This window comes from Coptis chinensis, chromosome 6 (genome assembly GCF_015680905.1).
Source record: "Coptis chinensis isolate HL-2020 chromosome 6, ASM1568090v1, whole genome shotgun sequence".
Taxonomy (NCBI): Eukaryota; Viridiplantae; Streptophyta; class Magnoliopsida; order Ranunculales; family Ranunculaceae; genus Coptis; species Coptis chinensis.
The window spans coordinates 26,417,385-26,489,473 of NC_141461.1; the positions used below are offsets into that span (position 1 = coordinate 26,417,385).

Genomic DNA, 72,089 nt, shown 5'->3' on the forward strand with positions numbered 1-72,089 from the left:
AAGATGGAAAATTCTACTTCAATGCCTATGGACAACGATTGGAATTGAATAAGGAAATGATCTCCGACATACTTCAAATCCCAATACATACCGGGAGTCCCTTATTCAAGAGTCATCATTTGATTCATAAAAACTTTCTTGCGAGCTACCGTATCTCATGGCAACGTCAAAATACACATCACATTGTTCTTCAACTTTGTTTGAAACAAAATCAACGCGTGTTGTGCTCCTTGGTTGGGACATAATGTGGTAGGTACATCACATCAATCGAAGTCACAAAGCCTCAACTTCACCTACTTTGGATTTTGCAAACTCAAAGAGATGATTTTTGTCCGATCCAACACCTCGGAACGTAATCACCAAGAAAACAAGAAGGTCGGCACCCTACCCACTTTAGTAACGCTGATTATGATCGTTGGGGTTATCAATAATTTCTCTAGAGACACCCCTTCAAAGAGCATATATAAAGGTACTCCAAACGGACTACTCCGTTGGTTTTGGACCCACGATACTCGATAGATGAAGCGAGAAACAACCCAAGCTCAAATTGACCATTTATTTGATGAAAATGCCATCTTGAATATTATTAATCCCATGGAAGGCATTAAACTTCTTCATCGGGGTTTGAGGGAACTACACGCGTCGAATATCATCATCACAACTCTTGAGGATTTCCAAGATCGTCAAGCAACGCATGATGTTGAGCGAGGAGGAGATCTTGGAAAATCATTCTCAATCCTTGCAAAATCACGCTCTCTCTAATGGAAAATCAAAGCGATTACTCTCTTTGCCAAAAGGGGACATTCAGGATCAGCTTTCGGCCAACAAATAGAAGACCTAAACGATGCGGTGCAAAATATGCATCTCAAGATCAATATAAGAATCCATGATATTGCTAAGTCAATAAGTATATAATCATATATGTTATTACGTTTTCCGTCGTACTATGTATTTTGTCTTATCTTTTTGTCTTCTTTTTGTATACAATGCTTAGTAGGATTGTCATCATTTCCGTTGTGACTAATATCAATTTTAACATGTGCTTTCTGGGGGGTCTATTTTTTCTTACATACTCATTTTTCCATATAGTTGCCGGTATCGTTACACATTTCTTTACTTCACCCACCATGGCATCTTCATCAAATATTACATCTTCATCATCCATGGTACCTCCCAAACTCATTCCTGAGCAATCCTTTCAGTCTATAATGGATTCCAATGCCTATGGCCATCTCTTCCATGATTACATCACAAACATTGGGTGGTCTTCCCTAATTCTTCAACCTGACCAAACTTATTCTCCGAGTTTGGCTGCATACTTTTATGCTAATATGGAAGACACACCAGCATTCAACCATGCGCATGGGTTCTACTTAGGCGGGTTCACAATCCAAGTTGGTGACACACCTCATATCTTTTCCCGAACAACAACTTGCCCTAACTTTGGACCTTCCATACCACGAACTGCTTGCATCTTGGCATTACATCTATCATAATTCTTACCGTTCCTTTCGGTGGCAAGCGTTTCGTGACTCTTATGGTGATGGTCTTGAGATCAAACAAGAAGGCAATGGCCATGTACCATGGCGCAACATCACCATTCCATTAGCAAGCATGACCATGAACATGGGGACTGCAATGTTATTTGTACTCCTGAACATTATGGGAGATTGGCATTTTTCTCTCGCCAATGAGGTCGCTTGCGTCGTATTCAGTTACACTAGCTTCGGGGTCATGCATTATTTAACATTTTAGGTTGTGTTGTCTCCAACCTGAAATGAACTCGCACTTTTCAGGATCAGTATATACTTTTACCAGTCACCGCTTGCCGGATCATGAAGACACATTTCCCACAGTTTGCAGCTACTTTTCATGACTGGGTCAAGGTGGATTTCATGTGCCCAGCAAACAGAATCATTCGCTCATTGAGGTTTCGTCAATGGAAGCGTCCCGCTCGATACCTGAGGCATGTTCGATGTTACGCAAAGGACGAAAAGATGAAGACCAATTTGAGGGAATCCGGAGACAAAGAATGAACCGAAATTTGGCAGACTATTATTTATTGGCGCGATGCTAAGGAAATGCATTTCCTTAAAGAGGGCCTTGACCTTCTTCATCTGGCTTGGATGGTAAACTTGAGTTTGCCATTGTACATATATCTAGCTAAACCTTATGCTTGGTGTGCTATTGTTTTCATGTTTAGTATATGCTATTGTTTTTATTTAGGTGTGCTATGTTTAGTGTGCTATTGAACATTTTCTTGTTCTTTCTGAATAATATATTATGCTCTCCAACCTTTACATTCCGACAATCTAGTCCTAATTTTGCTCCACGGTTCTCGGTACTTTCTCTCTTTAATTATTGATACTTGAGGACTAAGCATCATTACGTTTTGGGGGTGTTTTAAACCTATAGCAAAAAAAAATTAGGCATCTTGTAGCCTGTATATTGTTTTTATTTTCATATTAATAATTGTACTTAGTGACAAAGTCTTGTTTCTTTTTTCAATGATGAAAATTGTCTAGAAATCTCACATTAGTATCCTAATTAGGATTTGTTTTAAGAAACTTTAGATAATCATTATGCAATAGTTTATACATCTTTTCATGAATATTCATGTAATCGAGTATCATCAATTGTACATAGCGGTAAGTTTACGGAACCAACGGTTAGTTACTTAAACTATAAATCCTGTGAGAATCTAACCAAAAGCCTTGACATGAGTGATTTGTGTGTGATGACCGCGAGGGAGTAGTTTATCCGATTAGAGGAAATCACGCATCTACTTACTTGATCACCACCCGAACCCTAGGCGAAATTTAGGCCTTCTTTGGATCGACATAGCTAAAAATTCTTACATTTACAAATATTACCGCTAGTCACTCCAATTGAACCTTTCATCAAACCTTTCACTTTCACCACAAAATTCCTTACCCATCTATTAAACCAAATAAAAGAACCTACCTAAGTGATGAGTATGAGAAATAGGATGAAATGTGGAAGCATAAAGAGAAAGACTTGTCCTAAATATAAGTCAGTTACTTGCTTCAGGAAAGAAAAATAGAATCATGTTCTTAAGCCATATATATATATATATATATATATATATATATATATATATATATATATATATATATATATTGTTTATAAAAAAAAAAAAAAAAAATCATTATCCAGAGGCTTAAGAACAAGGTTGGAAAAACTTAGTTAGAAGAAGGAAAGGAAACAAGGATTTCTCTAGTGTAAATATATGAAGACCCTATTCTCTCATACTCGTAAATTTTGATTATCCATTTCCATTTTCTTGTGCACTATCACCTAAGCCCCATAATACCTAATAAAGACCTCTAGCTCAATTAGGAGTAGGGTGGTGTGATAATAAGTAGTAGACGTGATTGATCGACATCGGCTCCTCATTTATCATTGAGATGTGAGGAAACGTGTGCCCACTGCATACTGGAGTTAACAAAACCTGAGTGGTAAAATTTTGAGTGAAATTATGTTTCGACACATACCTGTGAGAACCCATTTAGGTACGCTCTCCAAGGGATCCAGAAACAACCCTGCTAGTATATTTCAATGAAAAGTTCACTGCATGAATAATCATATGTAGATGTTTTAATTATTGAATACATATTAACTTGAGTTTCAAAGAAATCAATCCTCGTTCCCTGCTAAGGAGATGTATGGATATCTGAGATTAATTTAGGAAACGAGTTTCTGTCACTGAGTCGTTGTAGTATAAATGAAGTTTGTGAGTATCTTTTCTGGAAAACTCTCACGAGGCTATAACTCATCCACTAGGGAATTCCTAGTGGTATAAGGCCTTGTTGCATATGGTCAATGCAACCGCACTCTGCGAAACGAGAATTAGTTTAGGACTACACATTTTTGGCCACTTATCTATTTTAGTGTCTCTTCTTTGCTTGAGGACAAGCAAAGTCTTTGTTTAGGGGGTAGTGTGATAAGCACCCAAAAGTGTATTATGAAACCCCATTGAGACATATAAATTTGGTTAATTATGTGTTTAATAATCATGAAATAAATATGTTTTCATACTTTTGCGGTATTTGCGATAAACATGGAAATATTGGTTAAACTGCGATAAAAAGCACGAGGAACCAGTATATATGAATTCTTTCAAATCCGCGAAGCATCAAACTTCCAAAGCTCCTACCTCTTGAACCGGGACTCGAATCGACAAGAGAGCTGCTCGGACAATCGGACGCGATGAACTCTACGCATAGGGGGAAGTTGTAAAAACCCCCAAAATACGGACCGCCAATTGGATGCACATGGACCCACTATCGGGGGGCAACAAGATTGGATGAGTCATCAATCATGGAGCATGTCAAGACAAAAATAACAAATTATTGGTGCAAAGTTGACACCTTGCATGTAATAAATTAGATTAGGTGTTAATAGTGAAAAAAAAAAAGGCAAGGTGTCACTTTGTTTTAATGTGGTGGATAAAAATGAATTAATGTGGTTTGATGATTCACGTGGGAGGAAATGAGATTTCTCTCAAATGGAGAAGAAATTAGACAAGGGTGGGGGACACTCCATTTACTCCCTTGACTTATTTTCCTTACATTGCATTATTTTAGTTCCTTAGTGAAAAAAATCATAAGTTAGTTTTTAGTTTTTATTGGAAAGCTTGTAATAGTTTTAATGGAGGAAACACTTGTTTTCTTCTAGAAAATAAATAGAAGTGAGTTGGATTGTTTATCTTCTTCCTTTTTCTCTCTTTCTTTGTTTCTCTAGTTTAAATTCCATGTCTCAAGGATCATGAGCTAACTTCCCTTTTGGGGAGTTAATCCAACTCATGTGAGGAAAAAACAATTGTTGTTGGTTTGGTAGGTTTTTAGGAAGAACAACTAACTCTACATCCTATCCCAAAATGATAGTTGGTGTAGAGTCTAGTTAGGAATCAAAGCAATGAGCTTAGAGATAAGTCATTGCTTGGTTCCACTTGCTAGCGTGTATGAGCTCTTAAGTGAGCCATATATGCTATGGATCAAGTTTTCTTCCATTAGGGGCTTGTCTATGAGTCTAGGAAGAATAAATAAACTTTTCAAATCAACAACTTAACGTTAGTATCACATGAGGAGGATTAGCTCTCCACTTTTTTTTCTTTAGTAAATTATCTTTTGTATCAAGTGCATGATTCAAACTTTAATGTTTTTCTTAATGTTGTGTAGGAAAGAAAACCTAGCATTAGTATTATACCCTTACTCCTTAGTTCCCTTTATTGTAACAACCAATTTGTAGTTGTCCTAGACTTTAGGTTGGTTCGAATCCTTATTCCAACTCTACGAAATCGAAGATCGTGAGTAAGGACCTTGAGTTGCTTTTGCATCAATTTAGAGAGTTCAAACCTCTAAGTAGTAGTAAAGAAGACATATATCATTTGCCTTCAAAGATTCAAACTTAAAACTAAACTAAGATTATACTAATCAAATTAGCTAATTTTAGATTAATCACCTAGATAATCTAGAGTCAAATAGACTTAGAGTGTTGATTACTAAGTTGATCCATAGTGTGTGAGCTATGATCCACAACTTGCCTCACACACTTGAACTTCCCAAGTTAATTAAAACTCTAATCCCTTGGTTAGTAATAAACTTAAACCAAGTTTAACTCCTATTCATCATAAGAAATCAATCAAAAACCAAGTTTTCCTTTTTTTCGTTTTTCTTTTTATCACTAACTATTACAAACAAGTTCCACTTTTTTCTCTTACTCTATTACAAAATCCGAGCTCGGAGTACAACGGTGTGTCACAAATGAACTGGGATGTGAAAAAATCGAACACACTTCTGTAGAGGTGGCTGGGCGGTCTCCCTCGCCACTCCCGCTCGGTCGCCCGCCGGCGCAGGTGGATGGCGGTCATATTTCGCCTGTTTGACCGGCTCCTCTCCACCTTTGTTGTCCCATAACCTGATTTGTCAAAGTAGTATCTCAGTATAAAGAAATAATAAAAATAAAATGATGAAAAATTGAAAAAAAAAATAGAAATGGAGAGATGAGAATGATGCTCCTTTCTTAGATTCTCAACCAATCACTCTCACTCCTTCAATCCATGACTACAGCGCCATTTGAAGCTTTAATATTGTAGTGAGTATACTTCAAAAGAGTTTAGATTAAGAGTTGAGGTTCATCCTAAATTGTTTAGAGTTTGAGTGAGGGAGATATGAAGAAGAAAGGTAGACTCTTGAATATTAGAATGGTTCTAAGCTAATGAACTTGAAAGCTTTGATTGTTTGATTGAAATGACTTGAAAACATGAAAGGAAGATTGATTAAAACATTGAAATGAAAGCAACAAACAAGATTGAAGATAAAAACTAAGAAGAAGTAACAAATTTGATTGAAATAAAGAAAAGGAAATAACAAGTTGATTGAAATAAAATAAAACAACAAGAAATTAAAAACATAGATTGAAAAATAAGACAAAAAAATAAACAACCCAAATGGTTTGGATCCTAAGACAATGGATGACTTCTTTCTCCCTTGCTTTTTGTTTATATACCCATACTTTTGCCATTTACATATTTGCCCTTCTTCATTACAAACTAGACACCTCACCCCTTTCACTTTCACTTTTGCTTTTGCTTTTGCTTTTGCTTTTACTTTTTGGTGCCTTCTTGACCAAGGTAGGTTTAAGGATAAGTTTTCATAATTTGAAATAAGGACATCCATCTTTAGTCTTCTGATTTGAGTCCTTTGACTGTTAACTTTGACCATTTAACTTTGACTGTTGACTGTTGACTTTGACTTTTTCAGCACTTTTCTAGAGCAGCTATTGGTCTTCATAATAAGCGTGATTAAGGCTCTTTTTGGTGCTAATTAAGATGCAGCTTTTATGATAAGTGGTCTAAAATACTCTTTAACCTGAAAAAGGCAATAAAAGTTATGAGTTATCTTTTCGTTAAGCGTAAGAAGGACTGTAATGAAGCAATATACGGGTAATAAAACGTATATTTGGGAGCTGATCACATCACCATCCCATGTGTTTTCTATAAAAGAACAAGATCCTGTAGAGACATTATTACCCACAACACCAACTCCTGCTCTTAAGCATCTCCCTCCTGACCTAAAATATATCTATCTTGATACAGATGGTACACATCCCATCATCATTTCATCCCAGTTATCAAAAGAGGAAGAGGAAAGCTTGATTAGAGTGATTTAAAAACATCGTTCTACCATTGGTTGGTCTCTTGATGATATAAATTGAATTGATCCAAATATTTGCACCGACTGGATTCACCTGGAAGAGAATGCCAAGACCTCTAAAGAGCCAGAATGCCGGTTAAATCCAACTATGAAAGAGGTAGTAAGGGCAGAGATCCTAATATTACTAGATACTGGAATCATTTACCCCATATCTGACAGTGAATGGGTCAGCCCTATTCATGTGGTGCCAAAGAAATTTGGGATTACAATGGTCTATAATGAGGAAGGAGAATTGATACCAGCATGTGTTCCCATCATGTGGAGGATTTGTATTGATTATCGGAAGCTGAATGCCGTCACCAGGAAAAATCATTTTCCCCTGTCATTTGTAGATAAGATGCTTGAACGTTTAGCAAGGCATGCTTATTACTGTTTCTTGGATGGGTATTCAGGGTACATTCAGATTTTAATTGATGAATCAGATCAAGAAAAGACTACCTTCACTTGCTCTTTTGGAACATATGCTTATGCATGTATGCCCTTTGGTCTCTGTAATGCACTTGCCACATTTCAACGATGCATGCTACACATTTTCAGTGACATGGTGAAAAGATTCATGGAAGTGTTTATGGATAATTTTTCCCTCTATGGTGATTCTTTCAACGATTGCTTATCCAACCTATCCAAAGTATTGGCGTGTTGTCAAGAAAAGAATTTGGTCCTTAATTGGGGAAAAGTGTCACTTCATGGTTAAAAAGAGAATAGTGTTAGGTGACATTGTGTCTAAAAATGGTATAAAATTAGATAAAGCTAAAATAAACAAAATTTCTACTCTACCTATTCCACAGAACATCCGTGACATACAAGCCTTTCTAGGCCATGCTAGATTTTATAGAAGATTCATCCAAGATTTCTCAAAATTTGCTAAACCTTTAACTAATCTTCTTATAAAAGATGAACCCTTTGAGTTTAACTCGGACTGCATGCAGGCTTTCGAAAAGTTGAAAGTCGCCTTAATAACTACACCGATAATTCAATCTCCTGATTGGTCGAAACCATTTGAGCTCATGTGTGACGCTAGCGACTACGCTGTTGACATTGTTCTAGGTCAAAAACATGATAAAGGACCTATAGTTGTTTGCTATGCAAATAAAACTCTAAATGAGGCTCAACGGAATTATACGACCACTGAAAAGGAATTCTTAGCCATTGTCTATGCTTTAGACAAATTTTGTCCATATTTAATAGGTTCAAAAACCTTAATCTACACTGATTATGCAGCACTTAGGTACCTTCTCGCGAAGAAGGATGCTAAGCAGAGGTTGATCCGATGGATTCTCCTCCTATAAGAATTCACCTTGGAGATCAAGTTAAAGATAAAAAAGGAGTTGAAAACATAGTGGCTGACCACCTGTCTAGGTTAACTGATGATAGTGACGGTGATTCCAAGCCCATTTTAGATTCTTTTCCTGATGAACACCTTTACGCAATCCTCTCTGCACCCTGGTATGCTGATATTATGAATTATCTGGTGACGGAAGAGACTCCGCCATTGTGGAATAGAAATTAGAGGAAGAAGTTCCTGGCTCAAGTAAAGTGCTATCATTGGGATAACCCATACCTTTTCAAGTACTGCCCAAATCAGATCATCCAACGTTGCATTCTAGAATGGGCCCCTTCTATTTGCACTGGTGTTGCATCCTCTGATTCTACGGATCTAGTCCAGTTGTCAGTTATTGCTACAGGCTTGGTACCTAGATGATGGGACTCTTATTGGGGATACAGAACAGGTGGCGACAGCTTTAGGTATGATTCAGAAAGAAGAACCTTCTTACAGGTTGGTTCTTAATGTGGCTAAAACTGAGATATTTTGACCATCACCATATCCACATCGCTCTACTCCTGGTCTCTTTCCTTTAGATTTGTCCCATCCTCAGTAGGGGGTCAGGTTGCTTGGAGGTGCAGTTAGCACTGATGCATCTTTTGCCATGAGTCTTGCTCACTTGCGTATTGACAAGGCTATGACTTTGATGGACCGTTTGGCTGTATTGGAATATCCACAGTGTGAGCTAGCGCTCTTACGAGCTTGTGTTAGGCTCTCTAAGTTAGTCTTCGTGATTTGTACTTGTCCACCATCCATTTTCAGACAGGCAGCTCAAACTTTTGATCGGCATCTCCGCAGTGTTCTATAAGGTATTGTGGTTTCTAATGGTCCTAGCTTCGGTGATTTGTAGTAGCGTTTATCTACACTCTAATTACATTTGGGTGGTTTAGGTATTTATTATGCCACTGATGTCTCTACATTTGCTTTTGTGGCATCCCGTTTTCAGATGTCTGAGCTTTAGAACCACATTCTTAGGAGTTGTGGTCCAATGTCTTTGGATGAGATTCTTGATGTTGCTAGCAGTGCATTGAGTCTCTGTCTACCCAATTTTGACCTAAATTCTCTGGCTGTGAATGCTACCATCCCCTCAAAACCACAAAATATTTTGGCGGAAGCGTTCTATGGTAAGATTGTTGTTGGTCTCGAGAGGGAGTTTGATTTATCTGCTCGTCAAAAGGCAGTCATGGGATGTTTGCAGTTGGAACACGCAAAGGATTTTCTACTTGCTATTTCGATGGAGGGACTTGGACAGCGTATGTTGCCGGTGGAGTATCATTCTATTCTCTGGTACTGTCTCATGATTCCTTTGTACTATGATAGTGGTTTATGCCATGTTTGCAAAAAGTGTAGATTTGATGCTTTCGAGGACCATGCAGCACACTGTTGACATTTTCTAGGTTTCAAATACTGACATGATCATGTTAGAGACATTTTATGTGATGCATTTTGGAGGGCTGGGGTACAAGTGAAGAAGGAGGCTCTTGTCAATTTTCTCACTGATCCGAATGAGGGGAGATCGACACTTCGGCCTACGGATATATTGATTTACAGTTGGTCTGAAGGGAAGTATGCATGTGTTGATATAACTAGAGTCTCTCCGTTAGTAGGGCTTGGGAATGGAGTCTTTGAAGTAGGAGGAGCGGCTAATAGATCAGTGGCATGAAAGATTGAGAAACACGAGGATGTTTGTAAGGCTAACCAGCATTGTTTCATTCCGTTCAGTTTCGACACTTTTGGTTTCTTGGCACAACAGTCGGTTGAGCTCCTTAAGAGGTTGCAGAAAGTTATGGACAGTAACGAAATGACAACTGGTTCTAACGAGTTTGTATTTAGGAGGATAGGATTTGCCATTTAGAAAGGATTTGCAGCGCAGCTTGTAGCACGCTTGTCCTAATCATTTGTAAAACTCATTATCATTATCAATAAAAAAAAAGGGGGGGACGAGGCGTCTCCAAACGAGAATTAAATAAATAGAGTAACCCAAAGTGATACTATTCTCTGTTTAATTCTATCTTTTTGCCTCCACTTCTCTATTTTGTCTCGAGAATCTGACGTTAAAAGACTCAAAAATTTCCAAAATTTTCAAAAAAATTCTTTCTTAAAAATCTTTCCCCTTTAGTTTAAATCTTTTCCCTTTCTAAATCTCTCTCGTTTCTGAAAAACTTTTCAAAAATGTCTTTTGTAGCAAACAAAAGACCTCCACCTAGCAAGACTAGATGGATCAGTTTCAATTATCGTGCACAAGCACTTCTTAGAGAACTGTAGCTTAAGATATGGACACATATACCGAAAATCATTCCTAGTTTAGGTAAAAGTTCATACGCACGTAAGAGACGAGCTAAGAGAGAAGGCTGATGCTTGAATTGTCAAACATCAACTTGCCCCGGTTTTCAACCTCATAACAATTCAGTTTTTACGGTTTTCATATGCCAGCCACCTGCTCATCGAGCACAGCTGAGGAGAGTAATTCAACCGTCTGGTTGGGATTGACTCAAGTTTTCAAAAACTTCCAAGTCTTGGGGATCTGACTTAAAATGACCCACCTTTTTAAAATTTCTCTCAAACTTATTAAAATTTTCTTTATGTTATCTATACATATTTTCCCTTCAGTTCTTGTACAATTCTTTCCATCATCTGTTTCTCATCTACTGTTGGATATGAGTGTATCCTATACCGTTATGTTGCATTTTATATGTTGATTGTTTTGGTACCTCACAGATCAAGATCGGATGAGTAACGAAGCATGGATCGACTCTTGAAGTTAGCAAGGTACTAAGGACAAGATCGGAATTTCCTGATTCATTTGGGCTTGGGCCAAAAATGTCAAACTCTTAAAAGAGGCACGTACAAAGCACGTGCTATCAACCCTTTTATCTCACACAATTGCCCCTTCCCTTCTTCTCCATCCCAAAAATTCCCAGCCCTAGCCACCCCCTCTTAGCCTGTGACCGCCCATACACCTCAACACACCACCACTCCAAATTTTTGCAACCATCCCCAAATTCAATCCCCATTCCAACTCAAAACCCCAATTTTTTTAAATCCCTACTCTAAATGTCTCGAATTCTTAAAATCATGCTCGAGCAAAATTTTCAAAACCTCTTCTATTATGATCCGTTTGAAATGCACTTCAGGGCTGAGATTAGGAGAAGAGGATGGGAACCCTTGGTTTTGTTAGAAGATGTGATTTATTCTCCCTCTCTTACTCTTTCATTTTATAATTGCATGATTAGAGAAGAGGATGACCGCATTACGGTTGTTAAGGATGGTGATAACTGCTCAAAAAGTGCATTTTAACCTTCGATTATACCTCTTGTTTAGCCATCTTAGTGGACTAACAGTGCTTGTAAGTCATGTTTTATGATTCTATAGGTGAAAAAGAGAGTTTTATAGAATATTAGAGAAAAAGGGGCAAAATGGAGGAATTCGGAGCATTAAGGACCATATAGGAAGCTCGTACATAATCATGGAGAAGGCCAAGGATTTGAAGGCATGAAAGATGTGACTTGGGCCTATTTTAAAGCTTATTTGGAAGCCCATGGCAAAAGGATTTGTTGCTTGGACCAAAGCCCGCAAAAGAGGAAAAAAGGATGGAGCAAAAAAAAAGGAAAACAGACTCTTGCGTTCGGGACGCAAGGAATTGCACTAGCCCATGCGTCCAGATGCATGAACCGACACTGTAGCCCACCACTTTTACTATTTTGGAAACGAAGTTGGACTCAAAAAGAGGTTGATTTGTAATAGGAAACAAGCCACGATTTGAGATGTTTCTAGAACTCATTGTAACCCCTATAAATAGATGACCTAACTGCCTCATGAAACTCGCCAATTCATTTACATTCTTGTCTCCAGAACTTGAGGCAGAGACAGATTAATAATAAAATATTCGGTTTTAACTAGTCGAGTCTTGATAAATAGTCTTTCTAGTCTTATGTTCTCCGACTCTTCTTCTTCTTGTTCTTCGTGTTCTTCCTTTTTCATGGAAGGCTAATATTCTCCTTCAAGGGAGAAGATGAAGTCGGTGCTTAGGGTTTGATGATTCTTCTGGTTCATGGTGTTCTCCAATCAGGTGAGTTCTTTATGTTTGTTTAGTTATTTCAGGATGAACAACAGACTTTTTCCAAGAAAAATTAGTTGCTAGAGAATCAACTTAAAGAAGTTTTGGAAAAACAACATAATCTAGAAACTGAAATGAGTCTTTTGAAGCAGAAAGTGGAATATTGATAAGAACCATTGCACTATTGAAGCTTCTTTTACACCATCATTGTCTGAACGAGAGAAGTATGTGAACCAGTCTACCACCCACCTTGAGCGCAGTCAGGCAGACATCCATTATCATTACTGTGGTGGTAAAGGACACATCTAATACTATTGTTCTGTTAGAAAGAAAGATTTTTGCAACTTCACCAATAATCTTTTCAGCATATCAAGGAGTATTTTTGACGACCCACAAGGTGAGACCTCCTCGTCCTCCAAACATTCGTCATATTTGGGTAAGAAAATCTTATCACCTCACTCTAAATTGATAATGCATGATATAATATATATAGTCTTAGGGATCTAACTTTAAAAGACCTAACTAAAAAAAAAAAAAAAAAATCTTGGTAAAAGGAAAAAAAAAATCTTGGTAAAAGGAAATGTTTTTATTTTTAGGATTAATTTTGATTTGGACTAATTATACATGATTTTCTTTATTTTTGTGAGCTTAACCTTTATTTGACAGAGAAAGAATCATGTAATGATATTCGACATCAATGGTAACATCTCCCATTTTTCTCATTCGATCATTTCATTTACTTAATTTCTATACATTGAGAACAATGCATATGTTAAGTTCGGGGATGGTGTACTTGATAAATAAATTTCAAAAATTGGTTTTCAAAACAAAATTTTTTTTGTTTTGTTTTATCAATAGCATGAGAAAAATGAAATTTAATGATGAGTTTGGGATAGATATTCTACATCACATAGTGTTGAGTTTAATGGATAGTTGATATTATTGATTTCATTACCGCTTAGACTATTTATTATGCTCGGACATCGTTCTTGTTGATAGAATTCTTTATCAAGGCACTACCATAGTACTTGGTCAGTTTTGTGTACTTTTGTTAGAAGAGAGATTTAACCCCTAGTAAACTGGAAGTAGATTTTTTAGACTTAGCCCATGAGACTTGAGCTTTATACCCATTCTATGGAGAGTTCTTACTAAAAATCTGAGTCTACGTAACTCAACCTCTTTCAGTTCTTTATTTCATTATAATATAGTCTCATTATTCGTTGATTTGGTTAATCATGAAGTGACATCAACTGGGGAGATAGCCATTAGGTCTTGTAGTCTATTCGAAACAGAGTATCATACTGATAAGTCAAGTAGCTAGTAAACCCATTCAACCTTTATCCCACCTAGTAGGACCATCATGTTAAACCCTTTTGAGCCTTACATAAAATATTTTCCTTCATAAACCCATTATCTTTTACCCAACTCCAGACAAGGAGTACAACCCAAAATCTTTATCAGTCATACCCATATGTTTATGAGAATACGAGGGGCATAAGGAGGAAGAAAGAGCACAAAAGAAAGATTACAAGAAAATATCAGAGAGATACAATGAAGACCATCATTCTATTCTAAGTGAAAGAAGTTAGTGGAAAACAAGCATATCCATTACTAATCAAGTACTAAGGTTATATAATAATAATAGTAATAATAATAATAGAAAAGAAAGTCAAAAAGAAAAAGAATAAGTTGAATAGAATTGATGGAAAAGCTAATACAAAGGAAGAACTTTGTCTACAATACAGAAGTTGAAGAAAGCTTCCAAAGAAAGAAGCAAGACCCTTAGTGTTTTTCAGATACAACCTTTGAATCCTTTTTACCTTTCCTTCATAACCCAATACCCAAGCCAAGTTACAACCCAAGACTTATCACTACAGTATCGTACGAAGTCTAGAATAGGTGAGAGGATGCTAAAGTGAAGGGCCCAAGACTTCATACGTGATTGACATTCTTTCCATGAGACTACTTTCATCCAAAAGTCCGTTTTTCAAGGTAGTATGTGGGATGTTCGTAATCATTATTCTTTTCCCCACATACATGAGGTAAAATAGTAAACCATCTTCTGAGAGATTCTTTTCTAAGAGTATGACCGGTGAGGATTGAAAGTCAAGATTAGTTTGTCTAAAGGTGAACTAGGGATTCCATTTCTTGGATAGGAGAGTATATGAGATTGACTACGTACACACATAAGCCTTAGTTAAGAGTTTTGTCAATTTTTACTATCTCTTTGCATAATCGATGAGTCTTTGCAGCAATATAGTTGGTAATAGAAACCCATCTATTGGAGTAAGCACTAAGTTGATAAGGAAATTTCTCTCTCTGAAAAATGTTATCATTATTGAACATACTATTGATTGATTTTGTGGGTATATCAACTGAATACATTTACGAGACTATAACTCGTCCTTTTTGGGGAACTTAAAGATTTAAAGTATTATTGCATATGGCAAATGCAATCCCGATGTCTGGGAAAGTGAGTTAGAATTTTATTTTTGTTATTAGGATGAGATTTTGATCACTTATATCTTTTTATCTTATTTGCTAAGAGACTAGCAAAAGGCTAGTTGGGGAGTTGTGATAAGTGCTCAAAAAGTGCATTTTAACACCCTCGATTATACCTCTTATTTAGCTATCTTAGTGGACTAACAGTACTTGTAAGTTATGTTTTATGATTCTACAGGTGAAAAAGAGAGTTTTGTAGAATATTAGATAAAAAGGGGCAAAACGGAGCAATTCGAGCATTAAGAACCATATGGGAAGCCCGTAGGTAATCATGGAGAAGGACAAGGATTTGAAGCCATGAAAGATGCAACTTGGACCTATTTTAAAGCTTATTTGGAAGCCCATGACAAAAGGATTCGTTGCTTGGACCAAAGCCCGCAAAAAAGGAAAAAAGGATGGAGCAAAAAAAAGGGAAAACATACTCTTGCATCTGGGGCCCAAGGAATTGCACTAACCCGTGCATCCAGAAGCATGAATCGACACTGTAGCCCACCTCTTTTACAGTTTTGGAAACAAAGTTAGACTCATAAAGATATTGATTTGTAATAGGAAATAAGCCACGGTTTGAGATGTTTCTAGAACTCATTGTAACCCCTATAAATAGAACACCTAAGTGCCTCATGAAACTCGCCAATTCACTTACATTCTTGTCTCTAGAACTTGAGGCAGAGAGAGATTAATAATAAAAGATTCTGTTTTAACTAGTTGAGTCTTGATAAATAGTCTTTCTAGTCTTATGTTCTTCGACTCTTCTTCTTCTCGTTCTTCGTGTTCTTCCTTCTTCATGGAAGGCTAATCTTCTCCTTCAAGGGAGAAGATGAAGCCGGTGCTTAGGGTTTGATGATTCTTCTTGTTTAGGGTGTTCTCCAATCACGTGAGTCCTTTATGTTTGTTTAGTTATCAGTTCCATTGCCCAGAGTAGGGTATGGAAGTATAGATTAGGGTTTTTATTTATTACAAATGAATATCATGCTAGTTTAAGGTTTTATTTATTGCAATTGAATATAATGCTACAATAAAGTTTTATTTATTGTAATTGAATATTATACTACTATTCTGTACTTTTCTTCTAGTTGTGTAGTGTTCTAGAGTAAGGGAAGTATTCCTTGTGTTTGCCTTAGATGGTGATTCATTAAATAGTTGCCCAAGCTCACATAAAAGGAAAGATGATATTAATAACACATACATAGGAATAACATATAAGTAGAAATAATTGTTTAACGATGTTTCACCCAAAAAGGCATCAACACTTGCTTGATTGCCTGATTGTTGTCTACTTGGAGAACAACATGAAGCAAAAGGTCATTAAATCAAAAGCATTGGTGGATTTGAATCTCTTGAATCTCGCTCTCTCTCTCTCATATTCTCTCCTTATTTCCAATTCTTAAATTTAGTATTAGTTTAGTTAGTTAGTAATCCATAATCTCTATAAAATAGTTTTTAATCCCTCGACACCCCTTTTCACTCTCGTCCTTCATAAATGATACAAGTCAGAAGCAGATTGATACCCACCTCATCTTTTACTTTAGAGGGATATTAGGTTTTGATCTTGTGTGGTTTTGACCAACAACACCCATCATCCATATCTCATCCCATATACCATTCTCCACCATAAAATCACGCTTGTCAGATGGCCGCTTACTGGAGTTCACCAAGGAGGTGGTGAGTGGTATTCTGGGGATTCCTCTGAAAGCCTATGTTCATACGGAATAGTCCCCAAACGGAAAGACCATCGATGTGATGATGGTAGAGACATTTCTCGAGGGGGTTAAAAACCCCAAGTCTCACTGCGCTTATTAGAGTTCGCTATGAAGGAACCAACTAGTAATATCTCAGTGGATAGCCTACAACCTGCTAGGCTCGACCAAACCTTCGGATATAGCTAAGGCGATGCTTCATCTTTTATGGATTCTTCAAGAGAAGAAGAACAACTTCTGCATCGTCTCCTTTATCTTCGAGTAACTCTGTTGATAAGCACCCAAAACGGTAATATTAAACCCCGAGAGACATAGCATTTTGGTCAATTATGTGTTTAATAATCATGTAATAATTATATTTTCGTACTTTTGCAGGTTTCCGTAATTAAAATGAATATTGTGATAAAACATGCATCGAAGTACAGGAATACGGGAATATTTGGAGTTTCCCACTCGACCCCGTGAACCCGAAGTTTCCAAAAGAACGTAACCGGTCGCGAGCGGGCCCACATATGAAGAAGCGAAAGTTTCCGGCTCAAATCGGATAAATCTTGATGCCGGCGTTAACTAGTGAAGCTGCCAAGTAGAAATCTGAAAATATTTGGAATTCCCACTCAATCCCCGTGAAGCCCAACAAAGCCCGACTAGAGCCGAAGTTCCCAAAAAGAACGAAACTAGTGCGAGCGGGCCCACATATAAAGAAGCGAGAAACTTCCAAAGCTCAAATCGGATAAATCTAGGTGCCGACATTGGCTAGTGAAGCCGCCAAGTACAAGAATACGGAATATTTGGAATTCCCACTCAATCCCCCGTGAAGCCCAACAAAGCGACTTGGTAGAAGTTTCCAAAAAAACGTAACCGGTCGCGGGGCGGGCTCACATAAAAGAGGCGAGAAACTTCCGGCTCAAATCGGATAAATCTAGGTGCCGACGCGTTGGCTAGTGAAGCTGCCATAGCGACCGAGGCGGCGAACTCTCGCAAAGGACAAAAAAGTCGTAAAAACGCCAAAATCAGCGCCGCTACTGGACACACTAGGTGGACACACTCTGCGGGGCCCGGAAGGAATGATGAGTCAGCATAGGCAGGTGGCAAAGGATGGTTTAAATTTGATACCACCTGGCAAGAGAGAAGACACGTACCAATTCAAACCAAGTGGTTTGAATTGAAATGAGCTAACAAACAAAACATAAAATCAGCTAAAGGACAAAAATTTAATACAGGTGAAACAAAACTCAAAGTTTTGAACGTTTCAAATAGGTAACAAACAAACCTGATTTAATTGTTAGGAATTCACGTGAAGGGACATCCGCCTATATATATGAGGGGTTCGCCTTCATTATAAGGTCTTCAAGGATATTAATGCTTTAGCTACACTTAGTTTTTCTTCTTCTTCAGTACTTACATTCCGCCATTTTTATTTATTGACTTAATACGAAGTTATTTTACCCTTAATAACAGTCATTTTTTTTCTAGTTTAATTTACGTCCCCGCATTTATTTACTTAATGTATACAACAAGTTTTATTATTTCTTCTATGATGATGAGCTAATCCCCCTCGGGGAGGGTTATCTTTGCTCATGTAAAATCGGATTGACTCGTTAATATTCTAGAATCACTACTTAGGAATTAGGCATAGAATTAACATCCGGTCCCAAAATGGAGATCGCATACAAAGTTGAATCGCGATGCTCCAGAGACGCTTCTCGTAGCGACTCTGCAGTGTCGACAACTCTCTCCAATTCGTCCAAATGATGTGAAATCGAGCCGAGCGGAAATAATATACCGAGAGATCGCGGTATTATTAAAACTCCTTATGCTAGTGAAATGCGACCTAGAGATGTGGGCATGCACTAAGGATCAATACTTCGGCGTCGTCTCGAAGCGAGGCAATTAGAGATGTAGTGATTTGGTAATAAAAACTGTTAAGAAATGATTCTTGCATGAGCATGATTAACTCTCTCCCTGTTTCTCTACATTTTGTTTACCTACATATAATCGCCGTAGTAATTTATTTTATTTGCATTACCGTTATTTTAATTAAAAATCAACTAAAAGGAAACCTAAAAATCCTTCTCACTTAAAGTTGTAACTCCAGTTGTGAACCTATCCGAGCCCTAAGGTTTGGACGATCCCTTACTCGACCTATCCTACCAATCCCACGTGAGTAAGGTAACTTGACTAAAACGTACGACTATACGGACGTTGGACTTTGGACTGTGGACCTCGGACTTTGGACTGTGGACCTCGGACTTAAGAAATTAAGTAACTGAAAGCCAATAAACGTGTGTAAAGAGCGTTCTATCAAATGGCGCCGCTGCACGCCGAAGGACTCTGGACTTAACGTAATAACTGGAATACATACATAAAAACCCCTCCCTTACCTCCTCATCTTTTTAATTTTCATTTCTATTACAATACTAACTCTTTACTGTAACTCTTTACCCTAACTTTTTTCTACTAACAAATATCTGTGAACCAAGTTGTTTATTTTCATTAGCACAGTCTAAGTACTCCATAGGAATTTGAAGTACTGAACAGACAAAAGAGTCTCGGACGAGACTGAATTAGTAACCGCATAAGACTAACCCGAGTATCAACACTCCGGTTTTCAGTCTGAGCCACTTTCCTTTTCGATTACTCTTTTGGGCTCTTTGGTCCTGTTTTTCTAGTAAGCATAAGCTTGGGAGTAGTCGATCGCTATCACGAGGAATCGCGGGGCCTTGGGTTTCAAACTCTTAAACTCCTCAAACTTTGTCGAGGATATTATTTGCTATAACCTGTTTTACCTCGTATATTTGTATGTTGGCATGAGAACTCTGTGCATGTAAAGGTGGTTCGTCATCACATATTCACGTAACACAATTAATATGATTCGAATATATTTTGATATATGCGTAGCGCCAAACCACCTGCTTAGAATATTTTTGTATGTGTATGTTACATCAATTCACGTACGCGGTATTCAATTGCATGAGTTCGTTCTCGACATTCCCCTAGCTCACGTATAACTTACATATAGTTGCACGTATAGGTAATATAGATTTGCATGGGTAGACTTTCTGCGTAAATTAGTATATGATTAGTTAGTTCTATTTTGGCATCTATCGTTTTTAATTGCATATTTCGTAATCACGTCTCCATAATACACTAATTACGTAAAATAAAAAATTAAAAATTAAAATTAAAAAATAAAAAAATAAAAAATCATAGTAATTAAAAATTTCATCTAAATCATCTTAATAACACCCCGCATAATACACCATCATAAAACATCATCCTATTCCATCAGTGCCTAGGAAACTTGAAAAAAAATTGAGGTTGCCTAATTAAGGAACGTGCTAAGCTGCTGGAATATTCACACATTATCCTAGCTTCCCTGCTCGAGTTAGCAACAGCTCAGGAAGACGTGCTTCAACTCCCTCCTTCCTAACTTCTAAAACCTCCAGTCATTATTCGTTCCTTATGAGCACTAAATTAAAATTCATATTTGTATAAGACTACGGTCTGGTAAACATAAGGAATTAGAACTTACATATCATCGTCGAAAATACAAGAAACAACTGTTTATGTTATCTCCTAGGCATAGTTCCTCCTCCGTAAATCAACCTCATCAAACATCTCCGTTTCCATTATCTCCTTTAATTATGGCTGAAGAAAATCTCACAGTCGAGAAACCCTTTCGATTTCTATATTCTTTTCGGGGAAGGACACGCTTCTGCGCATTAAACTCGATGCGATTGTAGGTGATTTTCGTATTCCGCCAAACATTTTCGGTTTGTTACCTGTTTACCATGGTTTAGACCATGAAAAACCGTACAATCATCTTCGTCGGATGCAACAAGTAGTCACCACTTTCCGCCATCCGACCGTTACCAACGAACAAGTCTTGCTTAGGTTGTTTCCCTTCACCTTAGCTGATAAAGCTTCAGTTTGGCTCGCCGGACAAGCACCGCAATCCATTGACACATGGGCCAAACTTGTTCAAGCATTCATGATAAAGTTCTATACTCAGAAGAAAACTACAGAAATGCTTCAAAAGATTTAATTCTTTCGCCAGCACCCCCAGGAATCCTTTTCGGAAGCGTGGAGCAGATTTACTGATCTACTTCTCGAATGTCCCCATCATCAACTCGACACCACTGTATTAGTCCGTTCATTCTTTAATGGTCTCTCTGACCATCAAAAGGAAACATTAGATATCATGAACGGCGGTTGTTTCATGGACAATGGCGCTACTGAAGCATACACTTTTCTTGAGAAACAGGCCTCATGAAGCACCCATTGGGGAAACACTGATTCTTCTAGATCTTCTAACGACACTCCTACCAAAGTTACGTCTATGTTCGAGGTCAAACCCAATCCGGAATTAAAAACTCTAATCGAGTCCCTAAACAAAAAGGTGGATGATCTTTCGGTACAAGTAAATGAACAAAAACCCAAACAGGTCATGGCTGCCAACGCTTCCCCATGCCCTCTTTGTTTAAGTCCTGAGCACGCCGATTCTTATTGTCCTTTGGTATACGAGTGTCCTCCCCAACCTTCTGAAGAGGCTTGTGCTTTCAACATCCCTAATACACCTTGGCAACAACATCCGAATTTAGCTTGGGCACCCCCGTCCAACAACAAGCTCCTTCAGGCAACAACGTTCTGTCACGACCACCCACCCGAACTACAATTCCTATCGTCAAGGAAATCCTCCACAATTTCAGCAAGGGCAAAGTAATTTTCCCAATAACGCAAATATGGGATACCAAAACAACCGCAACCTTGTTCCCGCTAACCAAGGATATGGCTACCAAAATCAACCCGTGAATAATAACCGTGAACTAGTTCCCGCTCCTCCTGGTACAATCCACGGTGATAAAACGGGTGAAACTTTCACGACATACATGAATCAACGAATCAAATCCTAGCTTCTATCCAACAGTTTTTTGTTTAGCTCGGGATAAAAAGTCAAAGGGCGTGTTCCCGGCCAAGCAATTCCAAACCCTAAGCCTACAAACACTACCTTTGAACTCAACAATGCACCGGGACCTAGTAATCCAAGCCGGGTGGTGAGGTAAATGCCATTACCACTCTTCGCTTACGGCGAACCATCGACAATAATATATCGTATGCCGACGAGGAATCGACGGAAGCCACGACTAACGCCCTTCCAACTCCTACCTCGCAACCTATAGCGGGGCGCAGTTGTACCATCAAAATCTACACCTACGCCCCTAGGAAAATATACCATTGATCCTTGTACGCGATTCCGTCCAAAAGCTCCGTTCCTGCTGTTTGGTAAAGAACAAACATGACGACCATTTTGATGAGATCCGGTGAAACCTTCAAAAATTTGACCATAAACTTACATTTCCTAGATCGCTTAAAGCATTTGCCCAAGCATGCCAAGTTTTTGAAGGACATGTGCACCACCAAACGACGTCTAATGTACCTCAACAAGCGTTCCTCACTGAGCAGTTTCCCTCGATTACCACTACCAATGGTGTGGTAAAGTACAAGAACCCAGGTCGACCAACTGTACCATGCATGTTGGGCGACAAGTATACCGCTACTGTGCTTTTAGACCTAGGTGCCAGTGTTAACCTACTTCCCTACTATTTATTTAAGTAGTTAGGTCTTCATGAATTGAAACCTACCAATATGACTCTGCAACTCGCGGATCGCTCCATTAAGTACCCAAAAGGCATAGTAGAGAACGTTATAGTAAAGGTCCAAGATTTTTACTATCCAGTTGATTTTGTCATTCTAGATACAGAAGTAGCCTATGACTCCATCCCTATCATCTTGGGACGTCCTTTCCTTGCAACTGCTAACGCTCTCATAAATTGTCGGGACGGTTCAATGACATTGTCTTTCGGAAACCTTTCTGTCGAACTCAACGTGTTCAAATTAATGAAATAGTTTCCCGATCCTATAATGGAGGGCGAGATTAGCTTGGTTGATAGTCTAGAACATGATTATTTCACAAACTCTTTTCCCCCAGACGAGATACACCAATTTCTTTCTTTTGATAATCCGGAGTTTGACGATGACTCTTACATAAGGGATGTCCATGCATTATTAGAGTCAGTACCACTATTTGACCCTAATGCTTCGGTACAAACTAATTCAGAATAACCGGATTCGCTCTTTTCCATTGAAGAGATGATCCCTCACGAATCCTTGATCCCCAATCCTCCAACTCCGGTTTAAAACCTCTACCCCCGATTTGAAGTGCGTACATCTCGATCCCGGTAGTAGTCACCCTATAATAATTTCTGCTCACTTGACTACGCATCGAAGAGGCACGCTTTGATTCATGTCATTCGTGAACACCGCCCGCTATCGGATGGTCTTTAGATGATATCAAGGAATAGACCCTAGCATATGCACGCATCGTATACATCTTGATGACGCACAAAGACATCACGAGAACCACAACGCCTTTAATCCCGAATGAAGGAAGTAGTGCGAGAGGAAGTTCTACGTTTACTTGATCGCGGGTATCATATACCCTATCTCGGATAGTGATCGGTTTAGTCCCGTCCACGTTGTTCCCAAAAAAGTCCGGCATTCAAGTTGTGCAAAATGAAAAGGGTGAGTGCATCTCCACTCGCATTCCTTTAAAATGGAGAATTTGCATTGACTATCGCAAACTTAATGCCGTAACCCGTAAAGATCACTTCCCTCTCCCATTCATTGACCCGGATGCTAGAACGCTTTAGCGGTCATGCTTACTTCACTGTTTTTTTTTGATGGCTATTCGGATACTTCCAAATTGTCATCGATCCCGCCGATCAAGAAAAGACAACTTTCACATGTCCCTTTGGAACCTTTGCATACAGACAAATGCCTTTTGGTCTTTGTAATGCTCCAGGCACTTTCCAACGCTGCATGCTTCACATTTTTAGTGATATGGTGGAACGTTATATGGAAGTCTTCATGGACGACTTTTCCATTTACGGAAATTCCTTTAACGACTGTTTATCCAACCTTTCCAAAGTTTTAACGCATTGCGAAGAGAAAAATCTGATACTCAATTGGGAGAAGTGTCATTTCATGGTTACCAAAGGAATTGTTCTAGGTCATATTGTTTCAAAAGACGGGATAGAGGTTGATAAAGCTAAAATTGTTAAAATTTCTTCGCTACCTTTCCCACGCATTAATTGATATCCGTGCCTTTTTAGGCCACTGGTTTTCTGGGAGATTCATTCAGGATTTTCTAAAGTTGCTCGACCCTTAACCAATCTCCTGCTTAAGGATGCAGTATTCGACTTCAATTTCAATTGCAAACAAGCTTTTGATACTCTAAAAACCACTCTGACTACCGCTCCTATCATTCAACCCCCTGATTGGTCTCAACCATTCAGACTAATGTGTGACGCTAGCGACTTTGCTATTGGTGCCGTGCTAGGCCAACGACGTGACGACAAACCCGTTGTCATTTACTATGCTAGTAAAACTCTTAACAACGCTCAACGTAATTATACCACAACTGAGAAAGAGTTCCTAGCTGTTGTCTATGCTTTGGATAAGTTTCGCCCCTACCTAGTTGGAACATCGACCATTGTATATCTAACCATGCCGCCGATTCGGTACTTACTCGCGAAAAGGACGCAAAAACAACGATTGTTCCGCTGGATCCTTTTCTTACAAGAATTCACCCCGAAATCAAAGACAAGAAAGGAACCGAAAATGTCGTGAGTCGACCATTTTATCAAAGGCTGGTTGGTGACATCGATAGTGATTCCGGGCTATCGGTGATTCCTTCCCGCATCGAATACTTGTACTCTATTTTCTCATCTCCATGGTGCGGCGGATATCGTTAACTACCTGAGTTCTTGAGGAAGTCCCCTCCTTTTGGTCACGTCCTGATCATAAAAAGTTCTTATCCACTGTAAAATATTATTTCTGGGATGAACCCTACCTCTTTAATTATTGTTCCGACCAACTCATTCGTCGCTGCATTCCCGACTGGGAACACACCGACGTATTATCTTTTTGCCATGAACAATCTTGCGGAGGTCATTTCAGTGGAAAGAAAACTGCGGCCAAGGTGTTACAATGTGGTTTTTACTGGCCTACCCTTTTTCGCGATGCACACGAACATTGCATAGCTTGCATTCGTTGTCAGCACCTAGGTCGAATTACCAAACGAAATATGATGCCCCTAAATCCTATCTTGATTGTGGAAAATTTTGATGTTTGGGGCATTGATTTTATGGGACCCTTCCCTATTTCTCAAGGTTTTCTATATATTTTAGTCGCTGTAGACTATGTGTCCAAATGGATTGAGGCACTCGCATGTCGCTCAAATGACCATAAGACTGTCGTGAGATTTGCAAAGGAAAACATTTTCTCTCGTTTTGGTGTTCCCAAAGCTATCATCAGTGATGGGGGTACACATTTTTGTAACAAAATTTTTGGGTTTTTAATGAAGAAATATGGAGTTACTCACAAGGTTGCTACTCCATACCACCCACAAACGAGTGGCCAAGTTGAAGTCTCCAACAGAGAGATAAAGTCTATTCGAGAAAAACCGTCAACCCATCAAGAAAGGAATGGTCTCTCGCTTTATCGGATGCCTTGTGGGCATACCGAGCAGACATTTAAGACACCTATAGGGATGTCTCCTTACCGCATTGTTTTGGAAAACCTTGTCATCTGCCAGTTGAACTTGAGCACCGTGCCTTTTGGGCCATCAAAAGCCTCAATTACAATATCATCGAGGGCAGGCGAAGCTTAAAACCGCAATTAAATGAGTGGAGGAGATTCGAGTGATGCTTATGATCTCTCGAAATCCTACAAAGCTAATATGAAAAAGAGTGCACGACAAGCACATTTTACGTAAGGATTTCAAAATTGGCCAAAAAAGTTTTTCTCGACAACTCCCCGATTACACATCTTTCCCCGGTAAATTGAAAACACGATGGTCCGGTCCTTTCATTGTGTCGGTGTGAAACATTATGGGGCAATCTCTTTGCTTAATCCAAAAGATAACAGCGAATTTCAAGTCAATGGACAACGCCTAAAACATTACCACGAATTATGCTCACCAGATATTGAACAGACTCTTCTTCAGAATCCAGTTTACACTGACTAGATGTTTCATTTGGTGTACTCAATCTTGTTTCTATAGAGGGTACGCCATTTTGGTAGCCGGGCCATCTTCTATCTTATGATTTCCAAAGTTCTTTGAAGTGTGTGGTTGCAAGCGCCGGAACCTTAGTCCATGAAAACTCTTTTGCAGAACTGAGTATAAATGTCTTCTGTAACACAAGCAAACGTGTTTTTCGGTAAACGATGGGTACCTAAAATTTCACCTCCTTCCTTCTCTTCCCTTTTCTACTCTCTACCTCGTGAACTTCAGCTAATCATTTGGTGTAAGTCTCACTCATCACGAATAGGAAATGGTCGTAGTTCTTTTGCTCGTAAACGACGTGCGCGAAGGATGGGCTGGTGTATGCATTGCCAAACACCCTTCTGTCTAGGCCCGGACTTCCTATCCGATACTAGCCAGTTTAAGGTATACTTTTGTCTAACACCAGCTGCGCAGGATAATCTTCGTCGCCACGCCGTTTCTCCCACAGGTTGGGATTCGTCTTGAGGATCTGACGTTAAAAGACTCACCTTGTAAATATGATTATTTTGTTACCTTTTCCCTTTGCATTAAGTTTTGCACAAGGGATTCGTGTCAAACCTCAGATGTTGCATACTTGGAACACAAACGGGCAATGGATTCCACCAGACCAACCCTAGAATTGGTTACTTTGAGTCCCTTGGGGCGGTTTGAGGATAGCCGTATGTAAAAAGGGCAATTTTATTAGACCGTAGCGCGCACGGTCCAGGATGGTACCGTCCTGCCCCTAACCCCATCTAAGACCATTAATACTGAGTAGTTGAGAATGCTCCCAGTGACCCACGTCAACCCCCTTTTTTTCTCTCAGACTGACACATCAGATTTTTCTTAAAAAAAGTAAATCTACGCCCTTTTTTGAAGATTTCAATTGTTCGTAGCCCAAAATACATAAAAACCCAAAATAGATAAGTAGATAAAAACCTCTTTCTTAAATTTTATCTCCATTCTTAAATTTTATCTCCAATCTTACTCCATTCTTAAATCTTATTATCTCTATTCTTAAACAAAAGAAAACCTGAAAAGTAAGAGCCCCGGTAAATTACTTTTTGTTTAATCTACTTCACTTTTGTCTTTTTGGATATCTGGAGGTAACAGTGGAAAATTGATTTCAACACTATCATTTTTGCTTCTTTCATGTGTACTTTATATTTTCGCTTTCTTATGTTAGATACGTTTCTCTCATAAGGTTGATGAAGTTCCACCAAATCATGGGATTGGTCAGACAAGCTCGCCTATGATGCGTTCGGCTAACGGTAATTCACTTCTTTTCATTTCAGCAAGATAAGTCTCACTTTTCTATTAAAACTGACTAGCAATGGATGACACAAATATAGCTTCAATGTTTGTGGTAAATGGTGGTTAATGCATTAGATTGTAATGGCTACTACTGGACTGGATACAACGTGGTTATGTTGATCCACCCACTTGAGGTAGCCATATATTGGACTCAGATCTTTTTGGTTTATCTCTACACTCACGATGAACCCTTGCTTTTGGCCATTGAACAGGGAAGAGATATCTCCACCACCTTCATCTTCAAGTCCAGAAACACTAGAAACATTAATTGAAGCTGATAAACAACGTTCCATCATCGTATCTCGAGGAAACGAAGAATTAGATCGAACGGTTTGCTCATCCTATTAAGGTACTTTCCTCAAAGTTCAGATCTCAATTGTAGATATATATTTGGATTTGTGTGCTTTACAATAACTAATGATTGCATACAAGAAGTAAGTATAGACTTACATAGAGAAAGAATCTATCCATCAATGGCAAACCAAATGGTGTTAACGTGGGGAGTGGGTATTCACAGGGCAGTGTAGGAATATTCCTAATTGGTTCATAAACATTCCGAGTTGGGGACAAACAAACGATTGAGGTTTTGGAACATTGATAAGCCGGGTTAAGCACCAATTGATTCAGTATTCCCAAGTATTCAGATGATGGAGTGGTATTCCTAAATTCCCAGATTAGGAGTCTTACTCGGGAAAGTACAAACAAATAATTCATTATTTAAATTCATTTCTCTGATTTCATTTTCTTTTGATTTATTCTTGGCTTTCGATATGCTATTGATCTCGGCAATAACAGCCTTTCCTTAAACCTTAAAGAGGTCTCTAGAGCTTTCTCGCGAAAGCAGTGAACTGCCGCGGTGCCTTCTAAGTCTAAGGCAGCGAATCGATTATGTCCTTCATGGGCTAACGAATCCACTAGCTCCGGGTATTGGGACAGGGTTTCAGGTTTAGCTATGCCCATCACCTTACGGATGGTACCAGGCCGAGCATCAAGACTGCTTATTCCGCTAAAACAGCAAAGAGAGAGGACCGGGCAAGACCGGAATACGACTGTGAATTACACGCCCAAGTCAGAGAGATCTCCTCTGCGGAATGAAAGGAGCCCAGTTGCAGCTAAGTAGAGGAGAAAGAATTTGCTTTTCATAAGAAGAACTATTTGCCAGAGCAGGGTTCCATGTCCCCAAAGGTGGAGATAGAATCCTATCTTTTATCGACTCCTCGCAGTATTGGAAACTCTGTATCAGGAAAGCTGTCCTCTAAACCAATCTAACCTACAAGCGACTTTGCCGCTGAAAAAAAGCTGCTCCGAACAGCCGCGTTGTAACAAACAAGACCTTCGGAGCCCCGTATTTGCAGTTTCACCACCGAAGCGAACCGCAGCTGAAGATCTTGGATATAACCGATCCACAGGGTAGGCTAACATCCATGACTTCTTTTGATGCATTAAAGTCTGCCAGGTATGAGTGATCATAACTGTTCTTTCTTCTTTAATATGATTAGAGCTATTAGTTTTTTGAATATTAAGTACATGATACTATGATAGTGATGCGTGTACTTAATTTTTTAATCAGGAAGGATAGAAGATATTCGACAAAGATTTTGCCAAATTGTTGCACAGAAATTGAGAAGAGGATGTTCTTGCTGGTGGGGGATCATAAGGTTCTTTGAGACTAACCATAAGGTAACAATGTACTTACTGCTTATTCAGGTGTAGTTTATTGTAAAAAAAAACGAGACACGCGAACCCCTGTGCACACATAGACAAACTCTCTTCATGACAAACCCCTGCACACACGTAGTTAAAAGAATGAATGTTGCTTTTGGATGGATGTCATGACCAATGCATATAAGTTACCCCTCAATGTAAATTAGAGGTGGGTTACCTGTCTCTAATTTGACAAAGATAACAAACGGGTACTCTTTTTGGTTTGATTTTCATGTTGGACTCACATACTTTTATATGAACGGAGAATATCTTTACTCCAAAACCAATGAAATGTGCTGGCCAACTTCACCTTTTTATGCATTTGTCAGGTTGTTATGGGCTTACTAACCAAGTTTCTGTATGTAGGGAAAGTATAAAGTATATAACCTTTGCTCAGAGAGGCTGTATGACGCATCACTATTTCAGGGCAAGGTGTGATGTTTTTGCTATCTTATTTTTGTCGTGTTATTTACTACTGATTGATTGCTTGCTAAGCATCTGGGTTGTTTTTTGTTTTGTTTTTAATAAATAATTTGCATGTCATTGATTTGGTAGAGTTTAGAAATTGGAGAGTTACAAGAAATGATAATAGGTTAAGGAAACTGTGGAATTTGGTACTGTGAGGTACAAGTATCGGTCGAGCATGTCATGATTTCAAAAATAGATTAGTTGATTATTCTTGAAATTAAGGACTGAAGCTGAAAAATTATGAGTGTAGTCATTAGTCGTTTATAGGAACTGAATCTTGAGAGATACATAGGTTCCTCTTGATTGGTTTAGGAGTTTACATGGTATCCATACATTGCTTTGTTCAATTTTCCTGTGTGTGTTGTGTACTTGAATTTCTAACCATGGAACCTTTTGACGACCTATATGATAACTCTGAAAAGTGAGAGCCCTGGTAAGTTACTTTTTGTGATCCTCAGGGAAAATCAGTTATATGTCAAGAGGGAAAAGTGCTCTTTTGCTCACTCAAAAGGAGATCAAGTTTCTCGGCCACGTCATTGGTGGAGGCAAAACGCTTTAGAGGCCCAAAATAACGGTACATGATTTGGAGTGGAGCCGTACTTTATAGCTTGGCACTTGATTTGAGACCGATGCTTCTGAATAATTAAGGTTAGAAGCTAGCATTTCCATTCAATTCTGTCAAGTACTGCTTATTCACAGAGTGGATTTTACGACAATGGGCTTACTCTACATTCAATTTTATCTAACATTCTTTATCATTCTATATCTGTTTTAAGTCAGATTCTACGAAATCTGATGGGAGGATATATAGGTTTGGTTGGATTAGATTTTTACGCATTCTTTGTTTACTGCTTTGCAGGTCTTTAGGCTGACAGATTTTGGCGTCTGGCGTCCCAGGAGCTGATGCCAAGAACATCTTCTATTTGAGAGAAATTGACAATGCTGATAAGCTCAATGAGGCAATCAAAGCCAAGAAGGCTGGAAAGGATGTGATTGTTGGAGGAGGATACATCGGTCTTGAGCTTGCAGCAGTTATGAAAATTAACAATTATGATGTTATTATGGTTTACCCAGAGCCATGGTGCAGTAAGTCCCATATCATTTCATATTCTTCTTCTGAATATATTCTTAAGCTTAAAATTGTATAGACATGCATCTAAGTTATCTGAAGTGAATCAAAGTAATTCGGATTTGCTTGATATTGGAAAATAGATATTGGAAAATTGGCAAGGACTGCTTTCACTGCTGGAGAACGAGTAATAGGCTTTACTAACGACCCAGTAACAAATCCAACACCATTCAGCTGAGATTTCCTCATGCTCAATAGAAAAGTCAGCAAGTGAAACTTCAAACCGCATTAGATGTGGAGTCCAATCTTTTAATAATTAGATGTCACATGCCCACATCAGAGGTATATTGTGAAATGGTGAGTTAGATCATGTCAAATTCATTATACGTAACTACGTCCCACTTCAATCTCATGTATTCTTGAATCCGACCAGTTAACTTTCTATTTGTTTTTGTAGGCATTCTAGGCCGGATTTATGGATATGTACGCTAATGAATTGACGCGTCATAATTGAAAGAAGTTTTTAACGATGTTCAACATGGAGATTGTGATAAGTGAACCCGGCCTCACTAGCATGAACATGTTCAATTAAGGTGTAGGATGTAAGTTTTTCACTAGGACAGAAAACTAGCTGTCCCCTCTCTCCATTACTATGAGATCAGTAGGAGATAGCAGTGGAGGAAATGGCCATGGAGAAGTCATATTTTCCTGAAGTTCTCCATGTAAGTTTCATGTCTTCTATACGAACATTTGTTCACGGTTCATCACTGATATTTTAGTTTATTCACTATTATGTTACTTTTCAATTTGAATAAAGATATGTTATTACGATCAAATTTTGATCAAATTTTGTCTTTATTTGGTATCAGTTCAATTAGTATCAATATATTTTTGTGTTTGTTATTATGTTATGTTATTAAAGAAAATTTTGGCCGAGATGTAGTTATTATATCTGTATCATGATGCAGTGCCCCTGATGTCTCCGGTACATCAGATGTAGTTACAAATCTTTTACAATTAAATATCCGAGTGTTTATAAATCTTCTCTTCATCAGTTCATACCAAACAAAATCTCTCAACAAAAGCTGTAAGCAAACTGCCTCTTCAGTGTCACATATCTTACGATAAACAAACTGTCGAAGTAGTAGACTCCCCAACGCCCTTAACACCTCCAAGAGTTGTAACACCCCAAGCACAGCTATCAATAGAAATAATTCCCCGAAACACCTACGACTTGATCATTGCACTGATTATATTCTAAGGCTTCCAGTATAATATTTACACTAACACCATAAACCCCATCAGTAAGAAGGGCACTGGAAGCCAACCCAAATGTAAAACAAATCAGCGTCAAAATCGGCAAAGCAACACAACAAGCAATCACTCTCGGCGTCACAAGGTAATCCACTGGTCATTGATTACAAGAACTCTCAATGTATCGATCATTCGAAACCTGCATTGTTCCCAACTCCGCTGCAAATGCACTCCCTATACGCCCCAAAGGTTGCTGATACAGTCAAGTAAGTGCTGTCCAAGAAGACAATTTCTAAATCATTATCAGCTGCAAATACACCATTCCACAGGCATGGTGGATGATTCCTGTTCTATCTTCAGAGATAAGCAACATCTATAAGAGGAGTTAAAGCTTTAGCCAAAGAGAGGAAGAGTTGTTCAGGTTTACCTTATGGATGACGAAAAAAGATATACCTCTAGAATTGCTCAGTTCAATAGACGATGTATTCTTGCACTGAAAAACAATAATAGTACTAAGTTTTAATTTTTATTATACACACTTGATAAATATTCTAACAAAATAAAATATTAAAGGGTCTAACCTTATGAGAATATATTGAAGGGTCTAATCTTAAGCGTCATAGAAGAATTATGATGTCTGCAAGTACACACAGCAGCCATAGAGAATAAGTGCTAAAAGAGCATAGAAGAAGACATCCACAGCTAATGGAATATCAAAGTCGCACTGGTATGTAACTTTCCAAATCAAAATATACTGTTTTATATTCTCATTTGATTTTAAGATATTCTGTAGATGTAGGAAACTGATACTTATACTTTGAAAGATCATGTAAAAAAGTGCTGAACTGCCAAAGAAAATGAGACCCAAAGATTAAAAAAAAAAAAAAAAAAAAAAAAGCTAGAGTGGCTGAACCAATATTAACTATTAACCCAATCATCTGAAGAGAGTAGCAAATATAATATCGTACCTAAAATCAAGGCCAGGGTGAGTTTAAGAGATGTCTCAGAACATCCAAGCAACAAACCAGAATCTTCTATGCAAACCAATATCTTCACCAACAATTAAGTGAGCTGCAGTTGCAGTAAGGCTACAAAAGATAAATAATTACAGTTTCGAGTTTAGACTACAGAAAGCATATACCTTATCAGAATTGGTGGTGCATGCTTAGGGTATGGTAATATCATAAACATGTATCAAATGACTAATGTTCTTATCGATGTTATCATTTTCCTGGATCATTAGGACAATGAGTCGTTTATGTGCCAAAAATCATAAATGGCAAAGATACGAGTATCATGGCATGGAGGAGGTATTCATACAACCATTAATACTTGAATAAACAATTTTTGTTGTTACTTTTTCTACATTAGCAAACAAATAAATATATTAGTCGTACTATCTTCATGACAGATCATGCCAAATCATCTTGGAGTATTTATAGAGATGTATTTAGGACAATAATACTTTAAAAAATTAGAAAAACATAAACCCATCAAACAAAGTATATATATATATATATATATATATATATATATATATATATATATATATATATATATATATATATATATATATATATATATATATATTATAAGCAGTGAATCATTAGCTATCAATATACATATATTATTTATTCAAGTGGACTTTAGGTTTTTGAGTCATTAGCTATTTATGTAGCAAGTCCGGCCATAGGCCGGGCCAAATGGCTAGTAATACATAGAGGTGAAGCCACAGTTTGGCTGGATTGGGTTCGCTCCAGAGCCGACATGACAATTGTCTATGATTTAAGATGGTGACTCCCCTGGACATCCAGTGTTTTTCACGTATATCTCCCTTGTATGTAAATAAAACCTTTACACTTTCCTTCTCTTAAAAAAAAAAATATATATATATATATTGTGACTTTCAAGAATGACTCATACAATTGGATAGAATTTTTCGTGCCGATCGTTTCGATATCTCATTCGTCCAATTCGGAGTCCAAACGAGTCGTGGGTACGCATTTAAATTTTTAGGTTTAAATCAGGCTTTAGGCTTGATTTGGGCTTCGAGAAAATTTTTGGCCCAACCCAAATATCAATTTCTCAGTCCATTTAAACCCAAAATACCCGATCACAAGTGTCACAAATCCACGATTCGTCTTCCTAAAAAACCGGATCTTGCCCCCTCTCGAATCAGTCTCGCACGAGACAGGCCCACACTAAAACCAGGTCTCGCGCGAGACCCGCACAGCTCCGATCAAGATTTCCTTCCGTCAGATCATCCCAATTCTCCCCCTCATCAATAATCAATAGCCATCCTCCCTCTTAGATCAGCAATGGCTGGAAACAGACGGATTTGTGTGGAAAAATTTTTTGGAAATTTGTTTGAAAACGGGATGTTTGCTCCATTCTTTGATCACGAAATTCACTCTAGAGGATGGGAGAGTTTGTTATATGCCAATGGAGGGCTTTATTCTAAGGATTTGGTGATGAAATTCTACGACAATGGAAGCTTTAATGGCGACCATTTTTGGGTCACCGTCGAGGGTGTGCGCCACGAAGTCACACCGGTGTTGCTCTCCGGGATCACGGGCATTCCACTGGTCGACCACGTACTAACTCAGCAGCAGTCCGTGTACCCACGGACTTGCGACCTAATGCTCGACACGCTTATCGAGGGAGAGTACAACATCGACGGGAAATGCGCGTATCAGCGCTCGGTGCGACGGAACCAGCTAGCAGTGACTTAATGGCTGGGACTGAACGTCATTGGCACCTCGAAGCCTTCCGACATCTACAAGACCTTCCTCCACCTTCTCTGGATCCTCCAGGAGCGAAAGGGTAACTTCTGCATCGTTACCTTTCTTTTTGATATTATCACACATGCCACTCTTAGGTCAGCCCCCCTTGCCGTTCTAGTAACGCAAGTCATGATTAATCTAGGATTTCTGTCTGCCACCCCTTTACTCCCTATACCACAATATGAGAATATGTTGGTCTTTAAGAAATGCATACAAGACCCTTAGGAGCCCACAACACCTAGGGCTACCGAGCACGCTAGCGTAGGATCCTCTCACCCACCATACTTTGATGACACTGCCATGAGTAAGATCACCCAACCCATAGAGGCCCTACGTGCAGTGAACAGTGGTCTGAGAGACATGTACACTCGCCAAGTATCGATGAGACGTACCTTGGGCGAGTTAAGGACAGATATGACCACTTTCACCACGAAGTCGATGACAGAGATAGCATGGGTGAATTCCAAAGAAGAAATGAGAGCCTCCATGACTGCATTTTCAGACAAGATGCTTACTCGCCCGAACCAGTTTCAGCCGAATGTTCATGGCGAGCCAAAGATCGATTTCGAGCTCGGTGATGGATACCCTTGGTGATATCCAGAGCAGTTAGCCTCCACGAAGCTCGTCTTGCCGCGACGTCGCAGACTCCCCGGTTCTTCTTCACGCGGCCCCGGATTCTCGCTTTCTGACACCGGATGATCATCGGTAGCTAGATTTATTTTTCCGGTCTTCTATAATATTATATCGGACATTTTATTTACGTGTTTTCACTTTCTAGCTTAATAGTAGATGGTTCCTAAATAGTTTTATATTAGCTATATCTAATATTATAGTATATAGGTAGGAACATATATTGCTAATAATAAATTATATACATATATATAAATATATTTCATATGTCATACTTAAACAACAAAATTTTAACATAACTAACACGTTCAGAAACCGATAATGAAAACGCATCAAAAAACGGTCAGAAAACGGTCATGAACCACATCTAAAAAACGGTCATGAACCACAACTAAAAAACGGTCAGAAAACGGTCATGACCACATCTAGAAAACGGTCAGAAAACGGCAATTTTCTTTATATAAATAAGTTCAACTCTTCCTCCATATTCACTCATTTCTTATTCTTCCCTCTACACTTCTTATTCTAAAAAACGTTTTTAGATCACTCCAAGTTCAAGATTCATGGATGCACTAGAAAAGTTTGAGCAGCAGCAGCTTGAATATGCTACTCAAGTTTTCATGCTCGGTTGTTTTATTATAGTCATGTTGTTAATGTGGCATATAATTCTATCTAATATTTAGGTTTGTAGTTAAGACATCGTATCATTATGTTGTGTTTCCATACCATTGTACGTTCTTACATCCTATTGTGATAGTATATCTACATTTTCCTTGTCCTTCTACTTACGTTAAAAAAAAAAAAAAAAACAAACAAAGGGGCACTCCTTGTCACATGCCCCATTCTTCTCATCCACACTTCATCCACTTTTGCGCATATCTTAGAAGATACACGTGGTCTAACTACCCTGTGACACCTCGAAACGTATCTTTTACATTTTCGGATGGGTGGCTATTTATACCAAGGATAGACACCTCAAAAAAATTTAACTTCCCTTTTTCCAAAATAATTTTTCACCACTCCATCTTTAATGGCCCTCACTCGGAAGTTTAGGTGGCACGAGCAAAATTTTATGGAAAATTTTCAAAATGGTCTTTTTCATCCTTTTTTGACACTGAAATATTACGTCGAGGATGGTACCCTCTTTTACACCATAAGCAAACATTTTATTCCAGAGAATTGGTCTTGTTATTTTATAAAAGCGGTTATTTCCAAAACGGACAATTCTTTGTCCGTGCTAACGGATGCGAGCATGAATTGACTATGGAAATCATCTCTGAGGTACTTCAAATTCCTATTACAAACCAAGGAGTACACCTTCAGGATTCACCTTTCGATAATATCCAACATCTGATGTTTGCAACTATCCTTCACGGCGAATACAACCGGAAAAACCGTATTGTTTATCAGCGATCTTTACAAAAGAACCAATTATCTGTGATCCAATGGGTAGCTCATAATGTCCTAGGCACATCCAAGACTTCTGAAATAACCAAACCACTCCTCCATTTACTCTGGGTGTTGCAGACTAACTGCAATGATTTTTGCATTATAAAATTTCTCTGGAATGCGATCGCACGTGCCAGGAAAAAGGCAACCGCTTTACCAACCATTGTGACACTTATCATGATACATTGGGGTTTTTCTAGTACTTCTCCTCATACACCTCTTTGAACAGCTAACATTCTTACCATTCACTCAGTATGTAGGAACGGATTCTGGAACCCCGACGTTGCAAAGAACCATATCGGTGTAGAAACCAACGAAGATTGTTCCACCGACAACATCTTTACTGAAAATGCCTTATGCAACGTATTTAATCCCATGGAAGGGCTTCGCTTAATTCAACAAGGACTGATGACATTATTCAAACGTCAGAACATTATTATCACCACCTTCTTTGAATTTCAGGACTGCGGACAATAAACGAAGAGGAACAAGCACAATTCTTGCACAACCACAACCAATTCTTGGCAAATCACACTCTCATAATGGAGAACCACGCCGAGATTTACCAGACAGAAAGCAAAATGTTGCAACAGGCTGTTGCACGGATTGACGGCATAGAGAATCTTATAAACGGATTCCTCCCACATAAGGATCCTCGCCGTTACTTTGGGCCAATAAAACCATTTAAATATTACAATATTATATTATCATTTTCCTTTTAGTTTTTAATTTTCGTGATGGTAATTTGTTTTACTTAATTATTCTCATCATGCTCTAATATTTGTTTATCCTTGTCTAAAAACAGTCACATTTTTTTTCACAATGGAAGCTCCAAAGATGATTCCGAACAATCTTTCCATTCCTTGCTAAATTCTCCCAAGATATGGACATCTTTTTCGGAGACTACATCACTCAAGTTGGATGGAACTCTCTCATTCTACACCCGAGCGGACATACTCCCCGTGTTTGGCAACTTATTTTTATAATAACATGGAAGATCTACCACCGTCCGGGTTTCCCTTTGAATGGGTTTACACTACGTATTGGTAACACCCGACACGCCTTTTATGAGCCAACAAAGGTGGCTATGGCTCTAGACCTTCATCCTCTTCACCCAGATCTCCCCATCCAATACATGATAGAGAATGACCTTAATGACTACTCTAGGGAAGATTTTGCTGCCCGTTATGGCGATGGCCTTGCCCACGCCAAAGAACGCGTCGGCCGGGCCGATGGCCGAGAATTCACTATTCCACTAGCCAAGATGACCATGAATGTTGGAACCGCCATGTTATTTATTCTTCCAACATCATGGGAGATTGGCATTTTTCCACGGCATCAAAGGCATCGTGGTAAGACATTCCATGCATTGGCCCGAAAGAACGTACCACCTTCGACATTCTGACGTAACTAGTAATTGAGAATCTTAAGAAGGATCGGTCTTTTCGGCAAGACTATATCACCCCGCCGCCATAAAGATGCGGGATAGTGAGGACGATACTTCCCCGAGTTTGCAGCCACCTTTCAAGACTGGGTAAAGGTTGACTCTATGTGTCCAACAAACAAGATAATTCGCTTCCTTGCGATTTCGACATGGACACGCCGCAAGGTATCTCAAGAAAGTTCGTTCTTTCCCTAATGATGATAAAATGATAGCTCATCTAGACAATGCAAAGAAAAGGAAGTGGAGGAAGTCCGAAAGCTATGATAGATTGGCAGGATCTAAGGAATTGCATTTCTACAGGGGGCAGGCAAGGAAGGACTATCCCCCACAAGGTTGGGGCAATGTGAGTTGATGCATGTACATATTTGTTTTATGTTTTGATGTGAAATAAATAAATGACCTAACAGTGTGCTACTCTAACAGTGTGCTTCTACTTTTATGATGTATAATATATAGTGTGTTACAATAAATTTCTATGGAAGATATCAGCTTTATTTTTGCTCAAAGCCTCCCAGGTATACTCCTTCTTCCTCTTAACACTTTGAGGACATAGTGTCCGACTGTTTGGGGGTGGTGAGAACCTTTTGCAAAAATTAGGCATGCATAGTTGTATATAGTTTACTTAATGTCTAAATAAACATATTTAGTGACAAATTCTCGTTTCCCTTTCTATGATGAAAAATATTTAGAAATCTCCCCCTAGCATCAGAATCAGGACTTGTCCTTAGAAACTTAATTTAATACGTATGCAATAGTTTTTACATCTTTTTATGAGCATTCATGTAATCGACTATCATTAAATGCACACAGCAGTAAGTTTCTGGGACCCACGGTTAGACAACTTAGTTTCCATATCCTGTAAGAATCTAACCAAAAGCCTCAAATGTATGACATATGAGTAATGACACAGAGGAGTAGTTCTTCCTAATAGAAGTTCACACGCCTACTTACTTTGATCACTACCCAAATCCTAGGAGAATTTAGGCCTTCTTTGGATCGATATAGCCAAAAATTCGCGACCAGAAAAAATTTTACCGCTTAGTCGCCCCCAATCGAACCTTTCATTAATCCTTTCTACTTTACCAAAAATCATTACCCATCTAGTAACCACAAATAAATAAGCCTACCTAGATGATGAGTGTGAGAAATAGGATGAAGTGCAAAAAAATGAAGAGAAAAACCTTGTCACAAATCAAAATCAGTTACTGCTTTTAAGAAAAAAAAAAAGAAAATAGAAATATGTTTCCAAAAATCAAAAAAGAAATGTCAAGGTTAGAATCCCCCAAAGATCAAAAATCAAAAAGGGAATACAAAAATCCAAGTATGGAAACCATGTTAGAAGCAGAAAGAAAAAAGGGTTTTCTAGTATAAATATCTCAAGACCTTATTCTCTCATACTTATCATTTTTTTTGAACTTTCCATTCCATTTTCTTCTACACTACCACCTAAGCCCCATAACACCTAATAAAGACCTCATAGGATAGTGTGATAATAAGTAGTAGTTGTGACTTCTCGACCTCGGCTCCTCTGACTGTCATTGAGTATGTGAGGAAACGCGTGCCCACACCATTAATCGGAGATAGCAAAGCTTGAGTGGAAAAATAAGAGAGAAATTGTGTTTCGACACATACCTGTGAGAACCTACTTAAGGATGCTATCCAAAGGATCCAGAAACGGCCATGCTCGTACATTTCATTATTAGATCACTGCATGCATGCTCATACGTAGATGTTTCGATTATTGTATGTATATTAACTTGAATTTCGAAAGAATAAAATCCTTGTTTCCCCTGCTAGTGAGATGTCTAGATACCTGAGATTAATTAAGGAAACAAGCCTTTGTTACTAAGTCGTTGTAGTATAAATGAAGTTTGTGAGTATCTTCTCTGGAAAACTCTCACGAGGCTATAACTCGTCCACTAGGGAATTCCTAGTGGTTCAAGGCCTTGTTGCATCACGGTCAATGCAACCGCGACTCGCTAAAAATGAGATTTAGTTTAGGACAACACATTTTTGATCACTTATCGCTTTAATGTCTCTTCTTTGCTTGAGGACAAGCAAAGTGCTGTTTGGGGGTGGTGTGATAAACACCCAAAACTGTAATATTAAACCCCGAGAGACATAGCATTTTGGTCGATTATGTGTTTAATAATCATGTAATAATTATATTTTCGTGACTTTTGCAGGCGTTTCCGCAATTAAAATGAATATAGTGATAAAACATGCATCGGGTACAGAATACGGAATATTTGGAGTTTCCCACTCGACCCGCGGAAGTCGGTTTCCAAAAGAACAGAACTAGTGCGGAATGGGCCCACATATGAAGAAGCAACAAGTTTCCGAAGCTCAAATCGGATAAATCTAGATGCCGACGTTGACTAGTGAAGCTACCAAGTACGAATACGGAATATTTGGAATTCCCACTCAATCCCCTCGGAAGCCCAACAAAGCCCCGACTAGAGCCGGGTTCCCAAAAGAACGTAACTAGTGCGAACGGGCCCACATATAAAAGCGAGGAAACTTCCGGCTCAAATCGGATAAATCTAGGTGCCGACGCGTTGGCTAGTGAAGCGCCCAGTACAAGAATACTGAATATTTGGAATTCCCACTCAATCCCCGGAAGCCCAACAAAGCCCCGACTTGAGCCGGAGTTTCCAAAAGAACGTAACCGTCAAGGGACGGGCCCACATATAAAGAGGGCGTGAAACTTCCGAATCTCAAATCGGATAAATCTAGGTGCCGACGTTGGCTAGTAAAGCTGCCATAGCGACCGGCTTACGAACTCTGCTAGAAGGACAAAAAGTCGTAAAAACGCCAAAATCAATACCAATCGGACACACTAGGTGGACACACTCTCGGGCCCGTAAGGCATGATGAGTCAAAGATAGGCAGGTGGCAAAGGATGGTTTAAATTTGATACCACCGGCAAGAGAGAAGATATCGCACCAATTCAAACCAAGTGGTTTGAATTGAAATGAGCTAACAAACAAAACATAAAAATCGGCTAAAGGACAAAAATTTAATCTAGTGAAACAAAACTTTGATTCTCAAAGTTTTGAACGCTTCAAATAGGTAACAAACAAACCCGATTTAATTGTTAGAATTCACGGAAGGGACATCCGCTTATATATATAGGGGGTTCGCGCTTCATTATAAGGTCTTCAGCATATTAATGCTTTAGCTACACTTAGTTTTTCTTCTTCTTCAGTACTTACATTCCGCCATTTTTATTTCAGCAGCTTAATACAGTAAGTTATTTTACCCTTAATAACAGTCATTTCTTTTCTAGTTTAATTTCTGTCCTGCATTTATTTACTTAATGTATACAACAAGTTTTATTATTCCTTCTATGATGATGAGCTAATCCCCCCCGGGGAGGGTTATGCTGCTCGTGTAAAAATCCGGATTGACTCGTTAATATTCTAGAATCACTACTTAGGAATTAGGCATAGAATTAACATCCGGTCCCAAAATGATCGAGAATGTACAAAGTTGATCAGCCGATGCTCCAGATGGTCGCTACGACTCTCAGTGTCGATACCTCCAATCCGTCGTCCAAAAAAATCGAGCCAGAGCGAAATAATATACCGTAGATGCGGTATTATTAAAACTCCTTATGCTAGTGAAATGCGACCTAGAGATGTGGGCATGCACTAGGGATCAATACTCGACGTCGTCTTCGAAACGAGACGAATTAGAGATGTAGTGATTTGGTAATAAAAATTGTTAAGAAATGATTCTTGCATGAGCATGATTAACTCTCTCCCTGTTTCTCTACATTTTGTTTACCTACATATAATCGCCGTATTAATTTATTTTATTTGCATTACCGTTATTTTAATTAAAAACCAACTAAAAGGAAACCTAAAAATCCTTCTCACTTAAAGTTGTAACTCCAGTTGTGAACCTATCCGAGCCCTAAGGTTTGGACGATCCCTTACTCGACCTATCCTACCAATCCCACGTGAGTAAGGTAACTTGACTAAAACGCATCGACTATACCTGGACGCTGGACTTTGGACTTTGGACTTGACCGCGGACCTCGGACTTTGGACTGTGGACCTCGGACTTAAGAAAATAAGTAACTGAAAGCCAATAAACGTGTGTAAAGAGCGTTCTATCATCTGTAAACCGAAGAAGACATCTGCCCCTCTACCAGTGCTGGTCACCAAGATCATGTAGCACTGGGGGTTCCAAGCCACAGACGCCCTAGTGGAGGTCAAGGACGCTACCACAGGTCCTATCTATGCCCACTGCATCTAGAAGTCATGGCTTCCACCGGAAGCCAGAGCCGGTGAGCAAGCATGACTGACTGAGAAGGTGGATTACTTCGCTGAAGATGCCTGTAAAGTCCTGAATTATTATTAAGGGTATTTTCGTAAATTTCCTATTAAATCTAGGGTCGTTTATGTAAGTTGGTCGTCGGGTTTATATTTCAACCGTACGTAACTTACTAAAACTTAACTCCGACTCATAAGGCACGTTAGGTAAGCGACTATAGGCGGAAATTTGGCAAAAATGTCGGTTAGCGGCTTTTCCGCGTCGAAGCTGGCACGAGTTAACAGCTTACACGCATGAGTGGGTTATGGTCATAGCCTGCGGTGAGATAGAATATAGCAGATTAAATTTAGCGGGATAGGCGAAAAATAATCAAGACGCGACGTCAAAACGAAGTGGTGGTTAGGCGATTAGGACCTTAAGCCTAATTGAATCGATCGGGCTTGGGCCCAAATATATCGCCCAAAAAAAAAAAAAAAAAACCGAAAAATTATAAACCGAAAATCGCTGAGACTCAATTCCTTCTTCCCCAATTCGCACTTTCAAAACCCTAGAGAGAGAGAGACCTAATCCTCTCAATTTCCATCGATTCTATCACAATCCTTCACACTCCCAACCTAGAAACACTACACTAAAGTAATCCATCGAAATTTGAGCCAAACCGGCCGAAACCGTGGAATCAGCGCGGCGGCAGTTGGGGTAGTTCCTCTTCAATCAATTCAAACCCACGAATTGAACAACCACTCACTAACAACAGTGAATTCAGTGTGGAGACTCACAAAAAATTCGGATTTTGCCGTGAATAACACATGAAGGTGAGTTTTATTTTCGCTTTTAAATAATTATTTGGATTCAATTCAATAGCTTGAGGTTGCATTTGATGAGAGATATTGAATGGGGGTTGTATAATTCGACAAAGAGCTATTTGGAGAGGAATGGCTTAACGAAATCAGCCGAAAAATCCTTGGAGTCGTCGTGTTTCAGATGAAAGGTTAGTGAATTAAACTTTAAAGTAAATCATTTGAACTCGATTTTTATGTAGTTGGTTGTATTGAGGAAGTATAACTGAAATGGGATGGGTTTAATATCGGCAAAGAGTCGGTTTGGAGAAGGAGAGCTGCGATTTTGGTGGAGCGACAAGCTAGGAACGATTTTTATTCTTGACCGGTAAGAATTTGGTTATTCATTACAATTTCAATGAATTTATGTCGATTTATAACTGTATAAGAGTTGATTGAGTAGTGATCGAGGGATAAGAACACCCACCGATTTTATTAATAGAATTAATGTTAATTGAGAGGTGTAGAATGGGTTGTAGTTAAAATTTGGAATTGGAATTGGGATGGGATAGGATTACGTAGATATGAGGGCCTGCCATGGCTGAAATAGCCAGTAGAGATCGCCGAGAGAATAACATGCGAGAATGGCCTCAGAGCTCTGCTAATCCGTAGTTAGATAAAAATAAATACCGAAACCAAATTCAGAGTGTCGAGATTCTTCTCGACTTACGCTATATAAGAATTCTCGTTAGCTCGATAATTTCTAATGGTCGATATATATATATGATGTGTAGGAGTAAATACGAGGGGATTGGGTAAAGCGAGCTTGATTCCGTTAAGTGGGCTTGAGGAGAACGGAGCTTGCTAAGGTAGGAACCTACATACCAATATATAGTCCGCTTATTTTCATGCATGATTTGAGTTGTTTAAAATGTTAAGAAATAGTTTATGATCAACCATGCATGTATATATGATATTCATGTTTTTGCATTGTAGTTTTCCTCGATATGAATTAAGTATATGGATAGCTTTAAAAAAATGGTTTTCAGAAAATCGGGGTAGCGAGGGATTGTTTTCCGGTTAAAAGTGAAAAACTGGTTTTGGGGAAAGGTTCAATCTCTTGTCTCGATGAAGGAGACGAGAGATGGATTTTGTAATCGCGGGTAAGGATTACCCGGTTGTTTGTAACTAGGTGCGAAGTTCGATTGGTCCCGGATGGTCGTATTTTTACGATGATTCGCCGTTTGGGAATCATCGGTTGTTATTTACTATGATCGCCCGTTTGGGAGTCATAGGTTGTTACGCTTTCGATTTCGGAAATCCAGAACTCACACCTATATAATCAACGCTTTAAAAGAAAAACTAGATATGTAACTAGAGTATTTGAAAATAATCGGTATCGAAAGTATATATATATAGATATTACTATGTTTATCACGAGGGAGATTTAGAAAAGGAACTGTGAATTCTATAAAGAAGGAACCGTTGTCGCATTTCCGAGACGCAGTCATTTCTAGATTCCAACTGTGGTGTACACCTTCGAGGTGGTGGGCCACCTTTAAAGGGATGCATCAACGGGATGTAGTCCGGAATTCCTTTTCTACTTTTCTAGATAACCATGCTTGTAGTGTCACCATATGGTGATTAGCTTGAGTGGGGTTATATGTTACCTCGATGAGGTTTAGGCGCCGGAGAGGAGAGAGTTTAGTCCACTGGATGTGTCGATCCCGAAAGCGATCTGCGTCGTCGAACGGTTGACCACCGTAAGTTAGGTGACAGCCATTATGGGGATGGGGTCGTGGTCACAGGGCCCACCTGAGCCCTAAAAGCTTTGGGGATTTTGTGTGTACGAACACAACAACGGCATTTCAGCTCCCTGCCGGTAAAATCAGGAAAACAACGGTGCATGGTTCACACCGAAGGAAATCTTGAACCGAGATTGCCCGCGGATTGGGTTGAAAATACCGGTCGATACCCTCACCATTCTAATAGGATGCAGCGGTGACGGCCACAATAGTTGTATGATGATTGTGAAAACTCTATTTTGAATATCAATGAAGCATGTCGAGATGATTTCTGCTAGTTAGTGATGTATATATACATAATCACAATATTTGAATACTATTATAGAACCCTGCATGTTTTAAATGTTTTCTATAAGTAGTCTATTTATTGGCTATGTGCGTTTCTACTGGGCATAGTTGTTTGCTCATCCTACTTAACATTTCAGACGAGAGCGATTCGGGAGGAGGGTTTCCTAACCCTAGTGATGACCAAGTATGGTGATTTGGGAGGATTCCCTTATGCTTGACGAGAGGCAGAGTCAAGGTTATATTTGGACTGTATAGAGATGACCTAGGTTATTCTTTTGCTGTATATAATGAGCCTAGCTCTTTTCCTTTGGTTGTATAGAAAGAGACTAGTTTCTTTTGTTGTATATATAGAGAGCTAGGTCATTTTGATGTAATAATCGTATTTGGCAACGGTTCTCCTTGTTTTGTAGTTATATCGTCATATCCCTGTAGTAGTTAGAGTTAAGTGTAGTATATATGGTTGTTGGATGTATGTATGGTTGTTGTAAGGGAATTATAAGATGTCCAGGGTTTATGACCCGAGTTATGACGGGTTTTAGGGTTCTGAACGTCGATCAAACAAAGGAAACTCACGAAATTTCGGTAGAATCGGGATAGTTAATGCGCCTCGAGATTCATTCCACGTCCTCGGGATGTGTGTTGGGTCTCGGGGCGTGACAGAAAACGTGGTATCAGAGCGTCCACTATTAGATCCGTCTGGGAGCTATAGTGGGGGACTCAAACGCGACGCGTTCGAAAGTTTCGTCGGAACCCTATAAACTCTAGGTAGGGATACACTACCCGTAGTTAGTACGTTAAGCGTTAATAATAGCTTAGCAAGGTCGAGAGGTCGCACGGGTAGTTGTCTGGTCACAGCAGAGAGCGCGGAGACGTGTCGAAAGTTTGGACGAATCGGACACTATAAGGGTCGGAGTGAATTTTCATTTCGAGGTGGAGGGCGCACCTGCCCTCTGTAGGAGCGCACCTGTGCTCATCTTTTGAAATTCTACTCGCACTCATTCTATGCATGTGAGTTCCATAGGGCTATACCTGCGCCTCTTGCATAATTTTGAGAATTCTCTCTCATTTATCATGCACTGAATTGGCTCTGTGTATATGTGCAGAATAGTTACCATGGATCCCGAAGGTACTAGTGGTGATGATACTACGGATCGTAGTCGGGAGGACCGAATGGATAGGCTCCTCGCTGTGATGAATCAAATGGCTCAAGCACAAAATGAGATGAGAGCTGAGATCGAAAGTTTGAGGGCTAGTCGGAACGAGCCCCAACCTCTTTTAGCATCCGCTGTTATTCCACCTGGTGGAACACCAGAGGTAGCATCCCCAACCGTAGCGAGAGTTGAGGAGTTCAGGCCACCAGTGCAAAGTCAGTCGGGGTTTCTACTTGCAAATTTCATCAGGCTACGTCCACCTGAATTTGTGGGGTCATCTGAGGTTAAAGTAGCCGAAGACTGGTTGCTAGATATGTCGAGTATGCTAGACTCTATGATGTGTACTGATGTGGAACGAGTCACTTTGGCTGCCTTCATGCTTAGAGGTGAAGCCAAACACTGGTGGATCAGTGTTAAGGATGTGGAGACGTTTCCTATGAGTTGGGCTAAGTTTGAGGAACTCTTCCTTTTGAGGTATGTCACCGAGGCGGCGAGAGATAAGAAGCGAATGGAATTCCTCAAGTTAGAACAAGGAAACATGACAGTGGGGACAAGATGATGAAGAGATTCACCGTTCTTTCCGCGATCACGGGAAGGAGATGATTTCCACGGAAAAAAGCTAAGGCTCGAAATTCATTGACGGTTTGAAACCGTATATCGCAGAGCAAGAGATGTCGGTCCTTCGATCGATACTTATCTTTGAGGCTGTGAGAAGAGCTCAAGGAATTGAAAGAGTTGATGATCGAGTTATTGCTCTGAGGCAAGAGGTTGGAAGGGTAAGGCAGCCGATAGTTCAGGGTAGGCAGGATACAGGAAAGAGACAGGTCTACCAAGGCAGTGGTTCAGGGTCGCAACAGATGTATAGGCCGGTCATCCAACCGAGCACAACATGGAGAGGCACCAGGCTGTACATAGGGTTTGAATGTGGTTAGGCCAGCCACGAAGTCTACCAATTCGGAGACCGATGAGTGGATCACGAAGGCCACCGAGGGTACTGCTCCTTCTTCGCACCCGAGCACCGGTGCAGAATTTGAGGCCTCGTGGTCGAGAGCTAGATTGCAATCTGTAATACCCCAGAGTACACACGGTCGAGGGAGAGTGTGGTTTGCTATGGTTCTGGTGAAGTTTGGGCATATCAGCGGTTTTTCCCCCAAGTCCAGCCGAGGGTGGAACAGAGACCACAGGGGCAAAGTGTATTATCTAGTGCCAGAGGAAGAGGTTATGGATCCTGCTCCAGTCCAAGAGGAAGCCACGGTATATAATGCTATGGGGGCAGATATCAGCGCTACCGATCAAGTGGTTGAAGGTATGATATGTCTGTTTACACATAAGGTGCATGTCTTGTTTGATCTGGTGCTACTCATTCTTTTATTGCTAAAAATATGGTGGAGATTCTTGGTTTGAATGTAGTTAATACCGGGAGGAAGCTTATTCTATCTACTCCTCTAGGAAAGAGAACTATGTTCTTTGAAGTTTGTCACCATTGTGTGATAAAGATAGGTGATAGGGAGATGATAGTCGATCTAACGGTGATGGACCTAAAAGATTTCGATATCATCGTAGGGATGGATTTGTTAGGGAAGTATCATGCCCATGTAGATTGTTTTGCCAAGACAGTGACGCTTAGAGTACCGGGACAGCCTGAGGTTGTGTTTGAGGGGATTAGAAATACGGTATCTCGAGTGGTGAAGGCCAAGTCTGACTTCAAGTATGATAGATACGGATTGCTAGCTGGTCTTAGTCTCCAAGGGCCGAAGTTTGAATCTTCTGAGCTTGTTCCTGTGGTTAGTGAGTTTGCGGCAGTGTTCCCATATGCATTGTCGGGATTGCCTCCCTGGCGTGAGATAGATTTTGTAATAGATCTAATGCCGGGAACGTCGCCCATTTCGATGATTCCTTATCGAATGGCTCCTCTCGAAATGAGAGAACTCAAGTCCCAATTAGATGAATTGAAAAGATTGGGGTTTATAAGGGAAAGCCAGTCACCTTGGGGAGCACCGGTGTTGTTTGTGAAGAAGAAAGATGGATCTTTTCGGCTATGTGTGGATTATCGGAAGCTGAATAATGTGACTATCAAGAACAAATATCCGTTGCCTAGGATCAATGACCTATTTGATCAGTTAAGGGGTGCTAAGTATTTCTCGAAGATAGATCTCGAAACGAGCTACCATCGATGAGAATTCGGAAGAAGATATACGAAAGACTGACTTTCCGCACGGCTAGGGCATTTTGAGTTTTTGTGTTACCATTTGGATTGACCAATGCTCCGGCTGCATTTATGGATCTCATGCACCGAGTGATGTGGAAATACCTAGATCAATTTGTTATCGTATTCATAGATGACATCTTGATTTATTCCAAGACTAGGGCGGAACACAAGGAACACTTGAGGATTGTCTTCCAAACATTAGTTGATCATCGCCTTTATGCCAAGTTCAGCAAGTGTGAGTTACGGTTGAATGAAATGAGGTTCTTAGGGCATGTGGTATCGGAGAATGGAATCAAAGTTGATCGTTCAAAGATAGAGGCAGTGAATAATTGGCCGAGACCGACGTCAGCGACGGAAATCAGGAGTTTCTTGGGATTGGCAGGTTATTACCGTCGTTTTGTAGAAGGATTCTCTAGCATAGCGTCGTCCTTAACTAGATTGACACGCAGAAGGATGTGAAGTTTGAATGGACGGAGGCATGCGAAAAAGCTTTCCAAGAGCTAAAGACGCGATTGGTAACAGCGCCAGTTTTGACTATTCCAGATCCGGAGAAGAGCTATGTGATTTATACTGATGCCTCTAACACCGGATTAGGATGTGTCTTAATGCAAGAAGGCCAAGTGATAGCGTATGCTTCTAGGCAATTGAATGCCCATGAGAAGAATTATCCTACTCATGACTTGGAGTTAGCGGCGATCATTCATGCTCTAAAGATATGGAGGCATTATGTGTATGGTGAGAAGTTTGAGATATTCTCGGATCACAAGAGTCTCAAGTACTTGTTCTCGCAGAAAGATTTGAATATGAGGCAGAGGAGATGGGTTGAGTACATGGAGGACTATACCTTCACATTGCAATACCATCCGGGTAAAGCAAATGTAGTTGCCGATGCATTGAGTAGGAAGCGAGAACATGTCTGTGCTCAGATGATGATGAAGGAGTGGCAATTGCTGGAGTCTGCTGCTTCTTATGGTTTTGAGATCACGGAAAATGGAAGTGGAGATCCTCATAAGTGCTGTTATTTAGTTATTTATGACGGATAGCGACGTGCAGAAAACACCTTGGTTCAGGAGATTGTAGATGCTCAGACTACATCGAGGGATGGACCTAGGTACCGAGGATATGTGGATAATGCTGAGGATGTTGATTGGGAAAAATCCGGAGATGGAAGCATCAGATTCAGAGGAAGAATTTGGGTACCTTTTGATCACTCTTTGCGGAATAATATCTTGAGTGAAGCCCATAGATCGAAGTATACCATTCATCCTGGTGGTACCAAAATGTACAGAGATCTGCGTCGTCAGTTTTGGTGGCCGGGAATGAAGCGGCACATTGCGGAATATGTGAAGAAGTGTGCCACATGCCAACAGGTGAAAGCTGAACACCATAGACCACCTGGTCTTCTTAAACCTCTGGAGATTCCGGAATGGAAGTGGGAGAATATAACCATGGATTTTGTATCCGGGTTACCGAGGACCAGTGAGGGAATGGATTCTATATGGGTCATTGTTGATAGACTGACCAAGTCTGCTCATTTCATACCTGTTAAGACTACTTACTCTGCTGAAAAGCTAAGTAGAATCTACATGTCAGAGATACTGAGGTTGCATGGGGCACCATTATCTATAATTTCAGATAGAGGTACTCAATTTCCCGTTCATTTTGGAGAAGTCTTCAAAGGAATTGGGGACCAAACTGAAATTCAATCATGACATTTCATCCGGCAGAACCCGATGGGCAATCGGAAAAGAGTCATCCAAATCATAGAGGATATGCTTCGGGCTTGCGTGCTTGATTTTGGGGGTAGTTGGAAGACTCATTTGGCATTGGCTGAGTTTGCCTACAATAACAGATTACCAATCTAGTATTGGTATGGCTCCGCTTTGAGCGTTGTATGGCGGACCTTGCGAACACCTCTCTGTGGACTGAAACCGAGATAGTATTATGTTGGGGCGAGAGATGGTTAGTGACACCACCGAAGATCAGAGTGATCTGAATCGGTTGCTCACAGCCCAGTCGAGAAAAGCTATGCGGATAGGCGTGAAGCGTCCCTTGGAATTTTATGAAGGTGACAGGGTATTCTTGAAAGTATCTCCGAAGAAGGGGTATTCGAGGTTCGGGATGAAAGGAAACTTGCACCTAGATATGTGGGACCATTCCCGACATTCAAGATCTCCGACGAGCTAGCTTATAAGCTCGAGCTACGAAAAGGTTATCACGTGTTCATAACGTGTTCCATATCTCGATGCTTCGCCGCAAATACGAGCGGATCCACTACATATTGTTGATTTGGAATCGTTGGAGTTGAAGAAGACATTACCTATCCGGAAGGGCCAGTTCAGATTCTAGATCACGAGAAAAGAGATTGCGGTCAAAGGTCATTCCGTTGGTAAAGGTCTTGTGGAGAAATCACAATGTAGAGGAAGCAACCTGGGAGAAAGAAGCCGATATGAGGCGACAATATCCAGAATTGTTCGAGCAATAAGGTATGATTTAATTTCGAGGACGAAATTTTCTTTTAAGGAGGGTAGGATGTAAAGTCCTGAATTATTATTAAGGGTATTTTCGTAAATTTCCTATTAAATCTAGGGTCGTTTATGTAAGTTGGTCGTCGGGTTTATATTTCAACCGTACGTAACTTACTAAAACTTAACTCCGACTCATAAGGCACGTTAGGTAAGCGACTATAGGCGGAAATTTGGCAAAAATGTCGGTTAGCGGCTTTTCCGCGTCGAAGCTGGCACGAGTTAACAGCTTACACGCATGAGTGGGTTATGGTCATAGCCTGCGGTGAGATAGAATATAGCAGATTAAATTTAGCGGGATAGGCCGAAAAATAATCAAGACGCGACGTCAAACGAGTGGTGGTTAGGCGTATTAGGACCTTAAGCCTAATTGGAATCGATCGGGCTTGGGCCCAAATATATCGGCCCAAAAAAAAAAAAAAAAACCGAAATTGCGAAACCGAAAATCGCGCAGACTCAATTCCCTTCTTCCCCAATTCGCACTTTCAAAACCCTAAGAGAGAGAGAGACCTAATCCTCTCAATTTCCATCGATTCTATCACAATCCTTCACACTCCCAACCTAGAAACACTACACTAAAGTAATCTACTGGAAATTTGAGCGTAACCAAGCGAAACTGAAGTGGAATCGCGGCGGCAGTTGGGGTAGTTCCTCTTCAATCAATTCAAACCCACGAATTCGAACAACCACTCACTAACAACAGTGAATTCAGGTGTGGAGACTCACAAAAAATTCGGATTTTGCCGTAACACCGCGGAAGGTGAGTTTTATTTTCGTTTTAAATAATTATTTGGATTCGAATTCAATAGCTTGAGGTTGCATTTGATGAGAGATATTGAATGGGGGCTGTATAATTCGACAGTAGCTATTTGGAGAGGAATGGCTTAACTAAATCAGCCGAAAATCCTTGGAGTCGTCGTGTGTTTCAAATGAAAGGTTAGTGAATTCGCTTAAAGTAAATCATTTGAACTCGATTTTTATGTAGTTGGTTGTATTGAGGAAGTATAACTGAAATGGGATGGGTTTAATATCGGCAGTAGCTCGGTTTGGAGAAGGAGAGCTGCGATTTTGGTGGAGCAGCAAGCTATGAACGATTTTTATTGCTGACTGGGTAAGAATTTGGTTATTCATTACAATTTCAATGAATTTATGTCGATTTATAACTGTATAAGAGTTGATTGAGTAGTGATCGAGGGATAAGAACACCCACCGATTTTATTAATAGAATTAATGTTAATTGAGAGGTGTAGAATGGGTTGTAGTTAAAATTTGGAATTGGAATTGGGATAGGATAGGATTGGCGTAGATATGAGGGCCTGCCATGGCTGAAATAGCCAGTAGAGATCGGCGTCGAGTAACAGATGGAAAATGGCCCGTAGAGCTGCTTAACGGTAGTTAGATAAAAATAAATACCGAAACCAAATTCAGATTGTCGAGATTCTTCTCGACTTTACGCTATATAATAATTCTCGTTAGTTCGATAATTTCTAATGGTCGAATGATATATATATATGATGTGTAGGAGTAAATCTGAGGGGATTCAGTTAAGCGAGCTTGATTATTTTTAAGTGGGGCTTGAGGAGAACGGAGCTTGCTAAGGTAGGAACCTACATACCAATATATAGTCCGCTTATTTTCATGCATGATTTGAGTTGTTTAAAATGTTAAGAAATAGTTTTATGTATCAACCATGCATGTATATATGATATTCATGTTTTGCATTGTAGTTTTCCTCGATATGAATTAAGTATATGGATAGCTTTTAGCGTGAAATGGTTTTCTGTAAAATCGGGGGAGTAGCGAGGGATTGTTTTCTCGTTAAAAGTGAAAAACTGGTTTTGGGGAAAGGTTCGCCTCTCTTGTCTCACCGAAGCGAGACAGAGATGGATTTTGTAATCGCGGTAAGGATTACCCGGTTGTTTGTAACTAGGTGCTGTTAAGCGATTGGTCCCGATGGTCGAATATTTTACGATGATTCGCCCGTTTGGGAATCATCGGTTGTTATTTACTATGACTGGCCCGTTTGGGAGTCATAGGTTGTTACGCTTTCGATTTCGGAAATCCAGAACTCACACCTATATAATCAACAGTTTAAAAGAAAAACTAGATATGTAACTAGAGTATTTGAAAATAATCGGTAATCTGGTATATATATATAGATATTACTATGTTTATCACGAGGAGATTTAGAAAAGGAACCGTGAATTCTATAAAGAAGGAACTGTTGTCGCGTTTCGGAGACGGGTTAGCTCTAGGATTCCAACGGTGTGTACACCTTTCGAGGTGGTGGGCCACCTTTAAAGGGATGCATCACCGGATGTAGTCCGGAATTCCTTTTCTACTTTTCTAGATAACCATGCTTGTAGTGTCACGTTGTATGGTGATTAGCTTGAGTGGGGTTACATGTTACCTCGATGAGGTTTAGACGCCGAGTGAGAGTTTAGTCCACTCCTGGATGTGTCGATCCCTGAAAGGTCTGCGGTCGTCGAACGGTTGACCACCGTAAGTTAGGTGACAGCCGTATGGGGTCGTGGTCCGTGGCCCACCTGAGCCCTAAAAGCTTTGGGGATTTTGTGTGTACGAACACAACAACGGCATTTCAGCTCCCTGCCGGTAAAATCAGGAAAACAACGGTGCATGGTTCACACTGGGAAGTACTGAACCGAGATTGCCCGCGGATCATCGAGTACCCGGTCGTACCCTCACCATTCTAATAGGATGCAGCGGCCACAATAGTTGTATGATGATTGTGAAAACTCTATTTTGAATATCAATGAAGCATGTCGAGATGATTTCTGCTAGTTAGTGATGTATATATACATAATCACAATATTTGAATACTATTATAGAACCCTGCATGTTTTAAATGTTTTCTATAAGTAGTCTATTTATTGGCTATGTGCGTTTCTACTGGGCATAGTTGTTTGCTCATCCTACTTAACATTTCAGACGAGCCAGTTGCGGAGGAGGGTTTCCCTAACCCTAGTGATGACGGGTATGGTGATTTGGGAGGATTCCCTTTATGCTGCTTGTCCAGAGGCGAGTCAAGGTTATATTTGGATTGCTGTATAGAGATGACCTAGGTTATTCTTTTGCTGTATATAATGAGCCTAGCTCTTTTCCTTTGGTTGTATAGAAAGAGACTAGTTTCTTTTGTTGTATATATAGAGAGCTAGGTCATTTTGATGTAATAATCGTATTTGGCAACGGTTCTCCTTGTTTTGTAGTTATATCGTCATATCCCTGTAGTAGTTAGAGTTAAGTGTAGTATATATGGTTGTTGGATGTATGTATGGTTGTTGGAAGGGAATTATAAGATGTCCAGGGTTTATGACAGGTTATGACAGGTTTTTAGGGTTTACGAACGTCGATCAAACAAAGGAAACTCTGCCGAAATTTCGGTAGAATCGGGATAGGTGTCTTCCTCGAGATTCATTCCACGTCCTCGGGATGTGTGTTGGGTCTCGGGGCGTGACAATGCCACTCGACAGTTCACTCAGCCCATGGATAGAATTCACTTCCTCCATGGAGGCTAGAGGATGCTGCACTTATATCTCCACCAGCTCAGGGAAACTCAGGGTAACATCATAACGGAATAGCGGAATATCATAGCAAAACAGCATACCCTTAGAGAGGAGCAGCAATCCTTCCAGCAGGAGCAGCGATGTTTTTAGCACAGTGTCACTAGAACACTGCAGAGCATCAGAGACGCACTCCCGCGTAGTGATAGAGATGTCAGGCCTCAACGTTAGCAAGGAGAAGGATCTTCTGGACGTCGACACGAGTCATGCACGGATTTTGACTAGGATTCCTAGTGTCTGTATAGTTGGATCTATCTATTTTAATGTTTCTTTTTTTTCATGTGTATGATGTAGTATAAGTTTAACTTTATGCTTAATATTATCTGCTTGTTTTATTTTGCTTTTTCTTGTGGAATTTGGTTTATAAGTAGAAGGTAAAACATATACATCATGCCAAAATTTTCTATTTTTCTTTCATGCATTTCATGTTTTCAAAAATACAAAAACCCAAAAAGATTTTATAGTAGAATAAATATCCCTAGTATAATAAATCATGTATTTCTCGTTCTATATCAAACAACCCACGCCCCAAACTTATTTGGGGGTGGTATATTTTCATCATGAAGAATAGAATACAGGTGTATCATCGTTTTTGCTCATGTTTCTATGGTAATCTCTTTCCTTATCTCTTCATACCTTGAGGACAAGCATAGTTCCATCATAGAGTTGGTATAGTAATATCTTGCAAAAAATAGGCATTTTCTATATAGTATATATAATATTATATTTCTTCCTTTCTAAAATTATTTTTCAAAAAAAAACCAAAAATATTTTTCCGTTTAGTATTAAAAAGCCTTGTTTCCTTTTCCTATGATGAATAAAAAGTTTAAAAGTCTCATTATAGTAATACAGTAAGGACTTGTTCTTCGTACTTAGACTAATATACGTACAATAGTTTCTGCATCTTTTCATGAATGGCATGCATCAGCATTTGTTTGTATATAGCAGTGAGTTTTCAAAGCCAAACTTAGAACAATTAAGTTCTATATCCTGTGAGAATCTAGCCAAAAGCCTTATCTGAATGATTATTGAGTGATGACACAAAGGATGCCCGGATAGAAAGACCACATGTCCACTTGCATGATCACCACGCCATATCTTATGAGGGAATTTAGGCTCTTTTTGGATCGATATAGCCAAATAAACGTTAAAACCCCGAAAATATAGTTTTCCTCTAGTTACCCCTCTTGAGTCTTCACCCTTTCTAAAAGCCTTTTTATTCTTCACCAATAATTCCTAACCCATCACAATACGCAATAAAAAGCTTACCCAGCTGATGAGTTGAGAACTGGATGGATATCAGAAAAAGAGAAGACCTTGTACAAAAACATAATAGTTATTTGCTTCAAAAAGAAAAGAAAAGAAAAGAAAGAGAAGAAAATAAAAACCCATCAAAAACTAAAACTCCAAAAAAAATTCAAATGAGTCAAAAATCGAATCTTTCAAAAGTTCAAAATCAAAAGGAGACGATATCAAAAGCAAAAAGAAACCAAATCAAAGTTATAACTCCCAAAATTCAAAATCATATGGAGTCAAAAAGCCAAATGGCTAAAAGAATGTATCATAATTCGAAAGCAAAAGAACAAAATGAGGTTCTTCTCTGGTTACAAGTATCTTGAAGGCCCATTTTCTCATCTTATCATATTTTGTTTTTCCCTTCCTTTTTCTTTATAAACCATCACCCTTGCCCCGTAACTCCTAATAAATGACCTCTAGCTCGATTAGGAATAGGATGGTGTGATAGTAAGTGGCAAACGTGATCAATCGACCCCGATTTCTTTGGACATCATTTGAGTATACAAGGAATATAAGTGTCTGCTACACTTGAGATAATGAACCTTGAGTGAATCTATCAGAGAGTTGTGATTGCAACACACCCCTGTGAGAACCCACCTTATGGAAGCTCTCCAAAAGCCTCGGAAACAACTCTGCTTTTGCATTTCATTGCTCATGTTTTGTACAATTATGTTTAGATGCTTAAATAACTGTACATATGTTATTCTAAGTTCAAAAGAGTTTGTCCTTATTCACCGCTAATGAGATATATGAACTTCTAAGAATAAATAAGGAAACAAGATCCTTTGTACTAAATAGAGGAAGTTTGTGAGTACCTTCACTGAAAAATTGTCACGAGGCTTAAATATCATCCACTAGGGAAATCCTAGTGGTTTAAGGCCTTATTGCATATGGTCAATGCAATCGCACTCTGCAAAATGAGATTAGTATAACGTATAATAAATCACTCATTTGTGATCTTAGTTTTTTTTCTCTCATCCTTGCTTGAGGACAAACAAGATGCTATTTGGGGGTGGTGATCAGCTCCCAAATATGCATTTTATTACCCGTATATTGTTGTATTACAGTTTCTCTTCCGCTTAACGAAAAAACAACTCATAACTTTTACTACCTTTTTTAGGTAAGGGAGTATTTCAGACCACTTATCTGAAAAGCTGCGTCTTAGCACCAAAAAGAGCCTTAATCACGCTTATTATGAAGACCAGTAGTTGCTGTTGAAAAGTGCTAAAAAAGCTAAAGTCAACCAGTCAATGTCAACAGTTAAAGGACTCAAATTAGAAGACAAAAGATGGAGGCCCTTATTTCAAATTATGAAGACTTATCCCTAAACATAGCTTGTTCAAGAAGGCACTAAAAAGCAAAAGTAAAAGCAAAAGTGAAAGGGGTGAGGTGTCTAGTTTGTAATAGAGAACGGTAAATCTGTAAATGGCAAAAGTAGGGGTATATAAACAAAAAGCAAGGGAGAGAGAACTCATCCATTGTCTTAGGATCCAAACCATTTGGTTTATTTATTTTCTTGTCTTGTTTTTCAATTCATGTTTTTAATTTCTTATTGTTTTATTTTATTTCAATCAACTTGTTATTTCCTTTTCTTTATTTCAATCAAACTTGTTACTTGTTCATTGTTTTAATCTTCAATCTTGTTTGTTTCTTTCATTTCAATGTTTTAATCCATCTTCCTTTCATGTTTTCAAGTCATTTCAATCAAACAATCAAAGCTTTCAAGGTCATTAGCTTAGAACCATTTTAATATTCATGAGTCTACCTTTCTTCTTCATATCTCCCTCACTCAAACTCTAAACAATTTAGAATGAACCTCAACTCTTAATTTAAACTCTTTTGAAGTATACTCACTATAATATTAAAGCTTCAGTGCCTCCTTGACATGAAGGGGTTGGGCGACCTCTGGGGTCTTGGCTTCTGGAGGAACGTTTTTGACCGAGCCCCCAGTGTTTTCCTTTGGCAGATCACTTTGAGGGGTCTTGGTCAGGGTCCTAATCTCAAAGATGAAGTCTTCTTCTAGTTTGGTTTTGGCGATCCTTCCCTTGTTTTTGAGTGAAGCCCCAATATGATTGTTGATTGAGAGGATCTGTTTGTAATTGTGAGCATCGAGCTGGTTGCTTCTGAGCTCCATCATGCATCTGGGGCCAAGGAAGCGTAAAACTTGATGGAGTGTTGATGGCACTGCTTGCATCTTGTGGATCCAATGGCGTCCTAAAATAATAATATAGGACGGACGAGTTGACATCCAGAACGCTGAAATGCATGTTGATGCTGACTTTGTCCTCATGTGACCCAACTGAGACATGAAAGATAATGTCACCAATTGGGTCAACTCGAGATCCATTGAAGCCATAAAGGGGGAATATTGGATCTATCATCACCGACTTTGGCAGGTTCATCTCCTTGATAGTCTGATAGAACAGAATATCACATGAGCTGGATGGGTCGATCAGGACACGCTTTACTATCCAGTCTCTTATTTTAAGATGGACAACCGGAGCGTCATTATGCGGGAGGAAGACCATGTTGAGGTCGGCCTCAGTGAAGGTGATGTCTCCTGAGCTGTGGCCAGTTGTGCGTGGGGCAGGAGCCGCTTGTGAGGAGAACTAATAAACTTCTTGTAGAGTGCCTATTCGTCTCCTTTTCTCCCTTGTGGATGTGACAGAATCGTCCTGAAAAGTGATCATATTGATCATCCTATTATTATCTTTGTTAGAGGAATGCTGGCAACGCTCATGGCAAGATCGGTCCATTGAGCGTCCTTGAGCCTGAGAGCAATCTCTGTTATGGCTACGTGGTGGAGTTCAGCTTCGCTCTCTGCAAGCCATGAGCTTGTGGCGCAGGTTGCCATCGGTAATATCAGTATAGTGATTGATATGCCCTGCCTCAATGAGGTCTTGAAGGTAGTGGTTGAGCCCTCGGCATTCGTTGGTCTCATGGCACTTTGTTTTATGGAAAACACAGTACGGCTTTCCTGGTGTGTCTTCTGGCCATTTTACCTCAGGTCGGTAATAGGTCGCAGTTTTTATTTTCTCCAGTATGTAGCTTGGAGATCTTGTCAACACAGTGAACTCGCGTTTCGTGTGTGTCCTAGTATCAGACTTCTGTCCTTGTGGTCTGGATCACTTTTTTGAGGATGGGCCAGCATCTGAGATTGTTGTGACTTCCCCTTACTTGCCTTCGTGGTCTAAAGATTCTTGTAGCTTTATATACTTGTACACGCGAGTGTACAGGTCTTCCAATTTTTCAGGACGCTCTTTCATTAGCGACCTATATATCCATGTGTTTTTCTGGATCGCCTTGGTGAATGCTAAGGTTGCGAAGGACTCCTTAAGGTCGCTATCCATAGACATCAACTCAGACTTAAATCGTTCTAAGAAGCAGCGGATTGACTCGTCGCTCTTCTGGGACAGCAGGAAGAGTGAGTCGAGGTCGGTTTTCTTACATCTGTTGTGGACGTAATGGTTAGCTAACTGATCAGTCAACTTCTCAAAGCTATAGATGAAGTTCGGTTCCAGTAAATAGAACCAGTCGAGAGCTCTGTCTTTCAGGCTTGCAGGGAACAAATGGCATTGTAGGGGGTCGAACTCATGTGTACTATAGAGTGCGAGGCTCTGGATGTAGCGAGCTACGTGTTGACCGGGACACATACTGCCATCATATATCACAAAGCGCGACTAGATAAAGTCCTGAGGGGAGGGTTTACTGAGTACCACCGCTATAAATAGGGATGCTCTGTATGTCTTCAACATCTTCTAGACGATCTGAGTGGTATCCTTCTTCACAATACTCTGCTCGATTTGCTGGGATAGCTTGTTGATTTGTTTGTTCACCTCATTTATGTCGTCCTTAGCGGTGACTTCGTTCGGGTTCTGTGTAGCGACCTGATTTTTTAGTGTCGCGTTTTCCTATCGTAGTATGTTGATACTGTCGTTCATTGCTCCTATTTGGGTAACCATAATCGTCATTTGTTCTTGTAGGTTTTCCATGCTTCGTGGGCTTCAAAATTGACGATTTTATGAAGTTGATTGGAAGAAATTGAAATTTGCATAGATGAATTTTCAAGTAATTCGATCTATAGACGGTGCCAATGTAAATATTATGATTCGTTTAACCTTACTGATGTAGGCAATTTGGGGAAGAATAGGTTGATTGATTGGGTTTGACCAAGTTCGTATGGACGAACTGCCTACGTATCAAGCTCTCACAGGAGGAACTTGTATTAGGTCAGACGTAGTTTCTCATCCTCTTTATATAGGCAAGGTGTCTGCATCTCTCGCTCTCTTATGTCAGGTCAGATCCAAGTCACTCGCGAGCCATGGTGGCGAGTTAAAGACATTTATTGTGAAGCGTGCCTAAAGCTTTGGTCTTAATGGCTGTAATAAAGACATACGTGGAACGAGAGGATTAAGTGCTATAAAGATCGCTTCTGAGTGAAATCGTTTACTCTGCTCGAGTCACTTTGAAGTGAGCTCGCAGGACGAGTACGTGAGATCGGTTGGCGGTGACATCACTCTGGGCGCAAGTTGAATAGGCTGCTTGCCTGAGTCGAGTCACTATAAAGCAAGCTCTGAGGACGAGAATACGAGGTCGGTTAGTATGCTTGACACGTGTTTGATATTCATTGGATGTGAATATTACTCCCTTACACTTAGTTACAACAAAGTCTCCAACAATAAAAAATCCATAAAATGTGAAAAAAAATGTGCGTGCAACTTCTTCATGTTTATAGGCCACTATTTTGGGCCACTTTGGAACAGATGAAGCCAAATCATGTTGGGCCGTCCAAAATTAAGATAATACATTTTAGGGACAAGCCATTGAGGGACGAGCCCCTACATTCCAAACTAGTCCAAAATAGTGTAGTGTAATATAGAGGTGCTGACCTACAATGTTTTTATTAGCCCCCACAATAAGATACTTGACAATATTATGCTAAAAATAAAAATAATAATAATAATAATAATAATAATATGTGTTGATATTAAATCAACACGTTAAAGCCTACAAAATAAGAAAAAGAAACTTCAGAAATAGGCAGTAGGCATATAGCTACCACTCAAACTAGGGGTGTCTCTTTTTGCCGAATTTTCGATTTTTCCGAAATCCGACCCGAAATTGGTCTGGTTTTGGGTGTAGTTTTCATGGGCCGATTTTCCGATTTCCGAAAATTCCGAAAAAAAATTGGATCGGATTTGGATATAATTCTAAAATCCGATCCGATCCAAAAATCGAAATTTCGATATTATTGCCAATTTATTCCGAAAATATATACTTCTCTCACTATCCACTTGATTAGATCTCGACCGTTCATTCATTTTCTAGTTTTTTACTTCCAAAAACAAAACAAAACATAACCTAGCCGCTACTTCCCCACTTGAATTGGACCACTCTACTTGTCATTACAATCGTCCCCGCCATAACAACAATGATATGAAAAAAAATGTCATTGAGTCATACAATGACTTCCAGACCAATCCAAAAGCCAAATTCCAATAGATAGAATATTATGTAAAGCTACTTTGAGTCCAAGACCATAGTCCATTATTTATACAGACACTTCACGCTTCAATTTTCACACACGAAAAAAGATTGAAACATTACAAATATCCAGACCTCAACAGAATGCAATGCTTGCTATTGGTGGCTGCAGGTTCTTTTTCTCGTTTTTTCTTGGATCACTTGTTTGAATGAAAATGGGTTTTCTCAATAAACAAGTGCGTATTGTTGTTGGTACATTGGTATTGTGGACATGGTTTTCTCTCCCTACAATGAACATTGGCGTATGATATTCCAAAAATAATTGAAAGTAAAGAGATCTTTGAAAATTTACCAAGTATTCCGAAATTTCTGAGTTATTCCAAAATTTCCGAAAGTTCCGAAATTGGAAATATATTTTGAATCCGAAAAAAAAATTGGATCGGATTTGGCTAGCATATTAGGTTCCGAAATTTTTTTGGAAAAATTCCGAAGGAGGTTAATCCGATCCGATCCGAAGTCACCCCTAACTCAAACTATTTGTTTCGACAACATTAATAATGGACCCTCGTTGAGTAGTCGTTGGTTTCTTTTACTTTTTTTTTTCTCGATAAAACGTTGGTTTCTTTTACATGAAGCACGAATATATTTTTTCAGGTGGGTCCATTAAGAAAAGAATAAAAATCGAGAATGAATTTCACTTTTTTTATGATTGGAAGTGGGCCCCAAGATTATAAAATAACAAAAAAACGAAAAAGGTCTGTAATAATTACACGTAAGAACCACAAAAAAGTGACAGCTTATTTTGCTAACATAGCCACGTCGACACGTGGCTATATCAGAATAGTAAAAAAGCCCAGAATAACAGCCGAAAGCTTAGATATCTTAAATTGGTTAGGTGTCAAAAAGTGCTAGGTTATTTTGGCTAGCTCGTTAAAGCCTATATGTTATGGCGGCTCAAGCCTGGTTTAATAGCTTGGGCAGGCCTCTAAAGAGGTGTTTAGATTTAGATATTGTATATAGAGAACGGTTATATGAACTCCACCTTATAGTGACTCCAAAGTTACTCCACTCTTAAAAGTGGACTTACAAGATGAATTGACAGCTAATTTTTTGCGGAGGTATACATCACATGATAGAGAACACCCCCACAAAAAATCAGCTCAATTGAATATGTTTAACCTTGTCAAAAGTTGTTATGAAATTAAAAAATTCTAAGCCGTTGGATAATTTCATAACATTCTAAACGATTTTTGATGAGGTTGTACATCTTCAAATGAACTGATTTTTTGTGAGGATGATCTCTATTGTGTAAAGAACATCTCCACCAAAAATCTGTTTCTAATTCATTGTATTTAGTGGTGGAGTAACTTTGGAGTCACTTTAAGTGGAGTTTTTTTTTTTTAAAGGTAATTGATTAATTATAAAGAATAAGGATTACATGATAGCAAATGTAGCAGAAAAAGAAAACAAAAAGATACAAGCCTGCACTAGAAAAGAAGATCTAGTGAACAAAACGATAATAAGTCGTATGATGGTTCTCCAGATGAATCATGAATGAAGGTCGAGAAATCCACCATATACTGTCCCCCTGTGTTAACGCAGCTCCCTGTCTGGCACAGCTGTCCGCTCCCAGATTGGTCTCTTGCCAAGATGAAGTGAGGTTAATCCATGCCGCTTTATCTTTCAAAGATTGCCAGGTTTCTTTGACTCTCCAATGTGTTGTGTTGTTCTGGAAAGCCTGGACAACTGGAGTAGAATCACATTCTACCCAAAGATAGCGCCAACCCAAATCAATTGCCTGTTTAATGGCCTGTATAATAGCCATTGTTTCCGCCATGTAGTTAGTGGATATACCCATCCCACCAGCAGCCGCTCCCAAAAAATCTCCTCTGTAGTTTCTGAAGATATATCCCCACCCTGATCTTCCCGGATTTCCTTTCGAACATCCGTCAGTGTTTATCTTGAGTATACCCGGAGGAGGAAGTAGCCAATAGTACTTAAAGATCTTTGGGGACCTGCGAAATTTGAGTTGTAGCTGGAAATGCTTTAGAATCTTGAGGTCATGCATCGAGTTTTCCATAATCCCCGAGGACTTATGATGCGCTCTTGTAATCGCTCTCCTGACCAAGAAGCAAACTTGTGTGTAGCTTGGAGCTTTGTCGTCATAGAGGGCTTTGTTCCTGGTTTTCCAAAGACTGACCATGATCGTCAAGGAGCAAGCCTTCCACATATCCAAGATGAGTGAGCTGTAGTGCTTGCACTGCTGCCACACATCAGAGAAGGACTCCAAATCCCTCTGTATTTGAAAGATTTGCTGAGCAAACTGCCAAATCTTCTTACCAAAGGCGCAATGGAATAAGATATGTTCCAGCGTTTCTTCCTGATTTTGGTAAATACAGCATCTAGATGCAAGGTGAAACTTCCTTTTTTGCAGCTGGTCATCCGTTCTAGCCGCACCATGCGCTAGTTTCCAAGCAATACCCTGTGTTCTCGGCAAAATTTTGGCGCTCCAAATGAACTTACTCCAAGCTGATTTCAGTGCTTTTTTCCTGATGCTTTCAACTGCCGCTGCCACTGTGAAGTGCCCATTTATCGAATCGATCCAAACTCTTGAATCTTCTTTGGAACTGTCAGGTTGGGGTAGCTTAGAGATGTCGATGCCCAGCTGATGGAGTACTAGTGTCATTTCGTTGGAGAAGGACCATCTATCCTCATGTATGTAATCACAGAGTCTAGCTTGGAATTTAACAATTTTTTTCCTTTCCTCCTGAAAAAAGTCACATATGGGCCTCTGCAACAACCAGTTTTCTCTCCAAATGTTTATCGCCTCACCATTACCGACGTTCCAACCATGTAGGGGTGCCATTTCAGTGAGTGCCCATTTGATGCCTGACCAAACTGTTGAGGTTTTGTAGTTTGACCATCCACCAACTCTGTTGATATATTTCCCCCTCATGAAATCTGCCCAACCACCATCTCCCTGACAACAAATGGCCCAAGCTTGTTTCATTAACATCGCAAGATTAATATCTTTGAGCCTCCTGATTCCTAACCCTCCCTCCTCTGTTGGTTTGCATGATTTCTCCCAAGAAACCATTAGAGCTTTCCTTTCCGCTGGGTTGCCACTCCAGATAAATTTTCTGATGACAGCTTCACATTCCTTTATCACCGATTTTGGCCATTTGTAGATAGCCATATTGTGAACCGGTATACTATTGAGGACGTGCTTTGCTAGCACCACCCTTCCTTGGAAGGATAGCATTTTACCCACCCAACCTGCCGCTCTCTTTCTGATCTTATCCACTAAAGGAGCAAGAGTCGCTTTGGTAACTTTTCCCTTGATGAGAGGAACACCCAGGTAGTTCTCCGGCAGAAAACCCTCATTAATGTTCAGCACCCCCTGAATACGAGCCTTTCTTCTGTTAGACATAGGGCTAAGAAAAATCTTGCATTTTTCCTTATTAATAACCTGCCCCGAGGAGTCCTGATATCGATTCAGAAGTTTCATCAGATTCTTGATACCTTTCATATTAGCATTGCTGAATAGAAATACATCATCTGCAAACATCAAATGTGAGGGGCTACAGTACTTTGTATTGACCACCATATGAGAGAGCTCTTTCTTTTGGATCAGTTTGCTGATTGACCTGCTTAGACAATCCTCTCGCCAGGGCAAAAAGCATGGGAGAGAGAGGGTCGCCCTGTTTGAGACCTCTTTCTACAGTAAAGTGACCTTGTGGACCCCCGTTGAGCAATATTGATAAAGTATTGCTTGCGAATGCTCCCTTCAACCATTGAATTCATTTGTCTCCGAATCCCACCTGTTGTAGCACCGCCCAAAGAAAGTTCCAATCCATAGTGTCGAAAAGCCGAGATATCTAACTTTATGGCGATGTTACCTCCATATCTAGGAGTTTGAAGCTCATTAATCAATTCGGAAGCTAGTCCAATGGCCTGCTGGGAGTTCCTATTTGGGATGAACCCATATTGCTCTTTGCTGATGATCCTTTCTGCAAAACGGAGATAATCTCATGGCAAGAATCTTAGTGATCACTTTATAAATGAAGTTAGATAGGCGATATAGTCTGAATTTCTTCACCTGGTTTGCATTTTTCTCTTTCGGGATTAGGACTATGAAGTTAGCGTTAAAACCCATGGGCAGTCTCGCTTTGATGAAGAAGTATTGTATAGCTCTGACAAGGTCATGTTGCACAATGTCCCAACAGTGATGGTAGAAGCACCCACCGAAACCATCAGGTCCTGGAGAGCTATCTGCTTTCAGCTGGAAAACTGCGGATTTTATTTCTTTTGCTGAAGGTTGGGTGGAGAGAGAACCGTTGTCAGCCTCCGTGATAATCTGAGGCATGGAGGCAATAAGATCCCAATCGATATCATGCTCCACCTTTTTAAATTTCTCTGAGTAATGCGCCACTAGGAAGGAGCCAATTTCTTCTTGAGAGTCCATAGCGACCCCCTCATAATTCTTCATATCAGTGATCGTAGATCTACATCTGTTCAAATTTGCTTGGGCATGAAAGAATTTGGTGCTTCTGTCGTTGTCATTGTCCCATTGTGCTCGAGCTTTCTGTCTCCAGAATTTCTGTTCTTGCTCCAATAACATCTCCACCTTATTCTCTTGGTCCACCATGAGAGCAGTGAAACCCTCCGACATGTTTCCTTGATCAAACTGCTCCTGCATCTGTTCAAGGATTTTGGTTTCTTCCTCAACCTTCACCTTAATATTGCCAAAGACTTCCCTGTTCCATGTTTTCAGAGCCCTTTTCAATCTCTTCAACTTCGAGTAAGAATATAAATCGAAAGTGTCCCATGATGGGAGTTTCCCAGCTTTGTTGCACCAGTTCTCTGAAGGAGGGATGATCACACCACATATTAAAGAACTTGAAAGGGATATTCATTGGTTTGGGGATGTCTATACTTCTCCCGACCAGAGGAGTATGATCAGAACATAGTCTGTTGGTCACTTTGTATTGCCAGCCTGGGTATTTAGCTCCCCAAAGGACGGTGCAGAAAATCTTATCCAATTTACCCAAGATTTTGAAACTTCCCACCTGTTTATTCCACCAAGTATGGTGAAATTCTTGATACGGTACTTCCATCAGAAGAGAGTAGCTGATACACTCTCTGAAGTCATTCATGGCCTCTGATGAGGGTCTGTTACCACCTTTTTTATCCCCATAGCTCAGATAGGCATTGAAGTCCCCCATGACCATCCATGGCAGGTTGGAGGAGCTGATGATTTGCAATTCAGCCCATAGATGTCTCCTTTGTACATATATACAATGGGCATGTACTATTGTAATAAGCGTCCCTTCTACCTCTACTGTGAGCTGTTGCGGAGAGCAGTGAAAGATAGTAGGAGTAGTAAGAGAGACTTTCCAAAAAGCCAAAGATGGGTATCCAAGATGTCTTGAATTACGAGGAAAATGTGTTCAGCCCCGTTGACCTGAAGAAAATTTTTGACATGTCCTCTCGCCTTTATCATAGGTTCAAGAATACCTATAATATCCGGATCCCATTTGTGAATCAACTTAGAAAGTCGATTTTGTGACTTATCATTTCATGATACCTCGTATATTCCAATATATGCATCTCATTGTGAATATTGGAGATTTATTGTTGAAAAGTCGGAAACCGATTAGAAATCCCTTCATGGGACCTAGTTAAGTGATCTAGATCTCGTGGAGGGGAGTTGTCTCACTGAATCTGCCATTGTGGCTTGTAAACACCTCTGCTAGGATATGCTTGATCATCATGAGACGTCTCTTGGCTCGCGTCCATGAAGGTATCTCCATCCTGTTCTGGGTCATCATTCCTGTCATCATCTCCTAAGTCAGCCCACCTGAGTGGTGGAGAATTATTGGGATCTGGAGGTCTCTCCTCAAGGTTGGAATCCTTGTTTGTTCTTTTTAACATAATGAAGACCTTATCTGCCTCAGAATCCGCTAGTCTTTTTCCAGGGGAGATTTCTGGGTTATTGGAACAAGGACTGCCACCACCTACTGAAGTGCGCAGAGTTGTAGATAGCCCATTGTTATTATCAGTGTTCCTCTCTATCGGATTTATCTGTTGCATGTTCATTTCTGAGATGGTTTCCACTGTTGCTGCCTCTAACTGTGCATTGCCCTCCGTAGTATTCTTATCGAAAACTTCTTGTTGATGTTGAGGTCCACTGGGGATGCCCTCCGCTGCTACATCCCCAGCTTGCATTGGTAGAGCCTCATGTCCATCCTCATATATCCCATTCTCCACAGCTGGTGTTGTGACATTATCGTCGACAATGTTGAGAATCTCTTCGACATCCAAACCCTCGAATATGTTCTGTACCGTGAGCTCTTTTGGTGTCTCTGAAGACTTAGCCCTCCATTCTCCTTGTTTGTTCATATCTGCCTGAGAAGAAGACTTCCCCTTATTCTTCCTAGTTCTATGGACAGCCTTGTCACCTCGGCCTGCTTGATCCCTCACAACCTCTTTATCTCGTTTCTCATTTCCAATATTACTTCGCAAATCTCCCTTTAGCTTTCTGCATTCCGTGACAAGATGTCCGACAATTTTGCAATGATTGCAAAATTTTGGCAGTTTCCCAACCTCAACCGTTTGCCAGAACTGAAAATTCTTTGTTCGCACATAAATTTGGTCAGGGATTGATTCTGAAAGATCCACGTCCACCAAAATATTGGCATAATAACCATATTCTCTGTTAAGAGTTTTATCGTCGATCTGCATAGGGTATCCCACCCCCCTAGCAATTGACCTGAGCACCTCGGGTTCCCAATATTCCTGCCCAAGACCAGGAAATCTAATCCATACCAAAGCATGAGTCTGTCTTTGAGTATCCGGACAGAAATTTGGAGTCCATTGATTTAACCGCATCGGGATGTGATCAAACTCCCATGAACCTTTTGCCCACACTCGCTTAAGGTCCTCAGCATTGGAGAATCGAAGAAATAGATACCCTTTACCAATGGGCGTGATTAGCCAATCTCCTGTGGGCTGCCAGAGTTGTTTTGCGAGGGTACGCACTTTGTCAATGGATATTTTTTGTAAGTCAATCCTACCAACGAGGCAATGTTTACAAAATTGCAGACCCTTCTCAAGTGCTCTCTCTGGGATGGTTATCGCAGGATAATCCCCCATCTTCTCAGGTTCCGAAAGCTTTTCCAAATCATCTTGCTGGGGTATGGCTTTCCTTGTCGCCTCTGCATAAGATAGGGGTTGTCTACCTGTCAGCCCATCCCCTGATTCTATGTTTCTTGTATTATTCCCTTCAAGAGTCTCCCGCGAACCAGCGTTCAACGGAGCCAGCCCTCTTGGCAATTCGAACTCCGATAGATCCATACTTGAACTCTCCCTGTTTCAGAACTAACACTGTACACAATGTAGGATTTTACCCAAACAGGAAGAAGGCATGAAACTATCCAGGAAAGAGTTTCTCACTTCAAAACTCAACTGTGGACGGTAGAGAATTTAACCTGAAGTGAAAGAAACTTAACGACCCTAAAAAGAGAGAGAGCAGTTCCCTTTTTCAAAATCGCGCTGTATCTCTTGTAGAAATTCCCTGAAAGCAAAGTTAAGCAAAATGTGCCAACTTTTCTGAAAGAATACGGAACACTCACTGTAGGTCAGTGAGGGATTTTACCCGACTGCAAGAAGGAGCTAGGAATGAGAAAGAGATCCTTCTTCCTTGAACTATTTAGAACATTCACTGTTAGGCAGTGATGGATTTTACCTGAATAGGAAAGGGAAATAGGATGTAGAAGATAAGAAAGCTTTGTCTAAGAACTTTTTAACTAAAAGCGGCAAAGTTTTGGAGCACAGGATCATAAACATGACTTATGTTATATCGCGCCCACTCGCCCACCCCTTGGTCCCCATTAACAACACACATTCACTATATATACAACCTTAAGTGCTTGACCCAAAGTAGGTTCATATAACCATCCCCTTGTATATATGATTTATGTGGGCCTGACCCAAAGTAGGAAGTACTGATTTTGTAGACAAAGTGCTTGAATCGTGAATAAAAGCAGAGCTGAAAATATCAGTCGAAAAATTGATTTTTTGCCGATATTTATCGTTTTTTCAGCCTACTGATTTCGAAATATTTGAAATATCGGCTCCAAAAATTAAATTAATTTTAAACCGATATATATCGGTAAAACTGATATAAAAATATATATCAGTGATATATTCCGACATATTTGATATATATCGTTTGACTTAGTTGGACATTTTGACTTTTAACCGATTTTGTTAATAGTTGACCGATATATCCCGATATATATCGTTATATATCGATAATATTTCCAATATATCTTGATTTTTTTATTTTTTTAAATATTATCACCAAAATAGGCAAAAATGATATATCAATCCTATTTTTTTATTTTTCCAATATGTATTTGTTTTGGGAAGGTCCGAAATATCTTCAAATCCTGAAATTTTCGGCCTTGGGTAAAAGTAGCCCCATGCACAAAAAGGCCTTCCCAACATTTCACTCAATGGTGACTGGTTAGCCGAAAAGTTGATTTTATGTTGGGACTTGAAAAGTCTGGTAGCAAAGCAAGTCGCATTCACCAATCTTCATGGTGCATTGGTGCCTATTTTGGATTTTTGGCTCAAGAAAAAGTTTAATGAAAGCTGTTAGTTATGGTCAATGTTGTTGTTTAATTACCAGTCACCGTTTGCTCTAAAAAAAACATATTACATTTTGGCCCAAAATATAGCAGAAACCCAAAGTCCAACTGGATTTTCACATGCACTACAACAAAAGGGGTCTGTTGCAACGCACTCTTTTGCCACGCCTAAAATTTGTTGCAATAAGTTATCTTTTACAACACCGTGTGGCGTTGCTAAAGGTCATCCGTCTTAATAGAATTTTCATTTTGGGAAATACCTAGAGCGACGCCTTGAGCGTTGCAAAATTGTTTGCTTAAATTTATGATAAATAATTAAATTGATAATGTTTATTTTTGGCAACGAGTGTGGTGCTGCTATAGATTAAATATCTATTGCAACCCCCTTGCCGTCACTGGTAATTCCGGGATAGACTATGTGTATGCGCTTGTTGTGACGATTTCGATGTTGCCAATGGGCTCTGGTTTGGGCGGATATATTCGCTTTTGGCTGCAAATATTATTTTATTCACAGTTTTCATGTTCCCGCTCCAAAATCCAAATCATAACAAAATTAGAAATACCGTAAAACAAAACCTATTAAAACCCTAGATTGTCGTCTCTCGATCTCTCCATCTAAACCGAAACTTCTTTCCTCCATCTCCAAAACTCATCCTTTTTCTCTCCACATCTTCAAAGCTTATCTCTCCTCCACCCTCAACATCCACCGTTTCTGACTTTACTGAGGTGAAAAGAATTGAAGCGATAACAAAATCAAAAGCTTCGTTTTTTTGTTCCCTGCCCTAGTTGAAATGGTTTTTTTTTTTTTGTTTTGTTTTTTTTCTTGTCTTGATTGATTGTTTTAGCTTTAAAGTGGAATTTTTGGTGTTCTTTGCAGTGATTTGTGGAGCCAGTAGAATTGCTTTCGAATTGGGGTTCTCTACAAATGGGTAAGATATATTTCTTTGCTTTTGATTTTGGGTATTTTGTTTTTGTTTTTGATTTGTGATATAAAGAACAAATCTTTATATTTCAATTTGAATGAATTTTAGCGTGTATTCTATTCCAATATCAATCTTATGTAAAAGTTCTGCGACGACCTTTAGTCGTCCATTTTTATTCTTGGTTCAGCTTATAGCATTCATAAAGATACAACAACAATATTGTGACCTTCCTCAAATACAATGTCACCTTGCAGCTTAAATATAGTTACTTTCGTATATGGATTTTTGCTCCCTCAGATCTCAGTGGACTCAGTCCATAAAATTTACAACCTACATATCCGCGGGAACCCAAAATAGGCCTACACCAATATCCTTCTATCTGCTGCATCAAGGACAATCATCTGGCTAGTTTCACCCACCCCATACTTTCAACAGCAAGCTTCTTCTTGTTTGACATGCATGTCAAGTGCTCTGTTTTCCTCCATGGAGAAGACTTCATCATCCCAAACTAGATAGAGGGATTTAGTTTCCAGATATGTTGGGGCTCTGTTAGATGTCAATGGCAGGGGGTCGATTGAAGGACGGCCATTATTTGGACCAGAAGCGCAGGATTTAGAGTTAACATAGTTAACAAATGTGACATCTGTATTTTCTGATTGAGAGCATGGTGAAGTGGGGGCCGAAGTTGCAGATACTGCTTATAACGGTGAAAAAAATCACTGGTGGGGAGTGTGGATTCACCCAACACTTCGAAAGATCCATCCACTTTCTTTCGTTATGGAATAAGGATTCATATGTCGTGTCAAGTCTCGGATAGAAATCCCAACTTATTCTCGGTCCCGTCCTATGGTCTTCTCCTCTATACCATCTATACCCCTCCGGCTCGTCCCGTACCAAACCTACTGTCTTTGAAAGCCAAGATCGGAAAACCGAATTTTCTATCACCACCAAACCCATAGTATGGGGAGGGAGATTTCGATTGGGTTGGTGTTTAGTGTCGATTGAGATTTGAACATCGATCCGTCTAACTCAAAACCCCGTTGGGTAATTCTTCCCCAGCCTTTTTCCGACTCAAAC

General features: G+C 39.6%; 1 protein-coding gene and 3 long non-coding RNA genes across 8 annotated transcripts; 2 read left to right on the forward strand and 2 right to left on the reverse strand.

Moving 5' to 3' along the window:
* The first annotated feature begins 26,891 nt into the window (after positions 1 to 26,891).
* LOC147492350 (uncharacterized) lies at positions 26,892 to 31,326 on the forward strand. 5 transcript variants are annotated; one of them, XR_015198769.1, is made up of 10 exons: positions 26,892 to 27,030; positions 27,129 to 27,195; positions 27,451 to 27,587; positions 27,756 to 28,694; positions 28,809 to 28,918; positions 29,309 to 29,374; positions 29,869 to 30,058; positions 30,270 to 30,496; positions 30,623 to 30,836; positions 30,937 to 31,326. It is a non-coding gene; the product is annotated as an uncharacterized LOC147492350 (long non-coding RNA). The 5 variants fall into 5 exon arrangements; XR_015198768.1 differs by having other exon boundaries at positions 26,978 to 27,030; positions 27,111 to 27,195; XR_015198770.1 differs by lacking the exon at positions 26,892 to 27,030 and having other exon boundaries at positions 27,041 to 27,195; positions 28,034 to 28,694.
* Positions 31,327 to 31,932: 606 nt separating this feature from the next.
* LOC147492351 (uncharacterized) lies at positions 31,933 to 32,845 on the reverse strand. The gene is made up of 4 exons (XR_015198773.1): positions 32,702 to 32,845; positions 32,315 to 32,370; positions 32,161 to 32,226; positions 31,933 to 32,078 (listed from the first exon to the last, which is right to left on the reverse strand). It is a non-coding gene; the product is annotated as an uncharacterized LOC147492351 (long non-coding RNA).
* Positions 32,846 to 51,389: 18,544 nt separating this feature from the next.
* On the forward strand, positions 51,390 to 54,410 carry LOC147492352 (uncharacterized). Its single transcript, XR_015198851.1, has 5 exons — positions 51,390 to 51,834; positions 51,937 to 52,010; positions 52,112 to 52,185; positions 52,597 to 52,673; positions 54,024 to 54,410. It is a non-coding gene; the product is annotated as an uncharacterized LOC147492352 (long non-coding RNA).
* A 10,992-nt stretch (positions 54,411 to 65,402) lies between these two features.
* Positions 65,403 to 66,660, reverse strand: LOC147492353 (uncharacterized). Its single transcript, XM_086567479.1, has 2 exons — positions 66,372 to 66,660; positions 65,403 to 66,298 (listed from the first exon to the last, which is right to left on the reverse strand). The coding sequence occupies exons 1-2, from the start codon at positions 66,658 to 66,660 to the stop codon at positions 65,403 to 65,405; spliced, it is 1,185 nt and encodes a 394-aa protein (XP_086423605.1).
* Between the last annotated feature and the right edge of the window lie 5,429 nt (positions 66,661 to 72,089).

Excerpts from the sequence above, each read along its gene's own strand:
- LOC147492353 (XM_086567479.1), bottom strand. The coding sequence starts at position 66,660 with ATGGGGGACTTCAATGCCTATCTGAGCTATGGGGATAAAAAAGGTGGT. Across the intron at positions 66,299-66,371 it reads TACTCCTCTGGTCGGGAGAA|AGAACTGGTGCAACAAAGCT; the intron begins GTATAGACATCC and ends TCCCTCCTTCAG.